Source organism: Carya illinoinensis, chromosome 3 (genome assembly GCF_018687715.1).
Source record: "Carya illinoinensis cultivar Pawnee chromosome 3, C.illinoinensisPawnee_v1, whole genome shotgun sequence".
Taxonomy (NCBI): Eukaryota; Viridiplantae; Streptophyta; class Magnoliopsida; order Fagales; family Juglandaceae; genus Carya; species Carya illinoinensis.
The window spans coordinates 38,762,131-38,834,219 of NC_056754.1; the positions used below are offsets into that span (position 1 = coordinate 38,762,131).

A 72,089-nucleotide genomic window follows, 5' to 3' on the forward strand; every position below is an offset into this window, starting at 1 on the left:
TATCAGGTAAGAACTACTTGATAAGAATATAGGTTTTCAATTCTAAAAAACCATTCACATTCATGCATTTAACTGAACTCATGATGTTTAATTATTCTAGCCAAAAAATGTTCGACCCCTCCAAACTCATATTCTGGTTTCATCCCCGCCCACATCCTCGTAACCTCAATTTTTCCATGTTATTCTTTTTAGCCCATTTTTCTTATAATGACTCGTTAAGAATTCTTAAATTAAAAGTTAAAGAAAAAAATAAATTCTAGTCCAATTGATCTTTTGGTGTTTATTACATGGAAGCCTTGCAGAAAAGCAAATAAATTAACTTTCATTAGTTAAGTAGACATGGGTGTTAATTTAAAAGATCAAAGGGAAATGAAAATTATGTACTTTCAAAATGTACACACTTATTCATATTTTACACTATATCCTATATATAGAGTACTTTCCAAAATGACAACTAAACATAATAACTCCATTATTAATCCTCCTCTTCCTCGATCGGAAATTCTTGCAAGCTAGCCTTGTGTGACACAAAGCCAAATTATTCTTCTTTGCCATGCATTCACTCTTATTTCATTACAATAACCACCTTAATATAATTACCATCTTTTTTCAAGGAGGGGCGCCACATGGGGGAGGGTTTGGCAGACACCCCACAGGTTTCGGCTTCCGGAAACCCACGCAGTATCTAATAGTAACCTGCGTCAGCTCCATAAGCTTATGCCCTAGGGCATTGTTTTCTTCTATTGAATAAGAGAGAAAGATGGTATTAGGTTATTAGGTATTCAAGTGTAAGTTGTAACAATAAAATTTATGTGAGGAGAAATTCCAGTTTTCCTGGCCTTTAACAACTTGGTTTGAAAATAGTACATTAAACAAAGTATTCCAAAATTATTGTATCTATCTTAGGGATTAGATATTAATTGATCCAATCTTTCATACTTAATTGCATAGATCATAGTAGTACTTATAGACAAATTAGATCACTAAAGTAACGTATAGCATCCATGATGTGAATAAGTATTTAATAGTATTAGACAGTCATAAGTCATAATAATTATGTATGCACAAGATATTTTTAGTGTTGCAAAAAAAAAAAATTATGAGAATTGGAAGTCTCATGACCTATTTGAGATAGTTCCCGAGCTGTTATAAAGGAAGGAACAAAGATGATGGAAGCCAAAAGAAAACTTACTATGTAGAAGGCCTTCATGATATTCCTAGAGAGTATATAGGTTATTGTAGCTTCAGCTTTAGCCAAAAGAAAACTCTTATTTATAGAGTGCATGACAGAAGAATTATTAGAATATGTTAAATTGGACCTATTTGAAATGAAAGAGACATAGTAGGCACTCTATAAATAAGGTGAGTACTTAGAGAAGGAAACATGCCCCATCTCATCCCTAGTACATTAGGCTCCATAGCCTATAAAAGAGGCCCAAAGGACCGAGTGGCATTCGGCTACTAGAAGGCCTAGTGTTTAAAAACCCTAATTTGCATTTTGAGGATGGAGGGAGGTGCCAAGAAGGAGGTAGTGACCTTTAGACTCCCTTTGCTTAATCATTTGTGACCTAGGGAAGGAGCATCTTGGTTTGCCCATGTCTTGCCACTTGGCAAGCATGCAAGGAAGCTTCTAGAGGAAGTAAAGAGATGAAAGGAAGAGAAGGGCTAGGACACTTAGGGCACACGCCCATCTCCCTCACCAACATGCCACATGACCAATAGCAAGCTTGCTTTTAAGGTTCAATGAATCTAGACTTGAAGTTGGAAGAAGGGAAGAAAGAAAGAATAAGGTTTTGATTTCGCCACCCACTAAGTATTTATGCATGGGAAATTGAAAGAGGCACATGGGGTGAACAAAAAAATTTGAATACACAGTATAGGTTTACACGCCTAGCCATAAAGAGCCGACTACCACTTTTGCCACTTGTCACGCATGCACATAGTATGGGAGTTTCTAGGAGAAGACAATCATGAGGAAGATGAAGAGAGGCTTAGGGAGAGGCACACACATTTCTCAAGGCTTCTAGAAGAATCTTTGTGGCCAGAGGACAAGAGAAAGGGGCAACTAGGGGCAAACACACACATACACACCTATGCCAAATGGCAACCATGCACAAGCCTAGGAACAAGAAGGCTCTAGCATTGAGAATACACATTAGGGTTACGGCCATAAAGACCTACATGCCCTTAAGGTTCATTGAACCTAGAACACATGAGGAACACACCAAGGGGCATTTACAGTTTCAAATCAGGGCAAGGGCATGCCACTTTTCATGCATGCTAGAGGGTCTTTTAGATTTCCCAAAAAAATGCAATGATGAAAAGGGAAAGAGGGAAGTTTCGGCCAAGGGAGGAAAGGCATGCCACTTGGTTCCCATGCACCTAGACTCTTGAGTTTCCAATGTTAGAAATAATGATAGGAGAGAGGGTGTGTGTGGGGAAATGAAGGAGTGTATAAGGGCTTCTTTAAGGGAATAGCGCCCTACCCCCTTCAAAGGTCATTCACCATTTTCAAAACTTCTCACCTTCCTCCTCCTCTTTCAAGCACATCCACCTTAGGGAAAAGAACAAGTCGTCTTGCTCTTAATTTCTCTCCATCCAAACACCCGCACACGCACCATACCTTTCCCTCCATCCGAGCACACTCTACACACGATTCAGAAGAGAAGCAAGGAACCCCATGTTAGAAGAAAACTGCACAGTAAGAACCACTAAGCCTCTAACACAATCACCCTCCTAAAAAAATGGAGCTACAAGGGTTTTCATGGGTTAAAGAGGGCTTGGTTTGAGTAAGGAGGTCTCCAACTTACTCGAGTCATGGAGAAGAACAAGAGTGTTTGGGTACGATCTTGAGGTGTTTTGTCAAAACATAAGAGCTAGGGTTTTTTCTTCTAGAGAATTTGAACACCACTAGCCAAGAATAAAAGTGAAAGAAACCTTAAAAGCTTAAGGGGCATATGGCCACTATAGGGTTTTAAAGTAAGGATTCCTTTCTAATAAGATTTCGAATATAGGAGTTGATTAATCACATGCATTACATGCACACCACACACATTCCATGCACACTAGCACGCCACTAAGACAAAGTCATTATTGAAGGAGTATGAACACCTTTCGGCCTAGGGCAAAACCTCAAGGCTGAGCACATGAAGAATCACACTAAGTGAGAGAACAACCCTAGAATGGAATGTGGTAAACCTAGCACTCCACTCCCACACACTCTCGGAATAAGGTTTTGTTATTTCACTAAGTCTAATGATTTACACGGTATATTTACAACTTTCTTGCTCATTGGTATTTCTTTACTTCAGATATTTGTATGTTAACTTCTAACTTACCTTTGGATAACGTACTTATGTATAAACTTTGCATTTTATTGATCAAACTGGATTATGGAATTGTTGCTTGTCATATGCTATGTATTCGACCTCAAACATACTTGCCATGATGTTGCTTGTTGATGTAAGTGTCATGTTTGATTCTCAATGATATTACATGCTTGGTTGATGCTTTAGAATGTTGTTTTATAGACATAAGTATATTGCATGTTCTAATTCTTTCAAGCCTTGAACGTGGTGCACTTTGATATAAGGCATGAGTTTATGACTTTATTGCATAGGAGTCACATGGTTTCATGATATACATGTTCAGCTCATTTACAAAAGAAAGCATGTTTTTGTCACAAGTACATGTCACATGCATTTTGGGTTGTGTTTTTTGAAAAGATGAGAAAAAAAATTTTGTCATGACCGCAAGTGCTAGGATGGGAGAATATCGTAGTGGAACTTCTCCGTCCACTCAAATTAGAGTGGTAACCCCTAAGTTGACAAAGAACAATCAACAAACTTTGAATGAGTTCTTTTTAAAGGATTCCAAGATGAAGTAGCACTTAACACTAGTGGGTACACCACACTGAAAGTGGTGAAGGCGAATTGTGACCTGTCGTGTTATATGAAATTCGATATTCTCACACCTGGTCAAGAGGGTTGACTATGTGATGTGGTAACTAATATGGAGCCCACGGTGCATAAGGGAGCCAGGTGTCCACCCACATTGAACATAGTTTATATGGATAAGAACAAGTAATATGATTGAAAATGGTATCTTTACATGACTATTTTTGTTTTCATTACAAGAATATTTGGGTTATATTTTAAAAAAGAATACAAGAGTGAAACAAGTTGTTGGGTCAAGTTCATGTCCATGCATGTCAAAATCGTGGTTTGCCTTTGCATGCATATGTTATCTTCTTGTATGTTTTTGGTTAACTTATTGAGATTTCTCAAAATCTCACTGTAGTAGTTTCCATTAACATTTTACCCGGAATGGTAGAAGTTATGACAGGTCTAGAAGAGAACAACGGGAAAACACAAGAGGAAGGGTCCCCCGACCATTAGGAAGGCCCCAAAGAGCCCTGAGCGCTCAGCGGAGCCAACTATAGAAGAAAGACTAGAGGTAGTAGATTGCTTTATTTGTGAAGTACTTAAGCTCTTTGAGAACCTATGAAAAATTATTAATAAGGACAAAGAGAATTAGGATCTTTTAGTGTGGCTATGTAAAAGCCATTACATTTTGTGAACAGGGTATGCTCTAAGGGTTATGGTTTTAAAACCTTTCTTTTGCATTGGGAGATTTTGAACAAGTACTTTTGGGATTCTTAGTTATTTTATAATGGTACCATTCATTAATTTCTCTAATAATTAATTAGAATCAAACTTTTTCTCTTGCAATTAATGCATACAGCTAGAAACAAGTTAGGTGCATTGCATGTTAACTGCCATGAACTGAGATATGTAGCCTTGAGTTACATGTCCAACGATTTAGTCTCAATCTAATTCCAAGTGGGGTCTAGGGGTGTCACATAGAGTGATCCTAGGAGAGCTCGAGGAAACTCGAGGCTACCCTATGTTCTCATATACCCTTTTGTATTGGGAACTTCTTCTTCAAATAATGGTTTGAAACTATCACCCATGTTCTATCCAGCGTCAGGTATCTGATGATGGAGTTGTACGATGACAGACAATTTACCACCAGAAATGTAGTTATCATTGAAGTAGTGTTAGTCCATGTTTTGATTCTCACTTGAACAAATACCTTGCCAGTTGAGTGAACACTTTCCCATGTGAACCCCTCAGTGGTGTAGGGGTTGGTCAAAGCTGATACGAATCCCATCTTGTTGAAAGCATCCTAATAAAGGATGTCCATCAAATTCCCCATGTCTATTAATACCCTTTGGATTGTGCATTTCACAACTAGCATAGTGATTACTAGGGGGTCGTTGTGGGGTGGTTAACACCTTCAGCATCTCTCTCATCAAAACAAATGGCCAAATTTTTGGCCCTAGCCATTTTCCTTAGTCAAGTTGTTGCGTACACTTCTTCATACTATGCATTTCGAGTTTGCTCTTTTCATACTGAATGGGAGGGTCCATCACCAGCGAAGTTCCCCAAAATGGTGTTATCTTGCTCAGAAGAGGGTTATGGGGATTGTCCCAATCCTTTCAAGGCAAGTGATCCTTGTTTCTTCCATCTCCCAGTCTTTCCTATTCTTCATCATGGCCCCCTGGCATCTTAGGCGGGTGCATCTCTAGCACTTCTCGCCTCCTAAAATTCATTCATCCCCTCATGTTTTCCCTTCAAAGGTTTTGGTCTTGCAATGACACCAAGACCTCATGCTGAACTAGGTCTTCCATCATTTTCCCTCAGTACCTTGCATTCTATGGTGTCATGCCCTTGGTTTCAATGCAGTTCACAAAACTTAGTTCTTGCGGGCTCCTTCTTCAATCATATTTTGGTTTCACGAGGTGGTATGGACTCTTGCACCAATGCCTCAAATTTAACTGCATTATGTATGCCATATCATGGTTGTCGGTAGCTGCCCATCCTCTCTTAGTTCCTCACCCCTCTTCCTTGGCTTCCCTAGAGTTAAAGTGTTTTTCTTCTACCTTTTTTACGTGGCTCTTTGTCACCTCCACCTTAATTTTTTGTGGATCTGTTAGAGCATGTAGTGTATCTTCTGTGATGAAAAGTTATTCTGCTTGATCTATGAACTTGCTTAGTGTGAGATGGTTTCTTCTTGTGATCTCTAATTTCTTGGCCATATCACCCCCCCCCCCCAAAAACAAGGTGACCAAAGTGATCTTCTCATTTTGGTGTCTGTTGCCAACCGATCTTTGTTAAAGCACACAGTATACTTCTACAACACCTAATTTTCTTCTAGCTAGCCATGAACTGGGTGAAAAACTGTAGGTCCAAATTCTCAAAGTTCGCTATCGACTAGATCTTTAAGCCCTAAACCAACTCCTTGTTGTTCCTTTCAAAGTTAATAGGAAGGCTCGACATGCTATCTCTCCTAATAAACCATGTAGGGATATGTGTGCCTTGTAGGTTACTAAAGGTTCTGCCAAATCTTTAGAACCATTTTACATGTCCATTTGAGGGAATCAAAACTTTAGTAGAAGCAGCATTGCCATGATTTTCCTAGTAAAGGGAAAATCGGTCCCCTGGAGGACATTTTCAATGTTGAACAAGGTTCACACTTTTCTCTCCATCTCCTCATATTTCTATCTTAGATCCTTAGGCTTTTGTGCACCTACTTGATTTTCTCCTTTCCTTCTAGGGGTTTTCTTGTCCATTCTCTTCATTGCCTTCCCTATGATTTTCCAAGTGATGACTCCCTTCCATCTCATCTTCCTCATTTTTAGATCTAGCCTCCTACTCCATTTGCTCATTCCTAGCCTCACTTTGTCCACCTCCTAAACCAAGTGCGTCATTCTTCTTTCCATCTCTGCAAGCTTCAGCTCTATATCGATGGTCTACATGGATATTGTAACAACCCTAAAGAAATTCAACTAGCCCTTAGAAATATCGTGAAATCCTAAAAGGGTTTCACAAATTTGGCGACTGATTGTTTTTGTCTGTCAGCATAGTTGGATTTCAATCCACTATGGTGACGAAATTGCCTTTCTATTTAATTAAGGCACCTAAGAGTCAACCTTATGAAACAACTTGCATCATTATCATCATATGAATATTTAAGATCTTTCAGTGCAGTAAAATATTTCTAGTTTTTTGGAAAAATAGTAAACAAGAGTGCATGAGAATGCCTTTATATTTAATTAAGGCATTTAGGAGTCAAATTTCATGAAACGAATTGTATCACTAGATTTGTGAGAATATTTAGGATTTTAAGTTGCAATAATAAGTTTCAAATTTTTTGGATGAATAATAACCCCTTGAGAGAGTGCCATGTGGCAATTGATTTAAACAGTTGTCAAATCGCCATGTTGGTTTTCCAAATTCACTTAGGATTACTAGGGCTACCTTTTAATTGGACACATGACACAATCCTAACTATCGATTTGGAAACCCTAGAAGGGCTACCTTTTAATTGGACACATGACACAATCCTAACCATCGATTTGGAAACCGTAGAACACATGTTAAAAGAATAGCAATGTGATGAAATGGGGTGTGATTCAAGCCATGTGATCATGGCTATTACACTAAATACTATTCTACCCAACCAAATACTATTTGGTCAACCAAAAGAAGGTTTTAACCCTAATGAAACTCCAGGACTTTGAAAGCCAACTAAAACCCCAAATTGGATTCTTAACCCTAAACCACTCAATTTTGATTAGGTTAGGTTTGGATAGTGAGTTGAGATGAAAGTTGAAAGTTGAATAAAAAATTGTTAGAATATTATTTTTGTTTTGGGATTTCAAATTTTAAAATTATTTATTATATTTTGTGTGAGAATTTGAAAAACTTGTAATGATTAGATGAGATGAGTTAAGATCAACTCTAAATCCAAATGGGACCGTGTTTTATCACTTAGTTAAATCACTTCCTCATGTAATTAATTATTCAATTACACACTCTTACTCTCTTTACCACTCTCTTAGAGTTTGGTAATTTCCTTTAACAAATAAAAGTTTGATTTGAACCAAGCAATGACCGAAACCCTAACTAGACCCAAACTAGAGATGGCTTTCGGTTAAGCCTACTTAGTCCCACCGAAAACACCCTTTTCAGCCAAGCTTTTTAAGAACGTCTCTTCCCTCTTATAAGGCCATGCTTTGAGTGTCATGCCACCTCATGATTGGCCCCAAATGGGGGCTTGATGGTAAGCCAAAACCACCCCCATCAGCCCCATCCACTCTACTAGACTGCAGTAAGAAAACAACTGTTAAGCAGTCTCTCTTTCCTCCTCCTTTTAGCTGCCACCCTCCCATCTAAGGGTCATCCATCCACCCGCCCTGTCAGCCTCCATCCATACCCCACGTCCCTTGCTTTTCACTTCACACACTATACATTTTGCACTTGTTTTCCAAGAGAGAAATAGAGAGAGAGCTTGAGAGGAAAAATTGGACAGTTTGCATTCTTACATTCCAGCTTTTGCAAGTGATTTTTCTTTGCCTCAACCCAATTTTATTTTCTTCTATATTGATGAATTTTCATGGGTTTTTTATGGGTGAAAATTGGGTTTGATGATGGAACATTTTTTGTAGTGACAATTTTGATGTTTGTGTGAAACTTTGAAAGTTTTATGAAGTTTTTGGAGAAATGATGGGTATATTTTGCTATGGTAAAGTGTTAACATGTTGTAACGCCCGTCCTTATGATGGGTCCTTTTCAAAATCATTTTAATAAAAATCAACGAGAATTATGATTCCTTTTGAAATTTCTTTTCCTTTCATGCTAGGATATAAAAGACTCTTGGCATGAAAGGAAAATATTAAATGTATTAATTAAAAGATTACTGCGGAAAATATTAAATTTTATAATTAAAGTTTCTCGTACAAAATGTCTTGCCTAGGCCTTCGTGCTCTTTCCCTTGGGTTGTGCTTGTCCTGACTTGTCATGCTCTTCTTGTCCCTGGGAGGGCACACATAAACTAAAATGAGTCGATGACTCGTAAGCATTACTTCATACAGTTAAAATATATTAACATAGGTTTTCAGTCATGCATTTATCATTCCTTACATACATATCATGCATAGACATTCTTTTCATTTTAAAACATTGCGAGGTGGGGTTTTTCTTTAAAAACGTGCTTTCTTTTCTTAAAACAGTTCCCCATGTATCGCTGCCTTCATTTCTTAAAGATTTTGTTTATGCATACTTCTTTTCTTACATACATTCATTCATACATACATACATACATGCATGCATTCTTTCTTAACATGCATCCATTCTTTCTTTTTGCTTTCATTAGCCGTGTAGCACACTGTTACGCCCTGTGTGCTGGGGTTAGAGGTCTTTTGGACCTGATTCTGCCCGTGGCCATGGGTTGGGAATCCATTCCGTCAAAGAGCAGCACTGAGTGCACTACTAGTACTACTTACCTGGCATTGCAATCTACCCAGTCCAGTCCATTTGGTACCTTTTCCTTTTTAGTCCATGTGACCGTTACGTATCTTCATACATCATGCATTCAATCCATTCATGCCTTTACAGTTCTTTCCTTTCCTTTACAATTCTTACAGTCCTTTCTTACAGTTTTTATAGTCCTTACATTTAGTTCTTACGGTTCTTCAATTCATTTCATTCTTAAAGTCATTTTAAAATAAAATAGTTTTCTTTCTTTCCATAAAAGTTGTTTTACAAAATCACTTTTGTAAAAGTTTTTCTTTTCATTTTAAAAACATCCGTTCTTGCATCTTTTAAAGATTCATTTCGTTTCCTTTCTTGAATATACATACAATACGTACCACGTATAGCATCCATCCATATGCATACATGTACATACTTTGGGTGCGTGAAAAGGGGCTGCCAAGGAGGGCTGCTACATACTTATACTTGAAAACTTATGTTTCGTTTTCTTTTTCGTAAAACTTGTTTTCGTGGAGAAAAGTTTCATTTTTCTTTTAGAGAAAAGATTTCATTTTCTTCTTCATTTATATATGAAAACTCTAGAAGAGTATGAACGCAATACTTACCTGGACTTCATGCCATACTCAATCCATACAGTCCATTCGTGTGCGTGTCAGATAGCAACCTACATGCATACACATAACCTTACGTCATCATCTATCTAATGCATAAGTAACTATAATAAAATAGAACTATGCCTCATTTGGAACACTCTCCATCCATCCCTAGGCTCTTACTATGCTAAAATATTTAGGGTCTTATTCGTTAAAGTGAACCTCTGTGATTCACCTTAGGGTTAAGACACTAAGTCCTTCGTCTCATTCTTTTATTTTCACATTCCTACGCATGATTCCAACTGACAAAGTCATGCATTCCAACTTTAGACAACTTACTCAATACTACCTTCATGTATCCTAGCCCATACTAAATCCCCATTCCCATACAGACTGGCTAGATGAATTCAAGCCAACTCTGAAGTTAAAATATCATGTAACCATGCTGAGGACAGATTACCCATTATATATGGCGAACCTGTTGGCACACATGTCTTGCCAGAGGTACATGTACCATATCCTTTTTATCACCTAAGAGCAACTTATAATTCCAATGGATGCTCACTTGTATAAACAAGCTCTATACTCTAATACCAACTTGCTCAGACCTGGTCAATAGGACTCTTCCTACTTCCCAGCCCTATACAAGTTCATCCCAACACTTAATAAGAGGACTAGATCCACAAATGCGCCTCTGTCACATCACGTAGCTCAAGACAAAATCCCAAGTTACTGCACGATGCCCGTCATGCTTCCGCTGCACTCTCTGATACTTTTCCACCACTTCCATATACCTTCAGCCATAAGTTAACCACAAGGTGACACCCATCATCTCGGACTATAGGCCACATCACCACTGCTTTGGGATACTGTTACACAATTCCCAACACTACACCATACACTCCACGCTTCTCAGTTACGCCATCCAACCCTTCTGACACGCCGTCCGGTGTATCACGACATAGCATAAGAGTACACTCACGTGAACTCTCTTTCATCCACACTACAACACACATCACTACGATGCACGTCTCATGGTGCATAGCTACACAACATGGAGTACACACCATGCGTACTCCCTTTGCTACATCACTTATTATCACGATGTTCATCCATGGAGTACACAACACAGAGCACACGCCATGTATACTCTCTTCATTTTATGTCGCACATCACTATAGCGCACGTCACACGGTGCGTTACTGTACTACATAAAGTAAGCTCCACGTGTACTCCCTTCAAACTTAGGGCCGCATCACAACTACGGCATCCATCTCACACCCATACTTCACAGCACAGTCCACAACACTACATGCTTATGCCCAACACTTCACAACTACACTTCACTTCCCAACTACGCAGCAAACTCCACAATTACTAACTACAAAATCTACAGTCCAACCAACCAACTAATATAAACATAAATAACGAAAGATAGATGGTTATACCATCGACGGGATAACCCGTGTGTCGCTCGCTGCCCGTCACGATCAAGATGTCGGAGTAGTCATACGTGGCGGTAACACTGTGTATGATGGTTGTCCACCATGTAAAGTGGTGGTTTGGGCTTCAGAATAGCTAGGCGTGATCTTGGAAAAGCTCAAGGTGGCCTTGTGGTGGTCAAAGGTGGCAGATCACAGCACCATCATGCTGTGAACAGTGCATCCAAAAAGGAGGGAGGGTGCTTGAGGTGGAGGAAGGCTATGGAACTTCATGGGAAGCTAGGGAGAGGTAGAGGAAGATGTGGTGGAGCTGTGGTGGCTAGGAAGTGGCTCACGGCCTTGAAGTGGATAAAAAGTCGTGAGAGAGTGGGGAAGAGTGAGGGCCGTGTATAGCTTGGTTGGACATGAAAATTGCTGGAGAAGGTTGTGGTGATGAGATGAACAAGATGGTGGTGGTGAGACGTCATGGTTAGCCATGCACAACAGTGCACAGTGTTGCACAATGGTGCAACCGAACGTGTGGTTGTAAAGACCCATCGGAGAAAGAGAGAGAGATAGGGGGAAATGAGGATATGGGGAGGAAGCCCATGAAATGGTGGTGCTGGTGGAAGTGCTCGGTGGCCGTTTTGGCAATGTATGGCCGCACTAGGAGGAGGAATGAGCTCTAAGACCCATTCGGTTGGAGGGAGAAAGGGAGAGAGAGGGCTGCCAGTGTAGCTCACCACCGATGGGGTAGAGCTTGCCAGTGGGAGAGGAACATGCTGGTGGAGGAGGTGAGACACGGGGGCTGGAGGTGGCACCAGCTGGAGGAGTTGAAAGTCACGCAAGGTGGAGAAGAGAGGAACATGCATCAGGCTGGAAGAGAGAGAGAAGAAGGAAAGGAAAAGTGAGAAGGAAAAGATAGGAGCTTGGGTATTTAATCCAAGTCCTTCGTTTTGGGATCCTCAAAACAATCTAACAATGAGTTTAAACACTAATTTGAAAATGCATCAGTGTTTTATTTAAACTAAAATTTAAAATAAAACACTGAGAGGAATTAAGATAGAATATTATTTTATAAACTAAAGTTTATAAAATCATATTTCTTCATCATTATTTAAAATAATGAAGTATCATTAATAAGTCAAAGAGAATAAAATCATTTAAATTAATTTAGAGTTTTCAACGTAAAGTTAAATCTCTTAATATTTTAAAATGACTTAAAATATTTAATTTAAGTAATTATCCACAATTATAATATTTTTAGAGCTCATTAAAATATTATAATTGTGTTACTTTAAAAACAAGATTATCTAATAATACTAGAAATATCTCATATAAACATTTCCAGAATATATTTAAAATATCCGTATGCTTTAAAATATCTATCTAGCTTTAAAATCCACTTGATAACTTTTAGAACACGCCATCAGGGCTCGGCACATAGATCGAAACTCATAATTAAATAAGAAAGAAGGAGCGGATATCACACCTGTTTATATGAAAGTGAGGATTGGATTCAAAGGATGTTAGTATTTTTATAAAAGAGTTTTGCCTAATTACAAAGTGATAGAAACCGATTGGCATAATACAGTTTCTTTTTTGGCTTAGGTTTTGCTTTTGGTTCTAGAAACTTGATCCTATGGCTTTGATTTTCATATATGTGGTTCTTGAGTCATTGATCTATGTGTTAATATTTTATTTTTGAAGACTTATAATTTAGATCTTTGTTAGAATAATATTGAACATGCAAGAGATTGGTTTAAACTCAAGCTAGAGGCTCTCGGATATGATGAATTGTTTGGATGAAATTTTTGCCATGACTTGCTAGTTTTAATTCTTAGATTCAGTAAGGAGTTGAATGTGAGGTATATGGTTGTGTTACCTCAAGATTTATTACATAAAAATCGAGGATCTAGTCGCTTTGTTTCAAGTCCAAAGAATATATACGCGGTTTTATAATTTTCATGCAAACCGGTTGTGTTAGGTTGTATTTCGTGATTTTTGGTTGTTTATTCCGTCATGCTATCACTTAGAATTGGAAGATGAACATTTTAGGAGAGTTTTTATGGACTATTGGAGTCCTTAGAGTTAATTTGAAAGTGTTAGACCAAGAACATCAAGAGTTAGTTCATTTAGACCTAATCTTGATGTTTTAGAATTTTCCATGATATGACGAGTTTAAGCTTTTATGAAATATGTGTTTTGATGTCTTAACATGAATTTAGAACCAAGAATGTGATTTTTGAGAGTTGGAAAAATTGGTTCAAGCATGTTAGTATGTTGGAAGTCAAGTAGCAACATAAGTGTAGTTTTTGGCCTAACGATGAGTTGGCCTAAGTATGTTTTTCATATTTGTGAATTGTTTTAAATTTTTTCTGAGTCCATATTTAGATTTAGGATAAAATTTACATGAGGAATGTAAGTTTTGATAATTTTTAGAGTTTAAGCTTGCAAAATCCTTATTTTAGGGGAAAATTTGTAATTTCCCATAAGTAGAGAGGTAACTTTGCAATTTTAGCTCTAAGTTAGTAAGTTCTAGTTTTATAAGAATTTAGTGAGATATTCTAGCCTTAAAAATATCTCATTTCAGTTCGCACTCATTTACGCTTCGCTTTATGTTACGTGACATAACTATAAGTTAGCTCTTAACTTACTCTCAATGTATTTATGTATGTACGGTGGTAAGATTGATATTGTTATATTCATGTAATTTTTGCTTAATATAATTGTTATAATATACTATGTCATGTCATCAATTAGTTGTTACACGAATGCCATAACATTTATCACTATTACACGATTATCTGTTGCACACCTATATGTTACATGAATGTCATATCACTATTACAAGTTGAGAATGACATGTCATCTATTACACATTATTCTATTATATGTCAAGAATGTCATGTCATTTGTTACATGCCATGAATGCCATGTCATATGTTATATGAGCATGTCATAAGTTACATCTAAGTCATGCATGATCCTTTACTTTATCAAGATCCCAAGTGTCGGGATGGGGAATTATCTTAGCAGAACTCCATTATCCACACTAGAGTGCTTAAATTGGATATGGAATCTCTTGGTTCATAAGGTCGAGTCAACAAGCTTCGAATGCGACCTAGGTAAATGGTTACCAAAGACATTGAATGTTGATGGTACTAGTTACACGTTTAACAAGTTTTATCAATTCAGTTATTATTTCGTACTCACAACTAGTGCATATAACTGTGATGTAATGCTATATCAGCAGGAGGACATGGCTATTAGGGAGTCGTGGAGCATCTATAGTTTCACGGTAGGCAAACATGTATATGTAACAAGGACATGTTTATGTTAATTCAAGTAATATTCATGTCAAGTCATGCCACGTTTAAGTCAAGTCACGTTTCAGTTCGTGGGCTTATCCAATATGGCACATTAAACCTAGTTTAGCCCCAATAGAATTTATCTATTGGATTTTTAGTCTTTTAGTTTATTGGTTTGTAATTGATTGATGGTAAGGTTTTAATAAGTTTTCTTCGAAAAGTCACGTAACCACGGTATTCTTTCGCCAAAAGTGAGGATTTATCAATAAAGCCTAGAGGTACTGTCCTCAATGTAAACGATTTCATTTCCTTTTCCTTTCGCCATTGTCCTTTACCACCTTTTCAACTTGAGCTTTATTAGTATAGAGTGAAAGCACTAAATATTGCCTTTTATTTGACTTTTTTTTTTTTTTCCATGATTTAAAGTATTCATTAAAACAACGCCATCATCAACGAACACATTCTGACTGCCCACAAAGTCGTAAACAACATGTAGTTCCTCTATCTCTTGCTTTCGGAGACAACAGCATTTAAACTAAATGGGACCAATATTGCATTGTATTGGAGTCGCTCAGAAAAGGAGGCCAAATTGCGTGCACTTTGATATGAAAAAAAGCCAAATGGAAGGAATTATCTCAACTTTTAACGAATTTTTCTCCTTTTTTTTTTTTTTTGTCAGTTTCTTTTTGTGAAAATCAATAAACAAAAACTCTATGTACAGTCATTTTTACGTATTATTTACATGCTCTACTAATGTAATTGGCTACATCACTTTTTTTTAATATAAAATATTTATTTTAGCTAATCACATTAATGGATTGAAGTACGCAGTGATATATATAATTATATCATTATATAATCATACACCATATTTAATATATGCTAGCATATATAATTGGGTTAAATATCCGCGCGTGAAATATTTAGTTTTAAAGGTTGATATGATTACATGATTAGATACATGATTTAATATATATATATATATATATACACACACACAAACGCACACTTAGCTGATCTATATAATTAATTATCTACGTATAGCGTATATATAGTCTATAAAAATCTAATGTTGGTATAGTAATATGCATATTATACACATATATAGAGTTGATATATATTAGTCTGGTATATATTTATTATAACTTTAAACAAGCTAACGAATCTAGCGAACATGTTGAAGTGATCTTAAGAGAGCCTTTAACTCAATCGAGCTGAGCTTAATTGGTGGTTCTTCGGTTTCATAATTAAGCAAATTTCTACTTTTACAATCGAGCAGTTTAATCAAGCATATATCGAGATTATTATTTATTTTTTTTTTTTAATTTTAAACCCGCCCTTTTTTTTTGGACACTCTTGCATGCTACTATAAAAATCTCTTGTTCTAGGTATAGAATTTTTGCAGGAGTTACTTTGAATAGCAATATCTGTTTGATGGATTGAATGGTGGTGGAGCTATGACTACTGGGACTGAAATTCAGCCTAGATTCTTCAAGATGCACTTTTTGCCCCCAAGCAGGCCATCTATACTTATTCAAACAAATTGAAATGGCATGAGCTCCCCCTGAGATAAATCTCTAAAAATAACTAGCTTGTCAGCAAATGGCAAGTGTATATGAAATGGACAGATCTCCAAGACTGATACAAATACCTTGCAGTTTCCCACTTTTAAAAAAGATATGAGCTAACTCTTTATACTCATTCTACTGCTACATCTACACACCTAATAAATTGAACTACTTATACAAAACAAGTTTCAATTGTAGGTGAATTATATGCTTGGAAATATCTACTTTAAACAAAAACAAACAAAATTAACATAAATCTGCCACTACAAATTATAGTGTTCTTCTTAAAATCATGGCTTTGCCATGGTTTTAATATGTTACTTGTGCCTCGAATATTCGAAGTGCTACCAAGATATATAGCCTTATATAATGTACTCTGATCAGACAACCACATCTGTGGAAGATGGTCAATAAAAATCACCTAGTTTCTTTATAATCAAGTGCTATTATAATACAAATGTTACTCATCCGATTTAATTGAACTAGCTCTTAAAAGACTGCCCGTCTGTCCTAATTCAATATATGAAGAAGAGGAATTGGTACATAGACCATCAATACTCATGCTATGGGTTCTGCTTGGATTCTGCCAGAAGTTATCCCTTACTGTCTTATATTTGGAATTAACGGCTGGATCAGAACGTAAGTCTTCAATGGTAGTTGCTCCTTCAAGCATGCTCACAACTTGGGACATTGTAGGCCTAAGAGTTGGGGATGCATTGGTGCACAAGAGAGCCACATTTAGCATCACCATGGCCTCTGATGAATATTCTAATCCCAACTCTGGATCAACCAACTCCAATAAACTGCCTCTCTCTTGCAGAACATAGGCCTAGAAGAAGCCCCAAATCAACCGATAAAAAAGGTTGCCCTCAGAAAATTGTAACCAATTCAACGTAAGGACACCATACCGTGTTAAGGTATCATTTGGATTTAAGAATTAAAACAGTCTAGCATAATAATAAGTTAGCAGACAATAACAATGAAATCAATCAGCCAAAATTCAATGATTAGAAAGGAGGGAGAGAAACACACGCACACCAAGAATAAACTATATCAATTATAACCTATAAAGATCGTAATTAATCAAAAGATTTGTGAATCATTAATGTAAGAGTTATCAGAAACTTTAGAATCATTTGTAATATTAGCTAATTTATTGGATAATTAGATAATTATTTGACAATGCGTGATAAAATCAGGCAGGGTATTCTTTTAAAAGAATATATGTATATATATTACTCTGAAGTATTTGCAACAACGATGATGGTTTGAATGTTTTGATGGGTGAAAACTTCAACTAAATAACACCTTCAAAGAACAAAATGGAAAGAAATTCTGAGCAATTTGAATTACCCAATCCAGAAGGCAAACAAATTCTTCCTCTGGCCGATAATTTGTGTTGCTCTTTCCACTGACAATTTCTAATGCAACAACTCCAAAGCTATAAACATCTGCTTTATTGGTCAAGTAACCACGCATTGCATATTCGGGAGCCATATAACCACTGCATAATCAAACAACACAAACAATTATTATGCAAAACAAGTAGTTTGAATCTTAAACTGTGACGTTTATGGTATCCAGTTTGAGGGCAAAGATGTTCAAGGGTGATGTATTGTCGGATTGGAAGCTATAAGTACATGCAACTAAGAAATTCTCCACAATTATGACCAAGCAATTGGAGGAAACCATGAATAGTCTGTGTCTGCTTAGATGATAGCATCTCTTTTATTATCCCTGACAAGTACCGATGAGTAAATAACTTCTTACAAGTTTTTGGCGTTGCTCTGAAAAAGAAGAATGTTAACCTCTATATTCTTATTAAAGCACTTACATAGTTCCTGCAACCCTGGTACTGATGTGTGTTTTGCCATCTTCAGATAGCTTTGCCAAACCAAAATCAGAAATTTTAGCATTGTAATCTTCATCAAGCAATACATTGCTTGTCTTTATATCCCTATGAACAATTTTTAATCTCGACTCCTCGTGTAGGTAGGCCAAACCTCTAGCAATACCTATGCAAATTTTCTGCCTGGTAGGCCAGTCCAGTTTCAATCTGCGTACTGTGTCCTTTCCTGGTTAAAATATAAGTTAAATTGAATTTTCAGAGCCTTTTATGACTAACAGCTGTATTGCATGTGACATAATGTTGTAGACATAGAAAGTGCTCACCAAAAAGTGCGCGAGATAGACAATTATTTTCCATGTACTCGTAAATCAGCAATAACTGGTTTCCTTCAATGCAGCATCCATACAACTTTACAAGATTTGGATGTTGAAGTGCAGATATCATTCCAATTTCATTCACAAATTCTCGATTTCCTTGCTTAGATTTTGAGGAGAGTTGCTTCACTGCAATTACAGTGCCATCCGATAACACACCCTATATCAGAAAGAAGAGACCTTATATTAGACTTAGCATTAACAAATGATAACCATGGAAATTAGCTTCCAAAATTTCATAACACTAGATTACCGTAAGTCCATGTCTACTCCTTTTACAATGGTATTTTACAGCTTTTGAGCCCTGATGCCTATTAGCTTTTAATGTCATGAAAGCATCAGTGTTTAATTGGAGTCAATAAATCATTGTGAAAAGCACTTCTAAATTCCTTGGGAAATGGAATACCTCTAATGAACAGATCTCCTAGAAATCTTTCAAAAGTTGTAGCAGGGCCATGATTGTGAAAGTGCTGGAACAAGTATGTATTAGGCATTTGTAGCTACAATCCCCGAGTAGTACATTTTGTGACATAAATATGGTTTTGGAAATGAGGAACAAAACAAGTTAAAGATGTAACACCTGAGTTTTTGTGGAGTTTTCATTTTAGGAAATCTAGGGTTTCTCTAAAATTAGGGTTTCTATTTTTATAAGGTAGTTAGGGTAAGGATATGAACTTAGGCTTTTAAGCCCGTGTCTATTGTTTGAGGAATAATTAGTGTGTAAATAAGATTGGACCTTGAATGGTGACTTAGATTTCAAAAGAATAGACGCTGGCTCATTAGGACCTATAAGGAGGCCCAGCCAATGAAAGGGTAGGCAAACCCATGGATTTTCTTTTCCAAAGCCCACAACTAGCCCATGAAGTTCAGCCCACACATATCATACCTGAATCCTGCCAGCATAGCCTTGATTCTATCTTCATGCACAAAACCTATACCTACTCCAAATACACAAAATCCATGGTAGCTAAAAGTCCACCCTCAGCCAAGAACCTCCATACACATCTCCTTCTCCATGTATGATACCCAATTGCTTCTCTTTAAAAACATGACCTACATGCCTACCCACTCTATTTTCTGCCCATTACCAAAAGCCCTACTGTTCTAAATCTTCCCTGCCACACACAAGCTCTTGCACCACGGTTAAAGCCAACTCAAGCCAGCTGCACGGTGCACAAGCCAGCCACTGAACCCAAGCTTCTATTTTAGGTAACTCTCTTGCCTGCTCCATAGATAGAGCACATGGGTTAGCAGTAGATTAAGGTATGAATAGGTATACAATATGGGCCACGTGTTAAGTATAGATGTGATGTTAGGTTGATTGCAACATATGGGACTCACTAGGATTGAACATGAGCAGATGCATCAAGGTAATAGCAATAGGAATTTATATGTTTTAAGTGTTGCTATGCAATCATGAATTCATATAAGATTATGGACTGCATACGTGATAGGAGGAGACAAATTGGTTGTATTGATATTAACACAAGAAGGTAAATGGTACATAGGGGATGTACTAAGCGAACCAAGGATTGCTGCTGTTTGAGTGGATTAGCATATGCTTCAGGTATGAATTGAAGGAATAACTTGTTTAAGAAAACAAGATAGGCTTTGAAGGTTAGATTAAATACACAAGGATCCAATTGATGGTCACAGGTAAATGCTTATAAGTTAGGTTTCACGATCTTGTTGCTATTTCAAGCAAAATGGGTAGTGTATAGGTTTTGTGAGGTGTCACGATTGTTATAAAAGGATGATTAATATGGATACCATGGAGTCATGATGTTAGGTCATGATTGTTTAAGGAGTCATTAAGGGTTACTAGTCACATGAAACAAGTTGGTATACTATGACATGGGCTGATATGCAAGGCTTATGTTAAAGGTTCTGTAGGGAGGACATGATTAGGTTAAATAAATGGTTGAGAGGTCATGAGTAGGCTCACTTCACAAGGCTCTAGATTTAAATTGATTATGCACTTGAGTAGATTTTAATGTAACAGTGTGCTTATATATAGGTGCCTACTGATGTACGCATGGTTAACTGTGTAAAGTGAGTATTTGCATAAAGTTTGAGGTAAGTAACTATGATCATATCTAGAGGGTCCAATATTGGCCTAACTCTGGACACAAGTGCTGATAATGGACAAAGGCCCAAGTCGCAGGCCCAAGGGTTCAGGAAGGCCTGATATTCTTCTGATTAGCAATATGGATAAGTAATAATATGGCGAACAGATAATTCCTATTTATTAGAGATAAACTTCACACCTATTTAGCCGTGAAGTTAATCAAGTCTCAATGATGATCTTATACGTTCCTACGCCTATAGATCTGGGTATCAGTTAATTCTAAAGACAGTTATGATCATACTTGAGTTATTATACACCATTCTTTACTAACTTAGGCATCAGAGAGGTTGCAGGCATCCAATGCCATTAACGTTTGATTTGCAGGTTAGCGATTATGATCGGAGGTGGGACACGTCCTTTACAATACCCTTCTTACTATTTATGTAAAAAAATATGTTATTTTGCAAAATCATACTACATATGTATGTGTTTTAAATGATATCTGTGTAAGCCTATTCTTTGGTAACCCATTTTACATGTACCCTCTTATTATTATTATGATGCCAAATTTGAATGAAATGGATGTTTCAGGTTACCTATGTATCTATATAGTATCACTATGTATTAAATGAATGAAAGGCAAGGAAAGGAAGAGCATAATGGGAAAAATAAAACAATGAATGACTGCATGAGGTAAATGTTTTAATAAAAAGGGCCATGGCCCATGACAGAGGAAATGGTGCCAGAATTGAAGGGCAGATTGCAACGCCGGAATGCATCACTAGCAGTGCACCTAGTGATGGTCATTCTTGTGGGAGGCTAGTTTCTTACCCATTAGCTCCAAAAGGAGCCAATATTGCATAGATTCCTATCCCTAACACACTGGGGTAATGATGTGTATGGGGCCATATACAATTTAAAGCAATGCTGTCACATAATGTGACTCTGAATGTTAATTTATGATGGAAAACCTATATCCTTATATGGTTACCATGAAATAGTTCCTAACTAAGCATTCGACTCATTTTGTTTTAGTTGTGCGAATGTCCCAGGTAATAATCAATGTGAGGAAAATGCTGCATGACAGGATTTGGTTCAGGTAGAAAAGTTAAGAGGCCTGGTTATTTATGGAAAATCTTAGTTCATGTTTTCATTTATTAATAAGTTATTAGCAAAAGATTGTTTTTTTTTAGTTTTAGAATCTTTTATACTTGGATCTTAAGAAATTTTTTAAAGGTGTGTAGCATTCCAACCCTCATCTTTTTCTAAAACTAGTATATTCTTAAACCCTAGAGGAATAGGGGTGTTACAAAAAAGTTTCACAATTGTCCATAGTATAAATATTTGAAGTCAGTCATATACATATACGTAGTTGCAATGGAATGGATCTCATACAAGAGAATCATAAAATTACCTTGTAAACTGACCCAAAACCACCTTCCCCAAGTTTGTTTGCTAGATTGAAGTTCTTGGTAGCAGCTCTGATTTGTCGTAATGTAAATAATCCTGTTTGCAGGTCAATGCCTCTAAGCTCTGTCCAGAATCAGTATTGAATGTCAATAGAGAGAAGATACCATAAACTGTTTTGTTATATTCTTTTGCCAACTTGCATTGAATGTTGCTTCAAAAGGAAAAGAAAAAAGATGAATTTGAACTTTCACGACCATATGTGGAATATGGACACATTATATCAGATACACAAGTAAAAACTATGCTAATAGCTTTTTCTCATGAATTTAGCATACACTGCAAGTAAGTGATCTCACTTTTCTCAAAAAATCATGATAATGAAAATTGTTGGTGAAATTTTAAGACCGCCTGCATATGCAGAAAAGACAAAAATATTTCTTTTTTAATCTTTCAGTGGAACTAAATGCACTCAAATGATACATTAAGACAGATTTTTAAGGACTGTTTACAGTCAAGCAAATGTGGACTGCCATATGCTTGACCTGGTTGTGCTGGTCATATGATTTACAGAAGCCTAAGGGGAATATTGGAAGCTGATATGTCAATGTGGCTGAAATAATTCCATGACCCATTGAAATTGGAGATGGTGAAACTGTGATGAAATGCACTAAATGGTGAGTGAATTACACTATGATTATGCGGTGTGCAATTTTGATTTAGAGATGCTAATAAACAAAGATTCACTAAGGATAGAAAAAATGTTTCATACCTTTGTTTGCAGAGACATCGTCTCCCATCCAGCCTTTCCTCCACATTACAAATAAGGTGAGAAGACCGAGAAGTACTACTGCAGCCACAACCACTATTATCAAATGATCTTTGTTGTCACCATCTGATGGAGGTTCAAAATCTGGAAGACAGGAATTATTTCAAGTCAACAAAATGAAAGGAAAAATCAATCCAGTTAAAGGCGGACCGAAATGACCTAGTCTTATAAGCAAATCCCAAACTCATTGGGCTTTACTTTTGTTTACAAATCAATATTCGTTTGATAACAGTTTAATTGTTAAAATTCAAACTTCTTTTTCCAAAGTAGCATCATTTTTATGTCATCAAAGAATTTTACTTTTGACCCTTCTATAACTAATTCTTTTCATCCTATTTTAACATATTTTGCTTTGTAGTAAGGTTAGCAAACAACCTTTTTTTGCTTCCTTGCATGCAATGCATGTGGAACAACATGCATTTATTTGTAACTCAGTGAGCAACTTTTAGGAGGTAAACTATTACCTTTACTACAATTTTTGAAACAGAATCCTTAGGCAGAAGTATTTTTAAAAGCTTCACAACAACCTCTCTCTCACATTCTCACTCTCAGAATTGTGCTGTTTAAGTAACAGGCAATATAGAAATATACCTTGAAGAATTTAGAGCTTATAATTACTTACTAGGATCTACTGATATAGCTGATATGAGAGGACCATACTCTCCTCTATCAGGGATGCCTGTTGTCCCTTTTCCGGTCCAGTAAAAGTGGATCTTTAATGTACCACTCCTGACAATCGCAGTAAATGACTTTATAAGTGGCTTACCAGCTCCACCTGCCTCATCTTCTATATTGAAATTTTCCAATACCAACTTGTCCTTTATCAAAACATATAGTAAGGATTGTACTCATTTGTTTACAATCTGGAATGGAGAAAGTTTCTATCTCAGTTGGTGCGTATTGAAGTTTTCTTACCTGCATGTAGACATTGAATATGCGTTTCCCAAGGCTGTTAAATGATCTATCATTTGTGAAAATAATCTCTGCAAAATGAAGTTTGACAGTGTAGTTCCCATTCATGAGACAGAGTCCGTAGTATGTCAGAGAGAGGGGAGAAGCACGTGCTGTTGTGTAGAGTTCTGAATCAGGAACAGATACATTGGAAAGTGCAGAGGTGTTGGTTTGAATGTAGATATCTGCATCTACGTCATTGTCCATGAAGTTGCCGGTGCTGCTGAAAGCCCAGTTCTGACCCAAGTAAAACATTGAAGCACCTGTTCGTTCTCTATCTGCTTCATATTTGGTGCCATTGACACTGGCTTCCTTGCCACCGCAATTAATGTGCAACAAGTAATGACCTATTAAGGTTTGGATAATTAGGGGAAATGCTTAAATAGTATCTTTTCAAACATCATAGCAGTACACGTTGGAAGATAGGCTTACATCAGGACTCAGTACATCATATTCATTGTGCATCGCCATCTTCGGGTTCAAAAGATGAGTGTTGCTAAATTATTTATTGAATTATACCAGATGGCTAATATTATCTTTTTTCGTTCTTTTTCTTTCCTAGGTAATAGACGCATTGTTACTTATATTCTGCATAGTATAACAAAAGGTTCAAGTTACATATTTCAAGCTTACTCCAAGGATTGAAGCAATTTACTGCATTCATATCACTGATAATAAAATCTCAGTAAATCTAAAAATTGAAATCTGAATCTTTTATGTAGTTGTCAGTTATAATGAGCAAATGGGATGCAATATATACTTATTTCTTTCTTTACTGAGAATTGCGCCTCCATACTGCTCTCCAACTTAGCAAGAAATATTTCACTGAACAATAGTTACCCCTTTCTGGCTGTATACGTTGTCTAAGAAGAAGGAACAGCCTGGCATAAACAATATTAAGTACAGGTGTAATGAATCCAATTAAGTTGGGCCAGGCTTGATGGGCCTCTAGCTGAGTTGTTCCCATTTTGTTTTATTTAAATTGCTAAATTCTTGGCCAATGGCCTTACTTAGTGTTGTTTGTAGAAAAGTGGCCATGGCCTAATTTTGGTGATTGACGACTATGGGAGGGGGTGTCTCCCAATATAGACGGGAGGTGGTAGTTTGTAGGATTATTCTGGAGTTTTCGTTTGAACCTTGTGGTTTTCATCTGGAGGCAGGGTACCTCGAATACCCATGATCATCTTCAAGCACAGTGATGAATATATGATTCTATCATCAGTTTCCTTCTCATCCATTTCCATTTTATTGTTCCATTTTTACTAGAGTTACCCAGCAGGTTCATAACAACAGGTCTATTTCAAATAGTTAAATTTTTAATTGTTCCACCAGGCCTCTTCCCAAGTAGGTACCCAAAAATCCTAATTTTCCTTCCCTTTTCTTTGGGGGTGAGTGGGGGAGGGGGTAGTTGAGGGTTTATTTACTAAATTCATTTATGTAGGTGTGGCCCCTTAAAATAAATGTTACAAAAACTGCCCCAAAAAAAGGAATTCAGTTCTAGATGGAAAAACTTACGCTCATTATTCACAGCTGGACATGGGAAATTCCTTTTTAGGCATGGATGAATTCTGCTTCTACAACAGATGGAAGAGATGTTTGAGCTTATATCTTAAATACATACACGTCAATGTGAAGCTATTATTCCAAAACTGAAACCATTGCCAATTGTTTAATCTCTTACAGTTAATAATAGAGTATATTATTACACATGAACAAAATCTTACAATTTATCTTCTCCCGAGTAGCTCTCCACTAAGTTTCTGCAAAATCGAATCAAATAGTTGTTGTCGCTATACATTGTTGATGGCAAAATAAAACATAAGAGAAGAAAATACTCACACACTCCCACGTGGACATTCTGCAGGACTCGAGCTCTCCCAAGTGAAGTTATTGTAAGAAACATCCCTATATCAAATATTAAGAAATAAGAAAATAATCCTATTTTTTCATATGTAGCTGCTGCAAGCTTTGTGTTTTTTAAAGTTCGAATCAGAGGATCAAAGTTCATAAAGAAAGTCGTATTATAAGTTTTGCATGGTGCATCATACTTTCCAATCAATATTACAATGTGCTCCAAATGCAACCAGATCCAAGTGGAACCAAAACAAATTATCAAAATGTATCTTTGTTTCTATTAAAGGCTTACAAAGGGGAGATGGAAATGTGAAAACACAAGTAGGAATTACATACGCATTCTTGTTTCTTCCTAGGAGCCATCCGGGTATGCTTCCAGTGAGCCTGTTTCCTGTCAAATAGCTAGGACAAGGCAACATGCATATCTTAAATGATAGTATTACCAAGGTTATAAACAGAAAGTTTTGTTAATTGGGAATTCACGTACATGAAATCTACATCATCAAGTTGGACAAAGGACATTGGAATTTCACCAGTTAAGTCGTTAAAGCTGAGGTCTCTGTATTAATAAAGGAAAGTGAATATTAGTTTCTACCCAAAAAAAAAAAAAAAAAAGAAATATCAAATCTTTATATATACATCAAGTCATATATAATGGAGTGCAGGAATGTTAACTACAACAATTATGCAGTTGTGTAATTGTGCAAACTTCACCAACAAAAGAAAATCTTATAACCTTCTGTCATATAAGTTTCGTGTGAATGATAAAACTTTAAGATCCATACCATGTCATATTCTAGGTATCACAAGAGGAAAGCATTTTTCAATTAGAAAGATACTGTCATTCTTGTTTGAGGCTGGTCTGAAAAATTCATTGTATTTTCACTTCTCCACCTCGTCGGGGGAAAAATACAAACTAATAATAATCATGAAATGTTAGAAATTTGTTATGAGACAAAACTAGAGGATAAAGAAGCATCTAAAATACCTATCTAAAGACTGTTGGGTTTACATCATATGATGTAAAAGGGCATAACTTCCAAAAGAAAATTCAGGCAGAATATGTTTATCATAACTAACTTACATTTAGATAAAGCTTTCACAAACTAAAATAGTCTAAAGACTCTAAACTATCGCTTGTCCATGAGATTTCACTTGGGTACTTCTTTTTCCTTGGAATAAAACTAGAAAAGAAGTCCCTCCTGCCTGCTATCATTGTTAGATATTTTAAAAATCTGCATGCCATGCAATGAGCAAACTTGTTTCCAGCCTTTCCACACACTCTTCAAAACTGAATACTTATATTTTTCTTTTTCCTTTTCTTTTTCTTTTTTTTGATAAGTAAGAAGTAATTTTATTAGAGATGAATGTATAGGCAAAGCCCATAGACACAGTTAGTATACTGCAGAAAACACCTAAATACATTCTAGGAAACAGAAAGCGGCAAGAGAAAATCATGAATAGAAGCTCTGTTAATCACTAAAGCAGAAAACCAAAACAAGAAAGATTGCACAAAGAAATTCCAGAATTGCTCCAAAGTACGCTCCTTGCCATTAAAACACCACTCATTCCTTTCCATCCAAATGCACCACATAAGACACAAAGGAACCATCTTCCAAGCTGCATCCATTTGAGAAAAACCATGGAGCCCATTCCAACACACAAGAAGATCAACCACTCTCAAAGCATCACTCAAGCCAAATTGATTCTACAAAAAATGCCATCCCACAAAGCCCATGCCACCTCACAATGCAAGAGTAGATGATCCACGGTTTCCCCATTTTTTCTACACATGAAACACCAATCCATACCTATAATACCCCGCTTCCTTAAATTATCGAATGTCAAAATTTTCCCGAGAGAGGCAGTCCAAGATTTTTCTGTTAAGAATCCAACAATATTGTTCTTAGATTCTTAACTATGATTCTCAGCAATAGAGAAAACAAATTTTTTGGATTCAATGAGGTTTTTAGCCTCCTTGGTAGAGTAGTTTTGTATTTCTAAATAATAATGATAAAAACATTTATTCATATGCAACATTACGTTCCTAAGAAGGTAATAAGAAACTACCTATAAAAATATGAATGAAATAAGATACTAAATCTACTAAACCTATAGTACTATTTTCATATGAGACTTTTATTTGATATTTCCTGTCCAAATCCAAATCAAATAACATAGCTCAATCAAATAATAATTCCCATATTAACAATAACAATTGATATGAGTTGCTCCTTTTTCCTAGATTATTGATAAAAGTTACTCGATTGTGTCATGTATGATGTGTGCATTTGGAGGGGAAGTGGTTATTGGAGCATCAAGATTCCAATTGGGTGATGGAGGAGCTTTTCCATGATTCACTTCATATTTGCCGAATGCTCATGTTTCTTCTGTTTCTATTTTTCAGGACTTTCTTGCTCTTTTTCCTTTTGGTGTTTTGGTGCTTCTTTTGCCCATGTGTATGTTGGTAGCATCCTCATAGCCTTCGATTAAAGAAAATCCTGATAAACTTTTATTTGATACCTTCTTTCCTAATCCAAGTCAAACAACCCAACCTAATCAAATAACGATTATCTACTTGTTGACAACAACCATTGATATCAGTTACTGGCTTGATAACAATAGCTACTGATAATAATTGACTATGGCTGGCTGACTCAATGACTGTAATAATATTGTGCAGTGAGAATCACGTGGATGATCAAAACCATTTTCATAAGCACCTTCTAACATCATATAGCAACCTATCTTCCATGAATTCTTTATTAATGGAGGTTTCCCAAGAGAACGTGGAAAATTGAGAAGGTCCTCAGAGCCATATCTTGAACTACTTACAAAATTTTTAGTTTTTCCATATATCCAATATATTCAGGGATCTCTCCATAAATTTGGCACTTCCTCAGTATCCTGCATCACAATATTGAAGTTACTAAAAGTATAATTTCAGAGTATGAGAAGAATAAATCACATAGGGAATTCAACTGACATTGTCTTCATGGATTCCATATTACTCAATGGTGGGAAAGTAGATCTTTGACCTTTTAAGTCAGTTATCCTCCTAAAATCATAGAAGAACATAAACAATTACTCGTATATTCAATTTTTTTAAAACAAGGAAAAATATGATGTGATGGTACATTCATACAGATCACTTAAGCTTCTTAAGGCAGAAATGCTTGAAGGTATTGGCCCCTCGAGAAAGCAACCCCCCATATGCCTGACAGATAATGCGTTTGTGATCAATAGAAGCATACACAATGATGCAGTAAGCTACTGGAGGAAACTTACAGTTTCTTAATCTGTGTCCAATTACCAATGAAATCAGGTATCTTTCCAGAGAAATTATTGTCGCTTACCCTCCTAAAACGTACGATAGAAACAAGCATAAGAAGTCACTCTGACAAACATCATTGTTTCAGGCACACACTACACATCAAGCTTCAAAAGAATATCGTAAGAAATAATTGAATCAAATTATAACATCCAATAACGATGTATGGTAGGTAGTAATCATGAAATATCAAACGAAGATTTGTATCGAGTATAAGCTAATAGTTATAATTTGTTTTCTATATATCTTTGACACTATGACAAGTTTCTAATGCACAGCTAGAAAGAACTTTCTGTTCATCTATATGGCTTGGTTGTCTTGTCCAGCCTGGTATTATGACTGTTGGAATACATAGTTGTAATTAGTTTATGTTATGAGGGTATAATAGTCTTTGTATGTATATGTATCGTCCGAAAGCAATCAATGAATATACAACAAAAAGTATTTTTCTCTCTCTGTTTTCGTCGTGTTCTGGTAGTGGTTGTGCAACAGAGTTAGTGGTACTTGTTGGTGGTTAGTGGCTGTGTGTGCATCCTTTTTCTTTTCGGCCGGAAGTTTTTCTTTTCCAAAGTGTTTCCAGTGACAAAAGGGTGTTATCTCCAGTAATGGACACTGGAATCGAGCTCGCCGACGTGATCTATCCACTCAGGTGAGTTCGCAGTCTCCATTGACTGTCGGAAGGGCTGTTTATCTCTGGCGGAACTCGAAGTCTCGGGGCGTTTGGTTCTAGGTCTCCACTGTCCTATCGTCAACTATGCATACCCCCAACCTAGAGTAAGAGCCTATTCCTATATAGAATGGCACCTGTTTGATAACAGGAATACGGTAATCCTGCTTCCCTTATCCCTAGTTAGGATAGCTTATTCTCGATTTTCAGTTTTCTTTGAACCCAATACAGCCAAACCCAATACAGGCCGGTTCATACCCGATACGATCCGGTTCAGACCCGAAACAGACCGGTTCAGACTGAAAATTGCTTGTTTCAACCAGTACAATCTGTTTTCAACCAGTACAAATCCGAGATTTGGTTTTTAAGCTGGGTTTCTATTTTTCCAGCTTGTATTTTTTCAGTTTTCATCCATTTTTTCATAACTTTCTCCATGATAGCTAAGTTTGAGTCACTATCTATTGCACCAAACGTTAATTTGCCTATGACTACAGTGAAGTTGAATGAAAAAACCTATATACTGTGGTCAAAATCTATAAAAATGTTTTTGAAAGGCAAGGGTCTTCATCGTACCCACTTGATTGATCCAATGCCTGATTCGACTAGTTCTACATTTGTTCAATGGGAGCAAGAAGATGCTCAAATCTACTCCTTGATGTTGGCTAGTATTGAGCCTAATATTTGTGCTAGTTTAGTACACTTTAACATCGCTCAAGAGATATGGAGGCATCTCAAACAAATGTACTTGGGTGCTAGAAACACAACCCGTATTTATGAGTTGTATCAACAATTTTTTGCGTTGGAACAGGGTGCTTTGGATTTGGAAGAGTATTATTCTCAAGTGATGAGCATATGTGAAGAACTCAAAATTTATCAACCTATCACTTCTGATGTTTCAACTATGCTAAAACAACGTGAAGCGTTCATTGTTCTTAGGTTTCTTGTTGGCTTAAAACCTGAGTAAGAGTTGGTGCATTCTCAAATTTTGGCAAGCCCACAGCTTCCCTCATTTCCTAATGTGTTCTCCCGACTTCATCGAGCCACATTATCTGGATAGGTACCTCAGTTGTCTTATGATCAGAGTAATGAGAAATCTGCTTTAGTTGCCTCCTATGTTGCTCCTGGTAAGTATGGAGGCCGGAGTAGTAGAAGTGCACGTAGGGGACGTGATGCCAGAGATAACCGCACTCGAGGTCGTGAATCTCGTAAGTGCACCCATTGTGGTCGCACTAATCACTTAGTGGACTATTGTTGGGATTGACCTGGTAGACCATCTAGGTCCACTAATCAGGCCATTTGCCAAGATGCTCTATCACAGGCAACAAGTTCCAATTTGACTCAAGAGATGATTAGCATATCGAAGGATGAGTATGATCAATTTTTAGTCACACGGGCGGCTTCATCTTCTAGAGCTACTCCTGCCCACCCAGTTATAGCATCTGCATGTCTTGTCTCATCTACTCAAAATCCATGGATCATTGATTCAGGAACCAATGAACATCTGATCGTTTTGTCTTATTCCTTATCTAAGTTAGGTACTATGTCATTTCCCAAAAGTGTTACTCTTGCTAATGGTTGTCTTACTAAAGTTACGGACATTGGATCCACAATCTCACTGATTCTATATACTTGTCATCTGTTCTATACACTCCTAGTTTTCCCTTTAGTTTGCCATCCATTAGTAAAATTACTCAAAATATTCAATGTTCTATGACCTTTTATCCCTCTGTATGTATCCTTCAGGATCTCAAGACGGGAAAGAAGATTGGTATGGGCATGAAGCGGGTGATATGTATTACCTTGATGTCGAGTAGTCACCCACTCGAGCCCTCACTTCCTCATCATCATCCGCTTTTGAATCGCATTGCCGCCTTAGACACCCATCTCTCTCTCTTTTGAAACGTGAAGTTAGGAATCTTGAAAATGTGTCTCCCTTTCCTAATGAAGCATGTCAGCTTAGTAAACACCATTGTGTGTCTTTTTTACCTCTAGTTGATAATCGAGCATCATGTCCTTTTGCATTAGTTCACTCCAATATATGGGAACCAATCAACATTGTATCAAACAAGTTTCAGTATTTTGTTATATCTGTTGATGACTATTCTCGTATGACATGGTTGTTTCTGATTAAAACACGATCTGAACTTCTTTCCATATTTAAAGTCTTTCGAAAAGAAATTAAAACTCAATTTGGAAAAAAGTTTCAAATTTTGCGTTCTGACAATACTAAAGAATACCAATCTAGTGCCTTTGATGCTTACTTAAGCAATAAAGAAATGGTTCATCAAACTTCATACTCTTATACACCCCAACAGAATGGGGTGGCTGAACGCAAAAATCGCTATTTGTTAGATGTAACCCGAGCACTTTTACTGCACATGCATATTCCTAAATGTTTCTAGAGTGGTGATTTTCTTACTGCTTGTCACCTTATCAACCATATGCCTTCATCTGTCCTTGATGGTTCCTCTGCCTTCTCCATCCTGTTTCCCTCATTGCCATCTTTTTCTTTCCTCCCAAAATTTTTGAATGTGTTTATTATGTTCATAACCTTGGCCCAGACTTTGATAAGCTTGATCCACGTGCTACCAAGTATTTCTTTGTTGGTTATTCTTGGACTCAAAAAGGATATCGCTGCTATAGTCCTACTCTTAGACGTTACTTCACAAGTGTTGATGTCACATTCTTTTAATCCATACCCTATTTTTCGGACACGTCTTCAGCTGTTTAGTGTGATCCTCTTCCATTCCCTACTCTTACCCTTTCTCCTCCACAATCACCCATTGTTACCCAACCATCTTCAGTGCCTTCTCGTGTACCTCTACAGGTGTACTCATGTTGCTTACAGCCCTCAGCTCCCCTACCTCCACCAACTTTGTCTCTGTCTTCAGATCCTGAGTTACCTAGTGTGTTAGAATCTCCACCTATTGCTCTCCAAAAAGGTAATCGTTGTTGTGTTACCCAACATCCTATTAGCCAATATGTCTCTTGTCATGCCTTGTCTCCATCTTTTTCACCTTTTACTTCTCAACTTTCAAAATTTTTTGTTCCTAACACAGTTTAAGATGCTTTATCTAATCCAGAATGGAGGACAGCTATGGAAAATGAAATGGATGCACTTCACCATAATGAAACATGGGATCTTGTTCCTCTACCGCCAGGAAAACAACTTGTTGGCTGTAGATGGGTATATACAGTCAAATTTCATCCTAATGGTTCTGTGGAACAACTGAAAGCTCACTTGGTTGCTATGGGTTACATTCAAACTTATGGCATTGACTACGACAAGACTTTCTCCCCCGTTGCCAAAATTTTCATCTGTTCGGGTATTAATCTCTCTTGCTGCTAATTTGGATTGGCCCTTATTTCAATTGGATGTTAAAAATGCATTCCCACATGGTGACTTGAATGAGGAAGTTTATATGGAGAAACCACCTGGGTTTGTTGCTCAGGGGGAGTGTCGAGGTACTGTATGCAAATTAAAAAAGACATTATATGGTTTGAAACAATCTCCTCGAGCATGGTTTGGGAGGTTCTCTGATACTGTATTGGCATTTGGTCTTCATAGATGTCAAACAGACCATTTGATATTTCATCTACATAGTGATGCAGATCATATCTTATTGGTTGTATATGTAGATGACATTGTAATTTATGGGAGTGACTCAGTTGGAATCGCCAGGCTGAAACAAAAGACTTGGGCAAACTTAGATACTTTCTTAAAATTTAAGTCAGTAAATCTAAAAAAGGTATTAACCTATCTCAGAGAAAATATGTACTTGATCTTTTGGAAGAAATTAGCATGTTGGTTGCACGGCCTATTGACACTCCTATGGATCCAAATCGTAAACTCTTGAAAGAGAAAGGGATGTTGTTTGGAGATCCAAGTCGGTATCAAAGACTTGTTGAAAAATTAAATTATCTAACTATCACTAGACCCGATATTTCTTATGTAGTGAGTGTATTGAGCCAATTTTTACAAATGCCCAAGGTCTCAGATTGGGATGTTGTAATCCATATTCTTCGGTATCTTAAGCGAGCGCCTGGCCTTGGATTGTTGTATAGACCAAATAGGCATCTTATAATTGAAGCTTTTTCAGATACTGATTGGACAAGATTTCCTTCAGATAGAAAATCAACTACTAGATATTGTACCTTTGTGGGATGTAACTTTGTTATATGGAAAAGTAAGAAGCAAACAGTAGTAGTTCGATCTAGTGTAGAGGCTGAATACAGAGCAATGGCTCACACTGCTAGTGAGGTGACATGGTTGCAACAATTTTTCAGGAGATTGGGATTCCAGCTCCTGTCCCTTTTCAGTTATTTTGTGATAATCAAGCTGCAGTGCCTATTGCGTTTCTAGTCCTATGTTCCATGAGAGGACTAAGCACATTGAGATTGATTGTCACTTCATTCGAGATAAGAAATTTAGTGGTGACATTTCTACATCCTTTGTGAAGTCTGCTGATCAACTTGCAAATGTGTTTACCAAACCACTGTATTATAGTCGGCTAAAGCTTATTTGTTCCAAGCTAGGTTTATGTGATATATATGCCTCAGCTTGAAGGGGAGTGTTAGAATACATAGTTCTAATTAGTTTATGTTATGAGGATATAATAGTCATTGTATGTATATAAATAGTCCGAAAACAATAAATGAATATACAACAAAAAGTATTTTTCTCTCTCTGTTTTCGTCTTCAATGAGAATGGGTTAAAAAATATATCATAAATTTAATGAAGATGCTCACTCACATATCAGTCAAGTTGCTTAACTTGGCAAGCTCAATTGGCAATTCTCCTGTAAAAGCATTTGAGGACAGGATACTGCAAAAAGATAATAAAGGAGTCAAAAGTAGCACATTATGGGAATCAGTAAGGTCCATATTAATGATTAATGTAGTGAAGAAGGTGATGAAGATTTACAGTTTTTGTAAATTGATCAACTTTCCAATTTCGGGTGGAATGGGTCCCGAGAATCTGTTTCCCTCAATGCTCCTGTAAAATGAATAAATTTCTAATAATTTAGAAAAAGCACCTGAATATTGTTTGAAACCATTTATAGAGCTGGAAAAGTTGAAGTAGCTATGCAAAGCCCCCATTTAAATAGAGTGGGTTGACAGGTTCTGCGGATGAATCTTGTGTGGCTCAATTCCATTACGAGTCTTTTTTTTTTACTTTAAAATCCCATAGCAAAGAATTCTAATATAATATCATAAAATGTTATAAAAATCTCAAATGGATTGATGGATTGTTTCACGTTAGCCTATACAAATTGATCAGATAGGCCTTTATTACGGCTGACATAGAAAGGTCACAAAAATTGAAGGTGGTTCAGTGTTAGAGACCCAAGTCTGCTGTGCACAAAACCCGAAACAGTTACACCTTAACTATAATGACTAATTGTGTGATTACATCTTTTTTTTTATCATTAATAAAAAATTTATTCAAAGGTAGAAAGGTGCAATCCAAATACAGAAGACATGTATTAAGTGATTACCTATCTGGAAAGAGAAAAAGTTACAAGAAAATCTGGTAAATTAAGCCATTGAAGTCTATAGAAGCTGCTGAGCGGAGGAGAGTATTCAGAAAGAAGGTATTGAGCTCCTCCATTGTCTGTTCATGGTCCTCAAAACAACTTCAGTTTCTTTCCCTCCATATACACCACACGAAACAAAAAGGTCAACTATTCTTTTGGACATAACCATTCCAAACCAACCCAGCTGAAGAAATAAATCACTCAACAAAAGTCATATCCGAGTATCTAGGGTCTTTAAATTTGGGTTTATTTTTTTGGGTTGATTAATTTCGAAATTTGAGCTGTTGTTTCATTGTTTGAAGGTTTAGAATTAGATAAATGCTTGGTGCACAAAAGAATTACAAACAATTGTTTTACAAATTGACGTGGTTTGATATGGTAGGTCAGATTGTAAAAAATAAAATTTGGGTAGATCAATAAATCATATCAAATCACCTCAGTTTGTAAGGTTTCATTTTGTAAGTTTGTTCATAAACTTAACACTTTTCTTATAATTAATTGATTTAAGTACTGGTTTGTATAACAGGTAAGTTGATGATACCTGCCTAATTGGGTCTGGTATAGGAAAAGAAAAACTTACCAAATCTGGGATGGGCACTAACCGAGGAATTTCTGCTTATAGATTCCTAAATCAAGGATGCCATAACCAAATTCAAAGGAAGCTTCCTAGAAGCTAAAATGCAATTTGCTTTGGCCTTTATACAGCCCAAGAAAGCACTAATTTATCTTATAAAAAGGACTCTTAAGGCCCAATCAATCTCAACAATGTGTCTTTTCCTCAAATTATCCAAGGTAAGAATCTTACCCGAAGAAATTGCATAATATCACATACCACTACTGCTCTTTTCTATTAAAACATAGTTTATAAAAACAATAATTTGATAATTTTGTTACACATGATCATAAGCAGATTCCATTAGTGTTGCGAACTGGTGCAAGTCTAACCTTAATCACCAGCATCAACTAGTAATAATTGTGACATAAATAAATCATGAAAGTGAAAGTAATCAAAGAATGATTCCAACATACAAGTTTTTGAGGGTGGTGATCCAGGTGAGAACCGCTGGGAAGGGACCTGACAAGCTGTTCCCCATTAGAGAGCTGCGTATACAATTAACAAAGCACGTAACTTCCAACTAAGATACTTTTCTTCAAGTAGTAACAGATTGAAAACTGGGAGAGGGTGCTTACAGATCGACCAAGTGCATGGTAGCCCATTGGGAAGGTACTGAACCAGTGAGGTAGTTTCGACTGAGATCTCTGTGCAAAATGAAGTGCTTGGAATTAGCCAGGGGTGATCCACTATTCACATGGTAGAACGCATGGAAGCTTAAAAAAGATAAAACAATTGTAAATGGTTACTTAGTTCAAATTAGAGGAGAATCTGCTTTTATGCTTACAATTGTTTGAGGTAGTGAAGCTTGGAAAACTCTGGTGGTAGAGTACTTGATAGATTTTGCGCCTTCAGAGCTCTGCATATATCTCTAAAGCAAATTAGATGAACATGGCATTCATAACAACAGAACCATTCTACATCTGGAATCCAGAAAGTACAAAATGTAGAAACACTCATTTCTCCCCTTAAAAGGCCTAATAGGAGGAGTAGAGTAATTTCTTATAAAGTACAGGATGAATTTGTTCCTAAGCCATGTGGGATTTCTCAATACAGAAAATAAAGCATCCTCAAAAATATCTTTCACTTATAGGTTTACATTTTGTTATGGATATTAATAAATAAAGCAGGAAAAAGAAGTTTTTTTGGTAGATTTGGTTCGACACATTTCTAATAATGGCAGATGTATGGATTATTGTAAAAAACGTGGAAAAAAGAAAGGAAGAAATAAAACCATTAACAAGTTCAAAGGAATGTCTGATAATGGCAGATGCATGGACTATAGGTTTACATCCCTCTGACTGAAGTTTTTTGACCATGTTTTGGATAGTTTTCTTTTCCAAACATCCATGGTCAAAAACTCAAGTCAAAGTGGCTTCCAAAATCACCAGAAAGAAGTTTTTTTTTTTTAAAAAAAAAAAGAAAAAGAAAAAAAAAAGGTAGAAGAAGAAGAAGAAGAACTTCTCCCAAATAAACAATAATAATTTTAAGAAACAAGAAAAAGTGAGTAGGAATGGAGGAACCCCCATGTGCTGGCAGAGTTGCCCAAGTAGAAACAAAGAACTCGTATATATACTTTGCATATACCAAAACCAAAGAATAGAGTTTTAATTATTGATTTAATTAATAGGTAAAAAAGAGCAAAAGAGCATAATCATAATATAGTTGTATGCGTTAATAATTTGGTTTCAGACATATATTTTCTTCCGAAATTATTACTTATAAAAAAATATATTTTTTCTTACCAAACATCTATGATCGAAAACTCCCTAGTCAGAGGAATTTAGAACAAATGAAAAAGAAAAAATAAAGAAATTCTCGAAAAGAACCAATAATATCTAAAATAAAATGAAAAAGTGAAGTTTAGTATTGTTTGATGAGTAGGTTCAAAACATGTTCATTGGAACTTCTATGCGAGACCTAAGCACAACAGCATTAGTGGAATTTCTTGGCCCAACCCAACATCCCCATCCAAAGTCGCTCGACCCAAAAGCGATTTATTTATTTCTCTATTTTCATTTCTAAGTTGACACGACACACTTCCCTTGGTCATTGTCTCTTCCCCATTGATCTTCTCTCTCTCTCACACACACACAGAGCTAGGACGGAACTGAACTGGAAATACGAAAGAGGAATTACTTTTTGGTTAAGAATCTGAGTTGCCATATGTGCACGAACTTTATTTTTCGAAACTAATATAGAAATGATTTGCCGATAAATTTGTGTAACAAGAGTCCCTAAAGAAAATTAATCATAACAGAAAGAGCACGTAAAAGCGTTGGAGAAAACATTACCACAGAGAGAGACAGAGAGGAGAGAACAAAATGAGGAAAATCAATAGAGAATCAGAGATGTACATATTTACGACATGGCAAGAGGAATTGCCGTTGAAGGTACAGTCGCATGTCACATTGCTTTCAAAGCCTTTTCTTTCACCCAATCTCTGCCAGTTCCCTTCTCCACTGCAAGGATCTATCCCAAAATCCCAATCTTTCTTCCCCAGTTTCTTCCCTATCTTCTTCAGTACCTCCACTGCACCAAACAAAACAAACCCAAAGAAATATCAAGTCACCACTTTGGCTGCCGGGAAATATGGGCGGAAAAAAAAATCCCATTTGAATCTTGGATTTTCGTAAGAAACAATCTTCTCCATTCTTTCTTTATTGATGCAGTATATGAGCATTCAACATAAGCAACAATCTTTTCAGACAAAATAAATGATTAATCATAGGCTATGAAGAAGTTGTAACCCGGACTTGGTAGTGGCCTAAAGGGGTGTGAAGAAGTTGACAGATTTTGGATACCTTCATCGCTGTGAAGTTTAGCGGTGGCTGCCAATCCAAAGGTTGCAAGTGATAACATTGTAGTGTAGAAGACGACAAGTGCAAGAAGCAGTTTTTGAATTGCAAAAACAGCTGCCATTGGGAATAAGAATTGTGTAGAAGCTGAGAATATCAGTCTCGGCTCAGCATTTAAACCAAAGGGAGAGATACTGTAACCCAGTTAGATGGAATGATCAGTGAGAGTGTGGGGCCGCTATATTCGAGGATGAATAGGACCGTAAATCAACCAGCTCGTTAACAGTTCACTTAGTATTCGTCTTGTTAAACTTCATCGAATTTTGACTCCTGAAAACAAAAAGTTCATCCCGTAAAAATAGATTCCTTCTCAACGACAGATACTCGATTAAATTTGACTCAAATCATATCGACATTATTGATTTTAGATATGGGGAGCACTACACATAGATAGAAGCATGCACTACGAAGACTTGCTGTTTATGTCCGAATCAGTCAGTTCGCTCGATGAAAATTTATTAGTTAATAATATAAATATTGCACTTTTATAATAAAATATATAATATATAATCTAATTATTTATACATATATATATATTCAATATATTTTATAATTTATATAATAATTAATCGATAAAATTTAATAATTTTATATATTATTATATAAGAACCATATTTAAAATAAATATATACTATAATATTATATATATATATTAATAATTTATGCAAACATATAACATATTTTTATTATGAATAATATCAATTAATTAGATTTTAATTATATATAAATTTTTAAAATCTTATAATTAAATAGACGTTTAATGATATATTTTTATAATGTAAAAATTTAAAATAATTATAATAATTAAATAAATAAAATAAAATAAGATATTTTATAAAAATAAATTAAATTAAATTAGATTGAACTAATGTTAAACCAAGCGGAGCTAAATAAAGATATCGAGAACTCTTAATTTTTTTTAAAGGAACTGAACTCGGGATATGGCTGCGCGAGAATACCGAGGACCGAATGTAGTGCCGTATAGAAAGGACAAAAGAGATGCGGACCACGTTGTGAAATTATGATTACTTTAGCGTCTCGAATTCTGGGACTCACTCAAGTACAGGAAGACTCCAAGTGAAATTACACTATTATTAAAATTAAAATGTTATCTATTGTGCAAACGGATAGAAGTTATCTTTAGGTAAGACGAATACTTCATATACTTTTAAAATATTTTACTCAAGTATTGGATGTTCAGTCTGTTTGATGCCAAAAATTTTTCATTTTATTATATTTTATTTTATTTTAAATATTTAATTTTTTATTTAATTATTATAAATTTTTTTCTAAATAAAATATAAAAAAATAATTTAATTTTTTCAAATTAAAAAAATAATTATATTTAAAATTATATTCTAACAATATTTTAATTTTATAATATTTTTTATTCAATTCTTTTTTTTATTATTTTCTAAAATCCAATTATACATCTTAACTAAAATTATTTTATTACTATTTATAAATCATTTTATTATTATTTAAAAATTATTTTATCTCATCTCACTATTCAAACGAAGCCTTATTGCTTACCAGTTGTAACATACTGACAAAGCAAAAGGTGACTAATGATGTTATGAATTTAGCTTCAAAGCAAATATATTCTTGAATGAATTTTAAGTGTATTTGATTTTAATATTGAACAAATAAAAAGATATACAAATCTTATTCATGATTTCCAAACCCATGAATTTATACTAGAAAAATGACAAACCCAACTAGACAAATAGTGATCGAAGAGTCTTAAGCTACATTTAGGCCTTGTTTGGTTAACCAAAACCAAAAATCTCATCTCATCTTATCTCAACTCATCATTACACATTTTTCAAATCCCAATACAAAATATAATAAACAATCTTACTTTTTCAAATCTCAATACAAAATTAATATTCAAAAATTATATTATAACAATATTTTATTTATTACCATTTAAAACATTTTATCTCATCTCATCTCATCTGTGTAACCAAGCGGGGCCTTAGATGTTGAGATGAATTGAGTTAATTTATAAGTAGTAATATTTTATAGATTCTATTGAGATTAATTTAACTTTTTTAAAATGAAGTGTATAAAATAGGTTCGATTTGCCCTCTCAAATTTTTCATCTTAAATTTAAAATTCTCATCTCATTATTATAATTTTTTCAAATCTTCATATAAAATATAATAAATAATTTAACTTTTTTAAATTTTAAAATAATAATAATAATAATAATAATAAAATATAATATTTTAATATTTTATTTTAAAATTTAAAATTTTCATCTTACTACCAGATTATACTTAAGAGTAATTTAATTTTTTTTTAAGAAGTTAAAAAATAATAATTGTTATTAATAATTAATTTAAAATAAATTAAGATGAATTGACAACCTTATCGTATGACTCCGGCCGTTCCGATTATTGGCCAATTCTCCTTTTAAGTCACCTTAGAGTATTCACATTGATTTTCACATCTTTTGAAGATCCAATTTATTATATAAGCAAAATTTTCACATTAATTTATGCAAATTTGAGACAAAATAATAATAAAATATTATCTTTTTTTTTTTTTATTTTTAGTTTTTTTTAATAGGGTTTGATCTTCAAATATGTAAAATATTTAAGTAAAATATTTTTTGGGGAGTGAATGAGTAAAATATGTAGTAAAATATTTAAAGGTAAAATATGTAGAAAGAGAGTGCATGGGAGGAGAGAAAAAGAATGAATAAAATATGTTTTGGAGAGTGAATAGTAGATCTTTAAACATGTAAATGTACTGTTTATAACTATGTAAATATTTGAAGATGCATAATCTAATGTAAATGAATTTAGGCTCATATTATACAAATATGATTTTACATATGCATATATATAGATCAATATAAATGCTCTTAAGTACGATGCCTAGAAACCCCTATTCCTGCACCTTTGAGATCCAAGAGCCCAGCTTGGCATTATTCCTAGACTTCGATTCTTCGTCACTTCAAGCAATTAACTAATTTCATTTATTGTTCACTATCTAAACAAGACTTAAAATAAGAACTTAATTACCCATACCTAGGACTTAACCTCAAAATTGTTATCTATAGGTTTTAACTTTGCCCCAAGAGAAGGTTCGCACCACCTCCCCTAGTGCACCTTTTCCAACTTTATACACCATCCGGTCCATCCCAATGCAGGCCCACTGGTCCCAATAAGATTCTAGTCTCTTGTCACCTTTACTTTTATAATTATTATGATTACATGCAAACCTAAGATAGAAGTAGCTTTCCTTTACCAAAACTACAATTGCAATTACCATCTTGGTTGTAGCCCAGTTGATATAAATTGATATTTTATATTTTTGAGATTAAGAGTTCAAGTTCAAACATAAATTAAAACCACTTGTTATAATAAAGTCTGACCTTTGAGCTATGGGATAAGTTTTGGACCAATTGAATATTTTGAGAGTGTTGTGGTAATGGGCCCGCACCTGGGAGGAGCTCCTATGGTCACACTCAAGAATAATTATTACACTGGTCGACCCCGCCTCTCTGTTTTGCTTAGAAAAAAAAAATTACTATTGCAATCATACTTAGTCCTTTCATTTAGATTAAATTCAAGATGCATGATTCCATCCTCTTGCCCAAATGGTTCCATCAATGGTGAGATGCTTATGAGAAAGAAGTTGGCATTCTAGCACCTCCACTCCTTTCTTTTTACCAACAATTTTCCAGCTTTTATGAGATGTCAAATCATTTGAAATCTTTTTCCACAGTTACTGTTCTTCTCCCTTAATATAAGTTAAACTAGATCATGGACTGAGGTTACTTCAGCACCAATGATCTCTAGAAGCTCACGCAAATGCAAAAAATAAATAGTATTGTGAAAGGCGACACTCCCAGTGTTGGGCCAAACCAAATGAGCCTAGCCCACGAGGCACCGAGAGGCCTAAGGGTAGCTCTACAAGATGAAAGTGGAACGAGAGTATAGAATGGGCCAGGCTGAGAAGGGCAAGGCCAGCCCAGGAAGCATAGAAGGAAGTAGTTAAGTGACACGTGCGGGACGAGGGTCCTAAGTCAGAAAGCCTGACACCACTACTGGCTAAAAACCCCTGCAGGCAGGGTTAAGGACAACCCTTGCCCTTGAACCTCGGCAGCTGGACAAGCCTGAAAGGTGGGCGCTCCCAACCAAGGTCACACCACATTTTATGGAGAGCAGAGATAGGCATGCCACAACGTGAGACCACACCGCATTTAATGAAAGAAGGAGACAGGCACACCACGAGTGCCTCCTGGACTGTCAGTGGTCGCCACGTTCGGGCTTGGATGGCCTGTCACATGGTAGGGAGATGGCAGAGGATGCGACTTTGGTATGGAGTGACACTCCCACGATTGGCTTGCTAGGGGACCATCCCTGCCAGGTATATATATACCCCATTGCGCCTGCACGCTAGGGGGGTCTGTGGATAGTTTTTGATAGAAGGAAAAGGAGGCGCCGGGCTGCCTACCTCCTAACAGTAAAGTAAAGCGATGACGAGAGCTTGAAGTCACACCTTTCTTGATTCAATCGGGAGCGCATGACCACGAACGACCAAGATAAAAAGATCATCCTGGTAGCCTAGCTAGGGGGGATTTGGCCGCAAAACCCATTTATGACTGAGATAGCACGAAGGACCCTCACGACGCTAAGAGTGTTCATGGACCGAGCTAATGACTTTATCAATGCCGAGAAGACACTCTAGGCCCAGACAGCCCCTCAAAGGATCGAGGTAGAACAAGTAAACAAGAAGGCTGCAGAGCATAAAGGCGGGGTGATTGAGCTGAATTTTTACATTCTTCATGATTTTAGAACCAATATATCTTAATTCTTTCATTACTTTATCATTGGTTTTATATGAAAAAATGAATAAATCAAAATTGTAATTTTAATTGATTAAAAGCATGAATTTATGCTCTAATTATATCAACTGTTGATTAACATGGATTATGAAGCCGCCGCTCAAGCAAAGTCAGGCAGATTCAAACGCTCGACTTCCGCTCGACAGTGGGCTCGAGCGAGTTGCGGGAAAAGAGATCGCTCGAGCGGCCAAATGCCTCCGCTCGAGCGAATTCAGGCAGAGTCGAACGCTTGATGTTCACTCGACAGGCCACTCGAGCTAACTTAGGCAGAGTCGAACGCTCGATGTTCACTCGACACTCCGCTCGAGCGAATATCATATTTTACAGATCAGGGTTTATTCCGCCGTCAGAGTATATATATGTTTTTTTTTACATCTTATGGGTGACCTTTGGCCTGGAAAACTCTGTTTTGATTAGAGAAACACTTAGAATTTATTTTTCCATTAATTTCGTTCAGATTCGGAGAGGAGGATTCATACAATCGATCATTGACGCAGCTACACAATTTTCACTAGATCATTCACTCACACTGCAGCAGACTGAAGAACTCTTTGAGGGGTCCAATTGCCACTGCAGCTCAGCCTCCTCCACCGCTTCGAATCTTCATCTCTATTCAATTGGCTTGATCTTTTCAATTCCCTACTTGCTATTTCATTTCAGTTTTAAGTTTTTGAATTATTTTGGAAAATTTTGATTTAGATGTTTGAGTAATTTATTTGTTATTCATTTAATTCATGTTATTTATTTTTATTGTTTCGTTAAACTTTCATTTTAATAGTGATTACAATTACGGTGGTTTAATTTGAGAATTTGTGATTTGAATACAATGATGAACCCTAGAACAATGATTTTGGGGCTTTTCAATTTTCAGTGTATGTTTTGTCAATTACTTTCTAATTTAGTTTAATTCTTAATTCAGTTTTATTAATTTTTGAGTTTAATCTATTAGTCCTTTACATTCCAATCCGACAATCAAAATCTAAAAACATGAATCTAGTCCATGACTAGTACCCTTTTCCATCCATTGCACATACCATCATTTTATTTTCTCTTTGTGAAGTTTTTCACATTTTTCAACGAGTTTGATTTTTAAGTAACTTTCCCTGAGGAGACAATCTAGGAATTTATTCCTAATTATTACACGACATCCTCCTGCACTTGGGATAGCTTTAGTGCTACTCATTTTTGAGTGAGTCACGGGGCAAACTGCGAGGGGAACAAGAAGGGTACGCAGGATGTCAAGAGAAGGAATGAAGCATTGGCTTGGACACGCGGTGACTACAAGTATTGCACCTACCACTGGATAGACCAGCACTGTACCGGTGACTACTATACACTAAAGCAAAGGATGGAAGAGCTGGGGAGCCTACTAGACCAGCGATGTTAAGAAAACGGACGGTCGGAACGAAGGGAAAATGACCACCCGAAGCCTCGGCAGAGTGGGAGCCTAAGGAGACAAAGGGCCAGAAGGGGGGCTGAAGGAGCCGTAGTGCAGGAGCCCAATGAGGACAAACAGCCTAGTAGGTTAGATCAGCATGATTGTAGGAGGATACGTGTGGGGAGGCCCCACCTCTTCGACTTAAAGGGCTCATGCCCAAAGAGCTAGGTACAAGGAAGTGTTCACGACAGGGAGAGTTACAGCCAATACCAAGAAACACGTGGAGGGAGCCACCATAACTTTCGGCGAGAAAGATGAAGAGGGCATCCTTCACCATAGACTGACATAAGCCTGAGCACACAGTACGATTAGGGACCAAAATGGCTGCTGAATTGAGGCAAGCTATGAAGCAACTCCTTGTCAAGCATCAGGATGTTTTTGCATGGAGTCATAACGAGATGTCTAAGATCGACAACTCGTTCATCAAGAGTCACCTCTGCGTAGACCCCACAACCATGAAAGTCAAGCAAAAGCGTCAGAGCTTCAGCTTAGAAAAGTACACGGCTATAGCAGAGGAAGTGGACTGTCTTTCTGCAGTAGGGTTTATCCAAGAAGCCCACTATCCCAAGTGGCTGTCCAATGTCATGCTCATCAAGAAGGCGAGTGGGACGTGGAGGATGTGCGTCGATTTCACAGACCTGAATAAGGCATGCCCAAAGGACAGCTTCCCACTACCTCCCATTGATTTGATAGTCGACTCAATGGTGGGCCACCCACTACTCAGCTTCATGGATGTGTACTCAAGATACAATTAGATCCAAATGAGCCCAGATGACTAGGAGAAGACGGCCTTTGTCACCGACTGGGGGCTTTACTACTAAAAAGTTATGCCATTTGGCTTGAAAAACACAGGAGCCATGTACCAGTAGCTAGTCAACTGGATGTTTAAGCAACAGATTGGCTGGAACATGGAGGTGTATGTGAACGACCTGCTGGTGAAGAGCAAGAGACCCGAACAACACTTGTCTAACCTTCAAAAGGCTTTCACAATATTGCAACAATACTAAATGAAGCTCAACGCACTTAAGTGAGCATTTGGAGTGGAGTCACGCAAGTTGTTGGGCTTCATGGTCTCTGAACGAGGGATCGAGACCAATCCAAAGAAATTGGGAATGAAGTGTAGAGTGGCAACCTTAAACCACTTCATCGCCTGATCGACTGACCGATACCTTCCCTTCTTTAAAGTCCTAAGGAAGCCACGAGAATGGGATGCCGATTATGACAAGCATTCGGTGAACCGAATGAGTACTTGGCCCACCCGCCGCTTCTCAGCCAAGTGAAAGCTTGACCGTGTACCTAGCCATATCACCACACGTAGTGTCTGTCATGCTAATCTGTGATGTAGAGGAAGGACAGCAGCCCGTCTATTACAAGAGTCAGGCATTTAGTAGAGCCCAAGTGATTACGCCTAAAGAATAACGCGGTAGTTGTAACACAGCTTTGGGATGTCGATCCACAGGGAGATAAATTAAAAGAATAGCAAGAGGAACAAAGAAACTAAAGAAAAATATTAAATAAGTAATAGAGAACAAAGATTAATTTTAAATGTAAATTAAAGTGAAGCAAAGTGATTAACAGAAAAAGTACTCAAATTTGACAAACAGTAGAGCGTCGGGAATCCCTTGCACAAATCTGGTATTTTAATTATTCTTAATTTATTGGATAACTCAATTAGGAACTCAATTCCCGCAATTCTCAATCGGAAGGTATAGATTTATAAATCAGACTTAAATAAAATGTAACCCTATGAAAAAACATTCACCACTTTTAAAAAACGTGAATTACTACCCCTATTGATAAAATCCAATGATGACAATATACTCAGGAAGCGATATTGCAGCAAAAAACTAAATCAATATAGATAAATAATTGATCCAAACATAATCAAAGAACTAATCCATTCAATAGAAAAAGCATGACTGAATCCATAAACAGAATAAATTCTATGATTATTCGGAGAAGAAAACATCAACGATGAATTGAGAATAATAAAATAAAAGAGTTTTAGAAATTGAAAATCAAATACATGAATTAAGAATAAATTTGAAATACAATCTAATGTGCAAGTTCATCCCTAACCCTACTAGAGAATTTAGTTACCCATAATTATACTAGACAACAAAAATCTTCAGAGAAAACTGAAGCGAACTGTGGCCATGGAAGTGATTTTCTCCTCTCTTCAGATCTGCCTCTTGTGCCTCTTCCTCCCCTTCATTTCTTGGTAATGATATGCTTATATAGGGTAAGAAAGAAATCCTAATGTCCTCTTAATTTCCGCATAAAAAAATCGCTTAAATTTTAGGACTTATCTTGGCAGCCATGTACAGCCTTCAGGAGTTCGAATTTGGAAATCCTTATTAGAGACAAAGTTATAGCCTTTTAAGATAGCTTTCCAATGCATCAAGAATCGCATCAATACGATATGTGAGTAAAATGATACAGTCAAAAGACTAAAATATGTCCAAACGATCTCCTAGCGAATTTCGGACTTGGACTTCTTGTGGTTTCATTTTGTAATTTTTTTTTCTTTTTCTTTTCTTTCAAATTGCTCTCAAACCCCATAAATGTCCTCCTTTGAATTTGACTGGGCTTGACTTGCTCTTTTATAAACTCTGAAATTAGACATAAAAAAACTGCTTAGGAGTATCCCAACGTAAATAGAAATTTAATTTAAGAATACACATTAATTCCTATGATTTCTATTCACATTTTAGTCTAATAATATGGTATATAGAGTGCACTTTCGCACACTCATCACACCCCCCCAACTTACTCCTTGCTAGTCCCTAGCAATTTTCATGTCAAAATAACGAAAGAGACCAAAGAAAATCATACATAAAGGCCATCAAGTCACACTTTCCAGATTCACATATCAAAACAATCTAAGAAATCCAATAACCCATCAAGATCAATCCACCTATAGCAATCCATAGAGTGTGTGTGTGTTCTCCAAGCCATAACCATCGTACCACTAACCTTGACATATGCAACATCAAGAACATCTTAAGCAAAAGGTTCAACTCCATAACTCACGGGTATAATAGTGTTTCGTGTAAAGGCTCTCTCTATGGAGTTGACAATGGGTGTATACACACTCTCATGGAAAATTAGGCAATTATGTACAAGCAACAAATAAACATTGATCGTATGATAGGAACACTAACAAATGAGACTTCCATCAATCTTTCCAACAGCTTACTTAGGATCAGAATGGTCAACAAAAAAAGTTGTAATGTGGCTTGGTTTTGGGGTTATATAAAAAAAATAATGAAAGGGATTCAAAAACTTCCAAGTACATACAAAGGAAATTTTATTAAATATCTCAATAGACCACACTTCTCACTTGATATACTCTCCAACTTTTCAGATCATCAAATAATAATGCTTTTCCTTCTTCTTCCTCTTTTTTTTTTTTTTGTTTTCAACAATTTGATGGACAAACACATGCCACTTTTGTATTCTTTCCATCTCTACCAACTTCTTTTTTTTTTTTTTTTGAAGCTCACTCAATTAAACACTTTGCAACTTGTACTCTTCTCTTTTTTTTGTCGTCTTCTTCTTCTTCTTAATTGAAAATAATAAAATTAAAGAAAGAAAATAAAAATTCCATATCTAGTATACACTTAGAAGTAAAAAGGGTAAGAAAATCTGTATATAGGTTATACTCCAATGTGGAGAGGCATGGATGATATGGGCATATGAAAAGAAAAAGCTACAAGTGTTTATTGGCTCAAAGTTGGCTACTAGGGGTCTATGATGGAAAGGATAGCTTGAAAGGCTCAAACGTTAATCCTAAGTTGACCTTCATCATATCCCAAGTATATTCACCATTGTACCGCAAACCATGTAATGATATTCTCAAAAAAAGTGCCCAATTCAATAGATCAATGAACGCTTATCACAATTTACTGCATTTGTATGCTCTTAATCCTCTCCAAACCCACATGAATACTTAAGCAAAAGAGTTCTCTAGCTACATGTGTCAAACCACCATCTTACCACAAAACTTGGATAAGTGCATTAAGGGTTCTGTGAATGCTTCAGCAAAATTGATTATGGTGGGTTTGGTGAATTCACGAAGATGGTTATGAATGAGAATGAGTACACATGTGAAAATGATGCACGTGTGATGCAAATTAAAAAAAAAAGTTGACACATGAAAATATGCCACAGAGTTCCAACAAGCATTTTAAATATTGAATTTGCACCACCACCCCCCAACTTAAATGAAACATTATCCTCAATGTTTAAGAATCAAAATTGAATGGGGAATAACTGAAAATGATATAATACACCTGATGAGTGACGTGGGTTGCTCACTAAACACCAAAGATGGTAATCTGAAATGATGAAATGAAACTATCTTGTAATCAAAAACAAAGAAAACAACATCAAACAAAAAGGAAAAGAAAGAAAATAAGGAAAAACAAAAACAAAACAAAGCAAAATAAAATAAATAAAGAAACACATATCTTGGTAGTGTGGTCAACGTTGATAGACTGGATCCACAAGTGGAATGTCTTCCACTTCCGGAACTTGCCTATCAATTAATATTTTAAGGCGTTGACCATTTATTTTAAAGATTCGGCCATCTTTAGGATCTTCTATTTCTACCGCCCCATTTACAAAAATATTTTTCACTAGAAATTTGTCAGTCCACCTAAACCGAAGTTTTCCTTTGTGCTTGTGAGATCCAAAATCATATAAGCATATTCGGTCGTTAGGTTTAAACCTCTTCCTAAGAATATTTTTACCATGAAACGTTTTCATTTGAACCTTATAGACTTTAGACTTAGGCAAAGATTTCAATTTAACTCTTGGTGCTTTCATACTTACAGGAATCTGTTTTCCACATTTCTTAGGCAACTCCTCAAATTTCTGTTACCAAACCTGTGTGCCATAATCCTGAGTTTCATCAAAAACAGCACAAATATTAATAACATTAGATGAATCACTAATAGATGTATTAAACTCAGAATTCACAAGGGAATATTCAAGGAGATCAAAATCATGAATTGTGTGAACTCCCTTGTCAATGAGTGTATCAATCATATACGTTTGGTGGCACTCGTCATCTGTTGGCTGCTTCTCAATATGGAAAATGTTGACCTCCATGGTCATGTTTCCAAAATATAACTTCATCAACTCATTCCTGCAATTTATAAGTGCATTAGCCGTAGCAAGGAAAGGTCTACCTAATATGAGAGGAACTTTAGAGTTAGACTCAACAACTGATTGAGTGTCTAAAATTAAGAAATCAACAGGATAATAAAACTTGTCAATTTGGATCAAAACATCCTCAACTATCCCTCTCGGTTTCTTAACTGAACGATCAGCCAACTGAAGCACGACAGAAGTAGGCTTAATTTCACCCAAACCAAGCTGCAAATAAATGGAATAAGGCATCAAATTAACACTAGCTCCTAGATCTAGCAAGACTTGCCCAAACTCATGATTCTCAATATTACATGCAATGGTTGGACAACCAGGATCCTTGTACTTAGGAAGAATTCACTGCTCAATTAGAGCACTAACTTGCTCTGTCAGAAATGTTGTCTTCTTAACATGGTGCTTCCTCTTAACTGTACACAAATCTTTAAGAACTTTTGCATAAGTGGGAACTTGTTTAATAACATGCAAAAGAGGAAGGTTAATCTTTACCTGCCTGAGGTTCTCCAAGATATCATTACTAGGATCCAAAGTTCGCATACCATATTTTAAAGCTTGAGGAAATGGTACCTTAACTGGACTCTTGATTACCTCGGCATCCTTGGAGAACTCGGTGCTATCATTGCTTTGTTCCTCTTCAACATCCTCTTGCTTATCAGTTGTTGGGATGTGTAAGGACTTACCACTTCTTGTCATAATGGCATTGACTTCTTTTAAATTTTTTTGTGCCATATGCTGACCTTGGGGTGCGGATTGAGCTTGAGAAGGAAACTTGTCGTGCTCATTCACACTCAAGGAGCTCATTATCTTGGATATATGACTCTTTATCTCTTTGTTTTCTTCAACAACCTGCATAATCAAAGATTCAAACTTTTGATTAGTTTTACTCTGTGCCTCAATAAAAGCATGCAAAGTTTCTTCTAAAGGACTCCTAGAAGATGAAGGTGCATGATATGGTGCAGGATATAATCTAGGGGGTTGTGCAGGCAGCTGGTTTTCAGACTTCCAAAAATTGGGGTGATTACGCCACCCAGGATTGTAGGTATCAGAGAAAGGTGCAACAGGCTTCATGTACATACCTAAGGCATTACATTGTTCCTCATACATCCCTCTCATCTCAGCAAATGTGGGACACTCTTGGGCAAGGTGATCTACCCCACCACACACAAAACATTGTCCAAAAGGCTCTGCATGATTAGCCACATGTGTTGGCTTTAAGTCCTTAGTCTTCAACGCCTCTAGCTCTCTAGTGAGCATCTCAACCTTAGCTTTTAGGTTATCTTCTTCCCTGAGATGGTAAATTCCACCACCATTTAGGTTTGCTGCAGGTCGTGACCTATTTGTGCTCTCAGTAGCACTAGGTCCAGTCCAAGTGTGAGCTTTTTCAGCAAGCTCATTGAGGTATTCTATGGCCTCATCAGGATCTTTCTGTAAAAACTCACCATTACACATCATCTCCACAAATTGACGCTCTCTAGGGGTAAGTCCCTCATAAAAATAGCTCACTAAGCGCCAATTCTCATATCCATGGTGAGGACACATACTCAATAGCTCCTTAAATCTCTCCCAAGACTGATACAAAGTCTCACTATCCTTTTGTACAAAGGTGGAGATTTGCCTTTTTAAAGCATTGGTCTTATGTTGGGGAAAGTATTTATTAAAGAAGACCTGAGTCATCTCATTTCATGACCCAATAGATCGTGATCTCAATGAGTATAGCCAACTCTTAGCTCTATCTTTCAAACAGAAAGAAAAGAACTTAAGTCTCACAATGTCATCAGTTGCATTTTGACTATGAAAAGTCGCAACTACTTCCTGAAACTCCCTAATGTGCACATATGGATTTTCATTTTCCAAGCCATGAAAAGTAGGGAGTAACTGTATCATCCATATTTTAAAATCCAATTGGCGAATATTAGCTGGAAACATGATGCATGATGGTGTGGCTGTGCGTGTAGGGTGGAGGTAATCCTGAAGGGTCCTAGTGGGTTGATCTTCGTGTTTACTCATTTTCTCAGAATTAGAAGAATTATCAAATAAATGATCAGAAAAATTAAACTCTGACTCTAACACAGGTCTACAAGCAAATCGACCCAATGCGTCTCTATACCTGTGTATGCAAGGAAGAGAAAAATGCAACACTAAAAAAACTACAAAAAGAAAAAGAAAATAAAAAAAAAAAGATGCAGCAAGCTAAAATAGGGAACGAAGTTACCGCCTTTACAAACTGTTGAAAAGAAAAACTATCTCACAATTCTTCTACCGTCTCCCCGGCAACGGCGCCAAAATTTGATTACGCCCATAGAATAATGCGGTAGTTGTAGTACAGCTTTGGGGTGTCGATTCCACAGGGAGACAAATTAAAAGAATAGCAAGAGGAACAAAGAAACTAAAGAAAAATATTAAATAAGTAATAGAGAAAAAAAATTAATTTTAAATGTAAATTACAGTGAAGCAAAGTGATTAACAGATAAAATACTCAAATTTGACAAACAGTGGAGCGTCGGGAATCCCTTGCACAAATCTGGTATTTTAATTATTCTTAATTTATTGGATAACTCAATTAGGAACTCAATTCCCACAATTCCCAATCGGAAGGTATAGATTTATAAATCAGACTTAAATAAAATTTAATACTTTGAAAAAACATTCACCACTTTTAAAAAACGTGAATTACTACCCCTATTGATAAAATCCAATGACGATAATATACTCAGGAAGCGATATTGCAGCAAAAAACTAAATCAATATAGATAAATAATTGATCAAAACATAATCAAAGAACTAATCCATTCAATAGAAAAAGCATGACTGAATCCATAAACAGAATAAATTCTATGATTATTCGGAGAATAAAACATCAACGATGAATTGAGAATGATAAAACAAAAGAGTTTTAGAAATTGAAAATCAAATACATGAATTAAGAATAAATTAAAAATATCATCTAATGTGCAAGTTCATCCCTAACCCTACTAGAGAATTTAGTTACCCATAAATATACTGGACAACAAAAATTTTCAGAGAAAATTGAAGCGAACGGTGGCCATGGAAGTGATTTTCTCCTCTCTTCAGATCTGTCTCTTGTGCCTCTTCCTCCCCTCTATTTCGTGGTAATGATATGCTTATATAGGGTAAGAAAGAAACCCTAATGTCCTCTTAATTTCCGCATAAAAAAATTGCCTAAATTTTAAGACTTATCTTGGCAGCCACGTACAGCTTTCAGGAGTTCGAATTTGGAAATCCTTATTAGAGACAAAGTTATAGCCCTTTAAGATAGATTTCCAATGCATCAAGAATCGCATCAATCCGATATGTGAGTAAAAAGATACAGTCAAAAGACTAAAGTATGTCCAAACTATCTCCTAGCGAATTTCGGACTTGGACTTCTTGTGGTTTCATTTTGTGATTTTTTTCTTTTTCTTTTCTTCCAAATTGCTCTCAAACCCCATGAATTTCCTCTTTTGAATTTGACTGGGCTTGACTTGCTGTTTTATAAACTCTGAAATTAGACATAAAAAAACTGCTTAGGAGTATCCTAACGTAAATAGAAATTTAATTTAAGAATACACATTAATTCCTATGATTTCTATTCACATTTTAGCATTTTAGTCCAATAATAGGATATATAGAGTGTACTTTCGCACACTCAACCCCAAGCAAGGTACCTGCAAACAGATATGCTAGCATTTGCATTGGTGGTCACCACAAAAAGGTTAAGACTGTACTTTCAAGGCCATCGGATGAAGGTGCTCACCGATGTCTCCCTCAAAAAGATCTTGCAAAAACCTGACGTGTCCATTATGCTAATGAAATGGGTCATCAAGCTGAGTGAGTTCAATATAGAGTACCTTCCCCGCACAATGATCAAGGGGCAAGTGCTAGCGGACTTTATGGCTAAGTTCACCAATTTTCCAAAGGAAATACGAGTTGCACCCCAAGGGGAAGCCCTAACAAGTCTACGTCGACGCTCATCTTGCCGAGCAAGAGGTTGTGTAGGGGTGCAAATTTTCATCGAGCTCGTGGAGGAGCATGATTACACAATAAAGGTCACCTTCAAGACGACCAATAATGAAGCCGATTACGAGGTGCTGCTACCAGGAATGTCAGTGGTCAAGCTGCTAGAAGCCACATAAGTCAAAGTAAATGCCGATTTCCGAGTGGTTGTCAACCAGGTGTTGGGAGAATTTTCCACCAAAATGAGAAATTGAAAAAGTACCTCCAGCAAGTGTGCGATGAGTGTGACCTCTTTCGTTACTTCCTCATACAGCAAATCCCGAGGGGAGAAAATAAAAAGGCGGACTAGTTGGTAAAGGCCACCTCGAGGCAAGAAAAGCTTCCCCTTCCCAAACGTATTGTGATCAAGATAGTTGATGTCCCGACTATCGGGACTAAGGTGTCAATTGTCTCCTCGGCATCGCTCGAGTGATGAAGTTCATATATACATGTGATGACGTTGTCTCCTCGGCTATCAAGGCCGAGATAAGAGAAATGCACATGCAAAATACATAAAGTCCATATATACATGTGATGAAGTTACATCGTGGCCCGTTGAGCTTAAAAAAAAGAGAAGAAAGAGAATAGGAAAAAAAAAACACAAGCAAAAGGCATGGAGTTTGGACAATCACAACATCAAGGAAGAGGAGGGGCTTCCGGAAAGGAGAGCGACATCACATCCTTCCTAAGAGTCTTGACGAATTTGTAAGCTTGGGGTCAGGCTCAAGGGAAGCCAGGTTCAAAGTGTTAAGGTCCACCCCATAATGCTCTATCATATAGTCCCTTAGCCGCTTGAGACCCTCCTTGTAGCCATATCCCTAACCTTCATCCTGAATGGCTCTGTCACTCTTGATTTAGGACATGACCACCCCTAGTATGTGCAATTGGTCACCTGACTAGATTCCAGGGCTAAGATTTTAATGTCTCGGGCCAAGATGGTGTTCTTCATGATGACCAACTTCACTTCGAAGTTGAGGGCTTGGGCCTCACGTCGCTGCACAAGGGCTTTCTGGCAATGAACCGCCCGATTAAGCTCAAAGTGCCTGGACAATAGCTGCGAGTGTCGCCTAGTGTTTGAGGCATGCTCCTTAAGCAGTTGATCCCTCTCCTCCCTAGCTCGAGAAGACCCCTCCAGGCCGACTACAATTCCTCCTCCCACCTTTGCAAGTCCCACTGAGTATCAACACACTTGTCCTAGAGACACTTGCAATCTAAAGCGATTCGAGAGAGCTCCTTCCTTATCTTGGCTAGCTCATCCTTCATCGTAGCCTCCTCACCTCGAAGCTCCTTGCCCCTTTCCCGTAAGAGTCTGTTGCTCTCCCTTAGAGTGTTCATGTCCTCTATCAGGTTGTTGCATTCAAGGGCCAACTCCTCCACCTCTCAGTTCGCCTTGCGAACCTCCATACGAGCAAGGAGGGCCAGAGACTGAAGCGCCTTGTTCTCCTCCTCGAGCTCTCCACGCTACTCAACAATCATGTTGGCCAATTGGTAAGTAGCCAATGTCACAAGTAGTGTTAGAAAGAGAAAAATTTTAGAAAGTAGAATGAAGTGAGAACAAAAGATACCTCTTGCTCAATCACCTCAGGTCGAGCCCTCTTGAAGCCCAAACCTGTCACTTAGGCTCCCCCCGTCCCTGCATAGGAGGATGGACCGGCACCCACCAATTGCCACGAGGGCCCAGGCGTGTCCCAGATGGATTCGGAAAAGGGGCCTGTGCCTGGACCTTTGGGGCTTCACTGACAGTATCAACCTCCATTAACTCAGGTGCTTGCTCCTCTAACACTAGTTCCTTGGACACGACATGCCTCGGGGAGGGCTCTTCAGTCTTCAAGGGCACCGCCTCTAGTTTTGGACAAGGCCTTACCCTTGATGGAGTCCGACTTGCCCCAGACTACAGCACTGCCTCATTCGAAGTGAGGAAGGGGTCCACGTATGGCACTGGGGATGGGATTGACACATGGTCATCACTCAACTCCATGATGAGAGGGGAGCTTGGATTGGCCTCCTCTCGATCGACAAACTTGGAGTCAATAGGGGAAGAGGGAGCTTTGGTAACGATAGTCGAGGGGACAGGAGGAACAACCTCTGCCTGTCAGAGTGATTCCTTGAAGGAAGAAAATAGCTCCAAATTTAGAATGGGCCCATGCCGTGCATGCTTAATGAAGGCATTAAAGAAATTTGACCGAATATCATCGTCACCCTCTTCCTCATTGGTGGTGAAACCTCGACAAGTTGTAGGAGAAACAAACACTGGGTGCTATGCCTCCAAAATGGGGGTCCCTCTGTAAGGGGGAACCGAGATCTCGGGACACCCGAGAGGAAGAATGGGGTCAGGACACCCGACCTCTCTTCGGGGAGCCTTGCTAGCTACACTGCGATCCACCCATTGCAGCTTCCCCCTGTCACCTATAAGGGACGACTGGAATGACACTTCCTACCCCAGGGCAAAGGGTAGTCCCCCAAGAAGTCTCGACCCAACACATACGAACAGCTGAGGGAAGATAGGTATCTCTGAATGTTGACCTTTGTCAATACCACATCAGTCTCAGTGTCAAAGGGGTGGGTTGCTACCCAGGCTAACACAGTCGCCAGCCTAGCCTCCTCTCTCCTATTCAGCTTGATGGACAGGCTTTTGTTGTGGGGGATGTACGACTAGATGGCTCGGAATGCGGCTGGAAGCTGCACAAGCTCCCGTCAAGGCCACACAATACACTGACATAAACTCCCGGGCTATAAGGTCAGGATACTCCTCGAAACAAGAGCTGAGTACCCTTGGGAAGATCATGCAGTTGGAAACCAGGAGTTGCCAGGAATTTGGGTGGAACTACGCCGAGGCCAACCCCAAGAAGTTGAAAACATCCCGGATAGGGAGGCAGAACGGGAGGTAAAGACTATTCGTAAACATCAGGGAAAAGAGCACAACATGAGATGCCATCCCATCGAAGTCCACCACGGCCACTTGATGCCCAGGGATCTCTAGAATTGTCGAGTCTGGAATATCATACTTCGACCTCAGTGAAATACAAATGACGAGCATCAGATGCTTGGAGCCATGGGAGACTAGAAGGGAGTAGGAACGAAGTAAGAAGGTGAGAAGCGAAAATGGCAAGCTCGAAGGAAAATGTAGGAGGAAGAGAAGTAGAGATGGCAGAAAATGGGTAAAAGGGGACTTTATATAGAGGAAGGGCGTGACGGTTGGCTTCCACAGACAACAAAGCTACCCAAGTCAGAAACCCAAGGGACGCACCGGATCCTGAGAAATGCGCGAAGTGGCATCATGGAGCTCAACTGACACAAACCTATAAAGGCATGAAGAGCATCCAAACAGGCTCATGGGTAGCACAGACCAATACACTGCCCAGTACGTAGGAGCACTTCTCCATTAACCCAAACCACTAGATAACAAAAAGAGAAGAGGAAAAATAAGCACTGCCAAGACATTAATGGTGCTACCGAATCGTCGTAGGGTGCCGAATGCACACCAGGGGTAATGAAGCCAAGAAAGGTGGAAGGAAGCATTTTGAATTCCTACCACATGTGTGTGGTGAGAATTCTTACCACCAGATAGGTTCAGCTCGCAAGGCACCGATAGGCCTAAAGGTAGCCTGGCAGGATGAAAGTGGTATGAGAGTATAGAATGGGCTAAGCCAGGAAGGGCAAGTCCAGCCCAGGAAGCAGTTAAGTGACGCACGGGATGGGGGTCCTAAGTCAAGAGGCCTGACACCACTAGTGGCCGACCACCCCTGCACTCAAGGTTAGGGTATAACAGCCCGCTAGAAATTCAATTGTGAAATTTCTATTGACTTTAGAAATCTCGTGAAGACTCTATAAGCTTTCACGAATCCATTAATTATATAGATTTTTGTCTAACTACATAGTTAGTGTTATTATTTATTATGATATCAGAAGTGTGTTTTTGATTATTGGAGATAGTTAGAAGTGTCAAAATATATTATGGTTTGTGCCATTAGACTCGGAGGGTTATTTAAGGTCTTATGGCGTAATAACACTTTTTCATAATTTCGGGCGAAACGTCTGTTCAAAACTGTAGATATTATTGGATAAAAATATCTTAAGCTAATTTTGTGTATATTATTGGATAAAAATATTTTAAGCTAATTTCATGGATATTATTGGGTAAAAATATTTTGATTTGATTTTTGTAGATATTATTAGGTAAGAGAGTCCTACACTCCACTCTCACTCCGGGTAAGAGAGTCCTACACTTAACTCTCACTTCGGGTAAAAGAGTCCTACACTTAACTCTCACTCCAGCCTCATCTCTTTCATATCTCATCCATAAGTATCTCCAGCCACCCCTCCCCACGAAATTATCTTCATTTACACTTTCCATTAAAAGAATATCAAACACTCTCTCTCGGACAGCTTTTAGGAATTTTTTTGCACGCCCATTTCAAATCTTTTGTAAGTGTTTTATCATAAATTCTCCTTCATATAAATTGTTCCTTTTTGAGTCTAGTTTACATGGATATCTTATTTGTCCCATTTGAAAATTATTTGGTTAGTCAAATATTATGTAAACTATAAAAAGGTCATTCTGGGAGATAAACTGGAGAATATGTTATAGTTTGGAGTTTTTGACCAAGCTAATGGATATATATTGGTCCGAAATTTTTATGGAGTATTGTTAACATGTCTATACGACTATTGGTTGAGGAGTTTTGCATGATTAAAGGTTTTGATGAAAGATTTTCTTAGATTTAGAAACTTAGAAACTGGAAGAAGAAAAACAATTTCTGTTTTGAGAAAGTTTAACTCTTTGGTGGTCTAAACCTATTCCAATGACTTTGATAATTTTATTGGAGAATCCTAAACATCTTATATACATGTTATATTATTATTTTGAAGATATTTGATGCTAGTTTCAAAGACATGAAATTTTATGCAAAGAGATATTCGAATAAACCAAAGTGTGGATATTCTCGGCTAAATTTATGTTTTGGTTAATTTTTAACCATGTGATCTTGAATTAGAAGCTTATATATGTTTTAGGACATCTTTTTAAACCATGTGATGGTTTGATTTGAAGATCACATATTTATAAGTCATAAATCAAAAGGTTGATCAAAACTAGTTGGAAACAAAAATCAAGAGAAATGGCCTATGGATGTTTCGGCCATAGTGTGTTTTCCATAGTTGTGTTTTGTTTTAAATTTTTCTGAGTTGATATTTAAGTTTAGGACAAAATTTACATAAGGAATATAAATTTTGGAAACTTTTGGAGTTAGTATGCAAAATCCTTAAGTTATGGGTAAAACGGTCATTTTCCCACATGTAGAGAGTAAAAATGAAAATTTTACTCTTTAAGTTAGTATTTTCCATATTTCAAGTTATTATTGATTTAGTGCTAACTTTTAGAATCACTAATTACAGTTCCTCGTGATCGCGCTTGAGGTTTTATAAGAAACGTGGAGATCGAGGTAAGTTAGCTTTTAACTTACTAGTAGCCTACTGTGTATGTGTGCTAAGTAAAAGAACTACAGTGTATGTATGTGTGTTATCATATATGTCATGCCATGCCAAATTATCACGTAATTGTCTATTATACAGAATTTATTCTGTCATCAATTTTTATCTGTTACATAATATATTCTATTATGTATTACTGTACATTACAAGTACGTCATGCTAAGTATGCCATCTATTACATATATGTCAAGTCATTTAATATTCACTGTTGCAAGTATGTCATGTTAAATATGTTGTCTATTATATGTTATGCCATGTTACGAAATGTTTCTATCTCAAGTTGGTCATGTATTTCAAGTTATGTTCAAGTCACGTTATGTTACGTCAGGGCTTCAGTCCTTTCGTATTCCAGTCACGTTTCATCTTGATTACTTATGTATGGGGTCACAACAATTGTGACGCATACACTACGTGAGACACAGCAATTGTGACACGTAGAATATATGGGGCCACAACAACTGTGGAGTATATATTTACACGTAGAATACATGGGGCCACAACAACTGTGGAGTATGTATTTACACGTAGAATACATGGGGCCACAACAACTGTGGAGTATGTATTTTTCATGTTAAGTCAAGTTTCAGAACAAGTTCATGATAAGTCAAGTTTCAGATCAAGTTCATGTCAAGTCAAGTTCAGTTCATGTTTCAATTTAAGTTATGTCAATTATGCTATGTTGTATACCAAGTTATGCTTTAATTACTTATGAATTTGATTATGCATTTATGCTTTTACTGTCATCCATGCATCATTAGCTTGTGTGGAAGTTTTTTTGTTAACTTACTGAGATTTGTAATCAAATCTCACTTTGGTAGTCCCAACTACCATTCCCCCCGAATGGTAGATCTTGTTATAGGACCTGAAGGAGAATCAGGAGCTGATCAACTAGACACAGTTGACTAAGGGACGGTGCGACGTCAATGTTAATATAGTAGTTAACGTAAATTACTACTTGTACAATGGAGTTGCATCTCTAGTACTTTTTGGATCATAACCATTTTGGACTAGTGTTGTGATCTGTTCAATAGGTCTTTATGTATGAAGTATGTTTTAAGCATTTGAGATATTTTCAATTTGGTGCATAATATTGCTAAAGAAAAAAAAATTATCCGCTGCGAATATTGCATAATGTTAGATGCATGTTAGGAACATTGCATCTTATATGTCATGAACGGGGGGCAGGAACCATGTGTTGCATGTCTCGACGCTTCAAATGTCCGTCCGATCCCAAACGGAATTTGGGGGCATCACATAGGACTTGCCCCTGAACCTAAATGATTAGACAAGTTTGAAAGGTGGGTTCTCCTGACCATGGTCACGCTGCATTTAATGGAGGGTGGAAACGAGCATGCCACAATGCGGGACCACACTGCATTTAATGAATGAAGGAGACAGGCACACCACGACATGCCTCCTAGACTATCAGTGGTCTCCATGATCTAGCCCTAGATGGCCTGTCGCATGTCAGGGAGATGGCAAAGGAAGTGACTTGGGTACGGAGTGACACCTCCATGATTAGCTTGCTAGGGGACCATCCTTACCATCCTTACCATATATATATATATATATACCCCCTTGCGTGTGGGCGCGAGGGGGGTTGGAATTCTCTAGACACTTTATAAATTCAAACTCATCTAATTCACAGATTAAGAATTATATACTGACTTAAACATCGGAGGTGTTTCTTATCACCCTGGAGCCCTCACTTCTTCATAGTCACAAGTACAAATTGGCCCAACATGAAGTTACTCAAGCTACGAAACACAACATCAACAAGTATTATAAATTATTACATGTATTGTTCGATCCCATCTTATCCAAGTTGCTATATCCAATATAGAGAAAATTAAATAGAGTTATTCTTAACATTTGCGTACTCCATAATTTAGAAATGAAAAGACTACAATATTTGTTAACTTTGGTGTTCAAGGGTTAAAAAGGAAAAGTATACATCCACGCATATCAATCTCATGTATATGCATGCAGTTCATAAATACTCTGAAAAAGAGACAGAGAAAGTGAATTTTAATCTTTTTAAGTAAACAGACTTTCCACATTCAAAGTCTGCGCGCATGCTTTCGAAGTATCTCTTACGTCGTTGACGACTGACTTGGTGTTTTCTGTGACGAGAAGCGGTCGATGCCAAAAACCGACTTGCCGGTGGGTGGAATATCTGTGATGCCACACCCAATTTATTTAGATAAGTTTTCTCATTTTTAGTGCGGATAGACACATTCCAATTACACGATGAGACATTTTAAATATTAAGAAAAAGAAAATATTAAAAATTTATTGATAATTAGAAATAATATATATATAGTTTCAATATAAATATTATATGTATATTGCTTTCACAAGTGGTCAAGGAAAGTGACTACTCTTGGATCATTACCTTTCTTTATTTATATCTTGTCTTGTACGTGCAGCAGTAGTACTACTATATATCTAAATTAATTAAGGAGGCTTCACGGGTGAGTTGTTATCTACCACATATATCTGCTGCATGCATGCCCTACAAAAAGATATAAAGGTGAAAAGAGACTACAAAAGATAAGAGCATATTTGGAATCACAGCTGTCGCATGCGATAGAAGAGAGATTTTTGGAAGAGGTTTGCTTCAGACAATCTCAAACCTTTATAAATTTAGCTAGCTTTTTTCGATCTTGCTTCTTTTTTTCTGATCCAATCTCGACCCAAATCCTATCTTAACTCAATGGAATGAGTTACATGCCAAACTCATCTACACTTCTATCAGTAAAATATGCCAATACTTAATATTACACTTAAGGCACTCTTGATAAGTTACATGTATGGGGCAACTTCACCAATTAAGTTGGACTTTCAATTAGTAGGCATGCAGCCAACACATGAACACGTCCCTTCGATTTCATCTAAAGGGCATTCACAAGACTCCATTCACATTTTGAGTCACCATGAATTCCATATGTGAAAGGGCTATTTTGAGTTTATTAATTACACTTATCTTTAATAACATTTTCTCTTCCTTGCCACTTGGGAAAATTCATTAATTGTAAGTTGGAAGCGGCTCAAAACCACTAAAAGGCCTATTGGGCTGATCGGTGGGCCTATATTACAAGTTGGGCCACTAATCAAAGACTTAGAAATCAAAGACGTTCTCCAAAACTCTCGAACCACTCTACTCTTTGGTTGCAGGTGAATATGCGTGACAGGCGGTGAAACATATCTGTAACATAGGTACGTATGAACAACATGAAATCCTACTTCTACAACATTTCTTTGTCAAGCCCTCCTAATACATCATGACAAGATCAAATTGATCCAACCAAGATAAGTGCAATGAATGACATGAGAAATCCAAAATTTTCATTGAGTTAATTAAGAGGGTCCCTTAGATTAATTAATTGTTACTATGTTTGTTTGTTTTGGTTTGGTTTCAGAATTATGGCATCTAAGCCTCCCCCACTCATGGTCTTGCTCAAGAAGGGACATTAATTAACTTATAAAGTCTCCATGCGTGTAAAAGGATTTCAAGAGTACTCTCACACTCAATAGCAACAACGTTGTCATTGGTCCTTGCTTTGACTAATCTTTTGATTCATGTGGAGATGGAATTATAAAAAGAAAGGAAAATTAGTGCTGTCCTTTCTCAGTAAGGAAGACCTATTTTTTATATGAACAAGAATGTTATATCTTTTAGTCTTCGATAGAGTTCACAAACCAATTAGATGCCAAGTCATCAGCATCGTCATGCATGCAGCTTGCATGATTGTCCTATTTTGATTGAATTTACGTTATGATACTTCAAGGAATCCTAGACCTCCTTTGGTAGGGTGACTCGAGGTACCTTGGGCTTCCTCATCTCAAAAGGACACAATTAATAGAGGGAATTTTGATAGAACACTCTCAGTGCTAATTAGGTTAACTTTGATCTAGCACCCTATATATGCGTTTTTTAAGTGATAATCCCTTGGGGTATAGACTTTGTCCCTTTTTCTCTCCACTTAATAGAAACGGCTACGTGGACCAATCATAGAGTGCCATGTGGCAAGTTAATTTTTAAGAAATAATATATTTTTAGATTTAAAATCTGATTTTAATTTTTCTTTTTAAGAAAATCAAAACATAAAGCCACTCATGGTGGCTAGTGACTACAGCCATGCACCCACCATGGATGGCCAGGTCACCATGGGGATCTCGATCACCAGCCACCATGGGTACCCATCAGCACAAGTTGTGGTGGGTGTTATAGCTACCGGCCACCGTAGGCGGCTTTATGTTTTTGTTTTTTTAAAATATTTTAGAAAAATATTTGGTTGCTAATACTCTTTTCGTTGTTATAAATTAGTCGCAATTGCTCCTTTTTCTTGTAGTGAATAAAATTAAGTATCAAAATTATATTTAAAAATTATTTTTTAATTATAAAAAGTAGGATAAAATGTTGGGACAGCCAATAAAGGACAACTTATAAAAAGTAGGACAATCGATAAAGTATAGTTGGAGGGGCTACTCAGATAAAATGATGTGTTTTAGAACTACGAGAGTTATTGCCATCACGAAAATATGGTCATAGGATACCAATATATAATGAGATGGGCCAAGTCTCAGTCAAACCCTACTATTACTCACAATTTCAAATGGAAGCAATTGAGAAAATGTTCCTTTGATGACTTCGAATTCTTTGCTATGTCTCTCGGCTTAACCAATGCTTTTTTGGTGATCCAAGCCCTTAAGAATGAAGTTTTTAAAATGTAGCTCCATAAGTTTGTTCTTGTTTTTTCTTTTTATGATATATTGGCATATAGTTTCTCATGGGAAAGATTACCTTATATACCTTGGAGAAGGTTTTCATAGTTTTATAGCTAAACAAGTCAACTTTGACAAAGTCTCTGCCTTGGTTCAATGGCTAAAACTGCATTCTTTGGACTGGCAGGGTACTACTGGTGGTTTATACAACATTTTGAAAAAAATAATGGCACCACTCACCCAGATGTGTTAAAAAATGATGGTTTCTCCTAGAGTAATTCATCTGAAGCGGCATTTGACAAGCTTAAGGAAGCCATGACCCAAGGACCAGTTCTAGCCCTATCATACTTCACCAAAACCTTCTTTGTTGATTGTGACGCTTTTGAGGGCGATACTAGAGCCGTTATTCCTTAGGGGCGTCCCATAGCTTTATTTAGTCAAGGCTTATAGGGAAAACAACCATTTTAGTCAACGAATGACAAGGAAATGTTAGCACTAGTCTTGGCTCTACAAAAATAGCAACTTGATTTATTAGGAAATCACTTTTTGGTTAGGATTGATCACCAGAGTCTTTAGTATTTGTGGTCCCAAAAGATTACTATTAGTATCCAATAATGATGGCTCACAAAATCTTGGGCTTTAGACTTTACAATTGAGTACAAGTGTGGGTGAGAAAATGTGGTGGCAAATGCCTTGTCCAGATGAGATGGTATGGGAGATCAACAAAAAGGGTTGGCCATAATTCCGCATCCGATTCCGAATTGGGCCAAGGTCATTAGAGATGAAGTTTCTAGCAATTTTGAGTTACGTGAATTAATATACAATTGATAGTGGAGAAGCAGTGACCCCATGGAAGTTCATAATCTTCAAAGATCGAATCTACTTGCCATGAGATTCTAAGTTCATTCCCTATTTTCTCAGTCAAATCCATGGGGCATTCCATAAAAGGGTACCATAAGTCATACCAACGAGTCAAGGAATTGCATAGGAATGAAAAAAGGCATCAAAGAGCACTCCAGGCTTGTGACATGTACCAAAGTAAGAAAGCCTCTGATCTGGCTCCAGCATGATTATTGTAGCCTTTACCCATTCCTAATAGGATTTTGGAAGATATCTTCATAGATTTCATTGGCAGCTTACCAAATTACAATGGAAAGACAACCATTTTCGTAGTGGTGGATAGTTTGTCCATATATGGGCATTTCTTGGCTTGAGTCATCCATATACAGCCCCTAAAGTTGCTCAGTTATTTTTCGACCATGTTTTTCAGCTCCATGGGCTACCTCGAACAATTGTCTATGAGTGGGAAATAAAATTTAAAAGTTTGTTTTGGATGAAGCTATTAATTAAGACTCTAAGGAAACAATTTTGATTTTAACTATGCTTACCATCCTCAAACAGATAGTCAAACAAAAGTGGTCAATCTCACAGTAGAGATATACTTACAGTGCTTTACAAGGGCTCGACCTAAGGAATTTGTCAATTGATTAGCTTGGGTAGAGTGCAGTTATAACACTAGCTGGCACTCCATTTTACAAAAAATAATAATAATAATAATAATAATAATTTTGAGGTTGTATATGGTCAGGAACCCCCTACACTTCTCTCATATCTTCCACGAACTACCAAGGTAGCATTAGTGAAAGAAGAGCTAAAGAAGAATGATATATGTGATACTACAGGAGTTAAAGGAACACATACGCTTAGCCCAAGAAAAGCTAGATAATGAAGAAAGTGCATGATCAGCATCATCGGAAGGTTGAATATGAAGTGGGAGATTGGATCTATTTGAGGTTACACCCTTATACTTAGTCCACGGTGGAGTGGCAGCAAAACACCATTTAACTCATCCAATTGCTTGTCTATGCCGTATGAGACAATTTTCTTTGATAATAATTTTGTTTAGAGCTCATTAATCAATACAAAAAATACCAAGAAAGATTCATCATGTCTCTTCACCAACAAAACACGGGAGATGAATATGGACTGTTGGTTTTGAAGATCATTATCCGGAAACCAACCTTTCTATCTTTTATATAATAATGAGGGTATCTATACGGGCGCATAGAATTTATCCTATCAAGAGAATTTTATGATTTTGCCTCTCTTTTTTTTTTTTCTGGATTAAGTATTTTGGCTCCTTTTGGACGGCAAGCCTTCGAATTCTTTAATTATATCTCCAACGTTACAAATCATGCATGCCACTCTTCGTCGACACGACTTGCATGGATTGCATTTACGTGTAACATATAGGCCCATAGGTTTTTTAATATTCTTCCATGCACCCTCTTTTTCCTTCTTGTATTCGGTCACAAGGCCCTCCGAAACCGTGCAACTCCATCTGCGTTCCTTTCCATCGAAAGCATATCCAGATCAGACCGGGAATGATGTAGATCAGGAGTAATTGGAGGTTGACCCGTTTGACTTTCTCGATTTTCTGCCCTCAGATGGGCAATGGTTTAAGGTTCTAGTGATTTACTTTGTAATTCCAGTTAACTGAGATCGATGATCCCATGAACAAGATTCAGCAATGGTTATCATGTATTTTGATGATTTTGTACAAAGATATAATATTTACAATCATAGAGTGCACATGTGTCGCACATTTCTTTTAAAAAAATAAATAAATATACGATTCACATTATAAAATTAATTTTTTAATAATAGATTTTATTTTTTTTTAAAAGGAATACACGGCACTTACTCATAACTATATCTAATATTACTCTAAATAATCATATGGATATCATGTAACCTTATAGTGTATTTCAGGCTTGCTTGCAAGACACCATTACGGTGTAACCATCTTGCAAGGGGTGCCAAAACCACTGGGTTTACAATGTTAAATATTTGCTTCATGATACTATTGAGCGACTGATTGGACAATGGTATATAGATATATTTACAAACATATGCTGTTAAACATCATCTAGAGACTTTCACCCCATTATCTAAATTTCGTTTGAAGTTTGCCTTTTGTTGTTCTTAGTCATTCTTGGCCTATCTACCAACTTGATATAAAGGAAATTAGAATGTATTTCTTTATGGTAATCTTCAAGAAAAAGTACATATTGATTAGCCATGGATATGCCGTTGAGTCGTTGACAGTACTGAACATATATGTCAGATTTTCCTTGTATGATTTTATTTTATTTATTTATTTTTAATGTTTGGAAAGAAGTCGCTGTTTTACATGGCATATCCAAAAAAACATCTGGAAGAACCGAAACTCTTTTTGGAAATATTAAACAAGGGTCAAACCAACCGGTATACACTAATTTTCATATTTGAAAAATTAATACCATATCAGTTACACTCCTAAACCGGTACTTTCAGTTCAATCTATTTTTTCCAATATATTATATATATAGTATATATAATATGCTATATATATTATAGTATATAATAATATATTGATAATATATTGTAATATATTACAATATGTATGTTTTTTTTTTTTTTTTTGAAAATGTGAATTCATTCATCATAACGAAGTTACAAATATTACTTATCAATACAGGAAAATCCAGACTATATGCCAACCTACGCATTTGCTCTGGAGCATCCCTGCATACGAAGTGGCAGACATTGTCTAAACTTCTAAACTTCTCCAAAAAAAGAAAGCACTCTATATAAAACAGAATGCCCAGGCCTCTCTGACCTTCAAAAAAGGTGGAGTAAGGGACAGTACTGCTTTGGACATTAAGTCTAAAGCCTATTCCTAAACTATTACTAATAGAACAACATAAAAACTACACTACAAAATAAAAACAGAACAACATAGAAACCCAATAGGGGCGAGAGCCCGACGGCACACCCACCCCAGACAACGGCATCATGAGCCCAAGCACAGCATGAGTACCCAGCTCGCGTGCGGACCACAGAACCTCACTGCAGAGGTCGGTCATACATCCATCGGCCATAACATCAACTGTCTTTCTCCACAACACAAGCCCCAAGTTGTGTCCGGTCAAAAACACTCATCACCCGCTCAGTTTAAACAAGTAATACAAAACAAAAGCCAAAAAAGAAACACTGAAAAAACAGACAGATGGAAAAACACAAATCAGTGGTGCGTACAGAGCAACCACTCTTAGAGGGGATCCGACGGTCATGCGATGATCACCCAGAGTCTTAGGTCCCAAAAAAGCCAAGTTTTGAGTCGGCAGGTGACCCCCCGATGGCGCTTGACAGCCACGCTCTGGTTCAGTCAGAGACTCCGTCCAGCGCGTGTGGGCTACGCTCCCTCCCTTTTAACACCGCGTTCGGTGGTCACGAAGATCGACAACTGGCCAACGTCTTGGTGGGGTGCGTGTTGGCGGTCGGTGGTTGACGGCTGGAAACGACCCCGTCGAACCCCCCCCCCCCCCCCCACATTTATTTGCCTGATATATAATATATCACTATAGTCTAATACATATATTACAATATGTATTAGACTATAGTGATATATTATAAAATATAATATAATGATATATTATAGTATATTATAATATATAGCGACATTGTATTAGTATACCTATTAATACTATAGACTCATAATATATAGTTAATAATATAGGATTTTAAAATTTAATGTTATTTTAATTAGTAATATAGCATATAATACAAGATTATTTTATATATAATTATATATATTAGGTATAAAAATTATATATAATATAAAAAATTAAAATATATATATTGATATGAATTAGTTTGGCGTTAGAAAAATGAAAACTGGTACCAAACTGAACTGATCTATAACAGACCAAACTCATCGGTTCGGTCCGATTTACTAGTTCACCCTTTTTTTTTCACCCCTAATTAAAGAGTATAGAACAAAAACCCTTAGAAAAAGATTTAAATCACATATAACAACTAAAAATATCCTGCTATTTACAGAAGACTCAAGTAGTTGGTCTAAATTGCCCACCGAAGTGCATAATATATATATATATATATACAGTTCTCCATAAGGAACTTTTGCATTAAAAGTGAGGTTTCACACTACCAACTCTGATAAGAAAAGAAACAGGGTATAGGGGGGAACTTTGTAAGTAAAGCATTCAGTTACTTGGTCTTTCTTGGGGACTCACCTTGACCTAAGTTTTCCAAATATATTTGGCTAACATAATCCAGAAGCACAAAGTGATAGCCTATCTCCATACAATACATTAGGATTAGGATGTGCGTGCATCACAAAGATATACCAATGGATTAAATGCTGCAAGAGAAACATGGAATCATCGCCCAAGATTAGTGAAAACACATAAATATCAAAATGCACATAACGAGAATCTCAGAATGGCAACTATAAACAAGCTAAGTAGTGCTGGAAGATATCAAACTATCTAAGCTTACACAGCTTTAAAATGTTATTTAGAAAAACGGAAATAGTACTGATGACAAATAGGTCAATTAAATTATATATAAAAAATCCAATCAACCAACTTAAAACATGCAGCATTATAAGTCTATATAGATCTGCTCTGCCAAATATTGAAATGCCATTCCGAAGAACTTGAAACCAATGAATGCTTTGAGAACAATGTGGCAGTGTTCATAATCTAAAACCACGAAAAATGCTTCCTATACCATACTTTGTGCACCATAACCATCCTCATAATTCCTAGACTGTTAGGGATTGGAATTACAGGAACTTGCACTACCGACTTTACATTAGAAAATATTAAATTTATACATGCAATAATCTACAGCTCATTTCCAATAATTAAAAAATAAATTCCCACCACCCAATTTCTTTTTTTTTTTTAAATATCTGTGAATGTCCGGGCCAGCTTGCGTACACCTCGACTAATTCCATGGGACCCTGAAGTTAACGACCAGGTAAACCTCTAGTAGCCCTGAGGGGACTCGAACTGGTGACCATTGGGGAGCAACCCCAAGGCTGACCAACTGAGCTACCCCTCAAGGTTATCCCACCACCCAATTTAAGACATCCAATGTCATGTACCCGTATAGGCCAGCCCTCCCAAATTTGGAAGCACAATATACCAAAGACTCAAGAAATGCCAAGCACTTTGAGAACAATATACAGCATTTTACGATTCAAAACAAACATGTACATCACATATTAGGTTCACCCATCATACTGAGGACATGGCATCTAGGAAATGATGAATGAAAGACTCTTGGATAGAGAATATGGAAATAAAGATTAAGGAAACAAACACGACAAAGTTACACCTCTGTTAAAATATAGAAAACTCTACTCATTTAATTGGAATTCAGCTTAATCAAGGGAAACATATCAAACGGCATGTAAATTTTGAACAAGTTCGACAAGATAATCTTAATTAAAGAAGTGAAAGAATGATGACTTGACGAGTGTAATTTTAGTATAATAGGAGCGACTCCATTGTTGGGTAAAGAGCTTCTACATGTATTTTGTGTAAACATTCAAATTTCAGTAATTAGAATCATTGACTATGCTTAAAAGATTCCAACTTGCACCAAGAACCATGACTGCAAGGAAAAAACATAGACTCTAGAAGCCAATGCATGGATTACAATAGTAGATGTCTTGATCGTACATCCACACTTCCACACAATGCTGAACATCCCTTTTAAAGGAAAATAACTTCAGCAAAACACACATTATTTGGCAGGATGAAAATTAAATAGTCCCAACTCACCTAGTCCCTGATGGACACAAATTCATAATTGCGCATTTGATCAAATTGGATCACACAACCACTGCAGAGTAATTAACAGCATCCAGGAAAAATAAGCAGAGAACTTTCAAAGATATCCCAGTCCAACATCAAAAAGTACTCGTTCCATGAAGGACAGAATGGACTCCTTAATATACATCAAAGTACGATGAAAGTATTACATTCCCGCATTTCTTTTTATAAGTAATACATTCCCACATTGCCATTCTCAACTCATGAAATCAATCCAATAAATTTCAAGGCTGGGTTATAATGTGAAATAGAAAGATATCGAATTCACAAATCCAAAGAACTTACAAGTATGTAGGTCATGTGAGTTTTTTCTATGATCAACGCTGGAAAGTATCAGTTGATCTTGTCCATCATCACAAGAATGGCCTCTTGTCAATCATCATTCATATCCATCCTCATCGTCATTGTCATCATCATCATAATACTCACCAACAAACATGGAAACCCTGTTTCCAGTTTTTTCATTGCTAGATTGATCCAAATTTCCTGCAAGTTGCTTCGCTTGCTCTAGTTCTTCTGCTGTTTTAGCCAAGGATAGAAGAATATTTTTTGCTTTCTGATCAGGAGGAAATCCACAAGACTCCATTTCCTTATACCAAACAACAGCATCACCAAAACCCCCGTTCTTTCCATACGCATCCATGATTGTGGTCAAGACGGTTTGATTTGCTTTCAGACCACGTGACTGCATTTCCTCATATATGTCCATCATTTTCTCAAGATTATTAATCTTTGCATACCCCTTGATCAGTGCCCCATATGTCACAACATTAGGTTCAAATCCATCTTGTTTTAGCCTTCTGAAGAAATTTTCAGCACCCTCCATGTCAGAAGCATTGACATAAGCTGATAACATAGTTGTATAAGAGCAAAGATCTGGGGTAAACCTGAAAATAAATCTGTGATAAGAATACTGCACCTTTCTCACTGAAGGGCAGATATATAGGGCAGATCTTACTGCCATAAGTGTGGCAAAATACTCCTCTTAACAGTGTTTTCTATGTAGGAGTGCATGTACTTGGTCATTGTATACTCCCCATTCTTGACACTCAACAGAAAAGAATGCATACAATAAATACGCTATTTTTTGTTGCTCTATCAGACATTTTTATTTTTAGTTTTTCTACATCACAAATAATCATAGAGGT

The 72,089-nt window shown here is 36.8% G+C and overlaps 2 protein-coding genes, 1 long non-coding RNA gene and 1 other non-coding gene across 11 annotated transcripts in view; 2 read left to right on the forward strand and 2 right to left on the reverse strand.

Moving 5' to 3' along the window:
• Positions 1-16,456: 16,456 nt before the first annotated feature.
• On the reverse strand, positions 16,457-38,731 carry LOC122304191 (probable LRR receptor-like serine/threonine-protein kinase At1g07650). Of its 5 annotated transcripts, none has more exons than XM_043116298.1 (24): positions 38,517-38,731; positions 38,070-38,244; positions 36,500-36,583; positions 36,291-36,359; positions 36,129-36,182; positions 34,487-34,558; positions 34,316-34,387; positions 28,852-28,923; positions 28,709-28,780; positions 28,550-28,621; positions 28,399-28,470; positions 26,051-26,122; positions 25,900-25,965; positions 25,549-25,614; positions 25,434-25,469; positions 25,225-25,283; positions 23,674-24,056; positions 23,381-23,576; positions 22,702-22,842; positions 21,937-22,055; positions 18,404-18,614; positions 18,066-18,306; positions 17,585-17,735; positions 16,457-17,060 (listed from the first exon to the last, which is right to left on the reverse strand). In XM_043116298.1, exons 1-24 carry the CDS (start codon positions 38,632-38,634, stop codon positions 16,692-16,694), a joined length of 3,042 nt encoding a protein of 1,013 aa, XP_042972232.1. In that variant the 5' UTR covers positions 38,635-38,731; the 3' UTR covers positions 16,457-16,691. The 5 variants fall into 5 exon arrangements, with proteins under 5 accessions (XP_042972232.1, XP_042972231.1, XP_042972230.1 ...); XM_043116297.1 differs by having other exon boundaries at positions 36,129-36,200; positions 36,500-36,571; positions 38,517-38,730; XM_043116296.1 differs by having other exon boundaries at positions 36,129-36,200; positions 38,517-38,730.
• Positions 19,404-23,024, forward strand: LOC122304193. 2 transcript variants are annotated; one of them, XR_006240956.1, is made up of 3 exons: positions 19,404-19,663; positions 20,907-22,606; positions 22,714-23,024. It is a non-coding gene; the product is annotated as an uncharacterized LOC122304193 (long non-coding RNA). The 2 variants fall into 2 exon arrangements; XR_006240955.1 differs by having other exon boundaries at positions 19,407-19,663; positions 22,503-22,606.
• A 12,829-nt stretch (positions 38,732-51,560) lies between the features above and the next one.
• LOC122305882 lies at positions 51,561-51,668 on the forward strand. Its single transcript, XR_006241311.1, has one exon. It is a non-coding gene; the product is annotated as a small nucleolar RNA R71 (small nucleolar RNA).
• Positions 51,669-69,195: 17,527 nt separating this feature from the next.
• The window catches only part of LOC122304195 (pentatricopeptide repeat-containing protein At3g59040), a 9,905-nt gene continuing 7,011 nt past the window's right edge, over positions 69,196-72,089 (reverse strand). For 2 of the 3 annotated variants that reach the window (XM_043116304.1, XM_043116303.1), the window contains one exon: positions 70,963-71,828. In XM_043116304.1, coding sequence (XP_042972238.1) covers positions 71,321-71,828 — 508 coding nt within the window. In that variant the 3' untranslated portion in view covers positions 70,963-71,320. Of the gene's footprint in view, positions 69,459-70,962; positions 71,829-72,089 lie in introns of those variants that run through there. The other variant, XR_006240957.1, reaches the window with a different exon arrangement.

Bases quoted from the DNA above. Each gene is read 5' to 3' on its own strand.
- LOC122304191 (XM_043116296.1), bottom strand. From the start codon at position 38,634: ATGGCAGCTGTTTTTGCAATTCAAAAACTGCTTCTTGCACTTGTCGTC. The intron at 34,388-34,486 runs GTAAATCTTCAT...ATCTTTTTGCAG, and splicing joins TTGATCAATTTACAAAAACT to TATCCTGTCCTCAAATGCTT. The intron at 22,056-22,701 runs GTATGAAACATT...GATTCTGGACAG, and splicing joins CGATGTCTCTGCAAACAAAG to AGCTTAGAGGCATTGACCTG.